Raw genomic sequence first — 72,089 nt, forward strand, 5'->3', positions numbered from 1 at the left:
GCCATTTGACAGATAAAGCCTTTCTAAAGAAACATAACTATATGTATGGTGCCAAAAACCATACAAGCAATTTTAAGCGTGTTTTTCTTTTAAAATCAGAAAGTCGATTTAAATAAATAAAATCATCAATCATGATTTTTATCCACCTTGTTGCTCTCTGTTTTCTTGCAATGGTAAATCAGAGGTTGCAGGCTCGAATTACATTATCCGTTTTGTTCGTCATCCTCATGCTTAATAAAAGAATTAAAACCCGACATGTAATTTTATAATTTTTGCAAATTTATTGCAGTAGTCAAATGATGATGCAAAAACACTGACGTGCATCGTGCATTCATACCATCTTCTCTCGCCTTCTCAACATCATGTTCCGATCACTTGAAAGAAGTCGTATTTAGCCTAATTAGCGCTCTCAGCGTGACCATTCAAGTATAATTCTCGGCTTTCAAGGCGAGCTTTCCAAAAATTCAAGCGTGCAAGCCGATATTTTCTCCATTTCAACCTTACGTATTACCGCCTCTCACGACCCACATACATACACACAAATATGTTAACAATATAAAGGGTCTGTCTGATTCCAATGTATCTAAAAATTCCAGTTCAATTAAATTAAACGGTATACATATATATTTAAAATATTTAATTCAAGGTGTGGAGTTAACACTTGCCTTTTCACATACACAGACTCAAGCCACAAATGTTACAGGATACACTAACCTACGAAATATTGTTAATTGTGTTTACTAAGTGTATATTCTTACTCAGCGCATGTGTTTGCTTTTATTTTACGGACAATTACATAAGACATTCTATTCATGCCATATGGTCTGTTCTTGCATCATCTATCATATATTCAATTATAGTTCAGTTTACTTACAAGGTTCTCGGCGGGAGGATATGGTTTACATTTTCTGTGGGTTTTTTAAAATAAAACTCGACTTTTCAAGGATTGATCCCACACACAAATTTCAATTGAAGATTTTTTCCAGAGGGGGTATCCGTAACTTCCCCATTAAACTGAGAAACTTTATTAGGCATGAAGTTTATAGACACGTTTACTGGCCGTTGCACTCATAGGTATCTAAGGAGTGCCATGTGAGAAGTTAACCAACCTTCCTGAATTAGTGGTATTGCAAACAGGTAAATAAGATGCTGACCAAAAAGGTATTAATGACTCGGCATTATGGAGAAAGGCGGAGGAATAAGTATTGAGTGCAACGGGCGGTGAGGGGTCTTTTACCACCAGATTGTGGCTTGCCAACAGCAGGAGAGTTTTGGGAGAACTGTACAGGATCACGCCTAAGTGTTTACTTCGGAGATCAGAGCTGTCAGCTACAGACAGGTATTTACCTTATCTAACCATGTGTGATCCAAATTTGAAAGCGTAGAATCCAAATAGTTGTGTTTTGCCATCTCATGAATGTGTGTTTAACCTCTCGCTCCTTACCGCTGAGCTATCAGCATGTTATCCTCCCAAGTCAGTCAAAACAATAAATCCATTTCCCCAGTTAAGGCTATCTAAAAATAAAATCCTTAGAAGAATATTTGGACCTACAAGGAATTAGGGGCCAAGCGAGTGGAGAACTGCATAATTTGTATTCATCTCCAGATATTATTAGAATGATTAAGTCAAGAAGACTTAGGTGGGCAGAGCATCTGGGAGAGGAAAGAAAAGATTACAGGATTCTTGTTGGGAAACCTGATGGTAAGATGGAAGGCCGAGACGAAGATGGAGAGATAACGTTGAGATGGACCCCTCTCCCCATCCCCGCAAGTGGACGGACGAAATTACGCCTATGATAAGCGGACTGAAAGAATTATATTTAATTTTCCACGCATTTTTTATTTTCCTTTCCGGATAAAAATATAAAGTAAACTGCGAAAAACTTGTCTTGGGACTTATACCGTGCGTCCATTTCGATCTGCAGCCGAGAGATCGGGAGAAGCGTGGCGGGCGGCGCTGACGGAGATGCCGACATTTGCGGCCTGAAATGCCCGCTTATTTTTATGGACATATGCAGACATTTATATAAATATTGCAAAACGAGCACTAACCTGTGTTATAAGAGTATGGTTTTAATTTTAGTAGCTTAGTGACTGTATGTGCCGATGATTTTGACACGCCCACCTCTTGTGAAACACGGCGTAGAGGTTTGTTTGGAGAACGTTCTAACGCTGCACCAATATCATCGAGTTTTGCTTCGGTTAGAATCCGTCGTTTTTGCTTAGGTGTTTTAAAATTTAACGATACAGTTTCTCGTAATTTAAGGACAAGATGTCTAACCGTATCTCTGTGTGGAGTTGAAACGCATGGGAATTTCTGTACAAATTACCTACACACGTCTCTACACGAGTTTGTTTTCACGTAGGTACGTGTCATACATAAAAAATCTTTGTTCTAACGTGAATCTTGCGGCTGGCATTCCAATCGTCTCACTGACACGTCACACATACACACTACAATAACACAAACAAGTAACTGCAAGTAACCAAGAATAACACTCTTGCGCACAGTACGAAATTAACACGCTCTTGGTTTACATTGCTCGCCACTATATTTACAACTCTGTCTTCATCTAGTCGCGAAGGAACAAAAAACTCGAGCTCGGATATTTCGGATTGCAAGGAAGCTCACGAAAACCATTCACTTTTATCGGTTTCGTCTGCAGTGTAATCCTGATACAGTGTTGCACATTCGAAACCTCCAAACGATTCCCATGACCACAAAACTCTTTCAAGGATATAAACTTAAACAGGACGTTACTGGTCAAAACTATGATTAAAATGCTTTATTATCTGTAGCTCTTAACATCGTTTCTATAGCGTATTTATTTGTGTATATAAGAGCAAAACTTGGATGAATTACAGAAGAACTTTTGCGTGTTATAACACAGGTTAGTGCTCGTTTTGCAATATTTATATAAATGTCTGCATATGTCTATAAAAATAAGCGGGCATTACAGGCCGCAAATGTCGGCATCTCCGTCAGCGCCGCCCGCCACACTTCTCCCGATCTCTCGGCTGCAGATCGAAATGGACGCACGGTAGATATGTATAAGTTCAATGGGATTTGGATTAATAAAAATTGCAATTGTTCACGTCTACGGAGAAAATTCACGCATAATTCCCGGAATTCAAGGAATTCTCGGTGAAAGTCACCCTGTCACTGTAGTTATGGTCATATTACAGAAAAAAATGTACACGATTCAAAAATAGAAGGTATACGAAGGTATTCGCTAATGAGTAAGTTCAACAGAGGGTGTACGGCATACAGGCGCTATCAACGAGTAAACAAAATCATATCGAGTGTCACATTCGATTGTGGAACTAAAGCACAACAACTTCCGGTTCACTGCCGCTGGGCAATTCAAGCGCGTAATTGTTATGTGGGCTTTCTTCTCTTTTTGTGAATCAGATGAAATGGGAAGGAGAAGAAGAGATAACTGGACAAAGTAGAGGGTTTTCCAATATCCATTGGATAAGAAAGTAGAGTGCACGTCAAATCTCCTGCATATGGCGATAGCCAATAGCAGCCCACTGCAGCGGTGCCCGTGCCACGTCGAAATCTCACACGGAAAAGAGACAGCGTGGTTGAGCGAAACGCTTTGTCACGGCGAGCACGGAACATTTGATAATAGAACATATAATAAACTCAATGGGAGAAAAGAATATAGTACCTGATTATGCCAGAGGGACTGCCAGGGACTCCTCGTCACTCCAACAACTGCCGTCGTTGCCCTCATCGTCACTGACCACACTACTTTCGCCCTCTGTGTCACTGTCCTTCAAATGTATTATAATTGGGTCCAAAATTTCGTCCCGACCTATCTCCCTTACAAAATCGTTTTCCTGTAATTGTTGTGCATGTTTAACACAAGCGGCCCATGTTCTTGTATTACATTGTCAAGTTCTTCGTTAACAAGAGTACGTTATCTTTTTGGTAGTAGGGAATTCGCCACGATCGTAAAATTCAAAGACGGTTCTATGAACTACGTCTTTTTCAAAGTCATCTAAATTTGTTGTTCTTTTCGGTACGTTATTTTGCTGTGATTGAAACATGCCCCGATCCACATAGCTTTGCCCCCGAACATATGTGAGAAACAGTAGCTTGATTCACACTACACGCTTGAGCTGTTAGAGCCTGGCACTTCTTAAGGTCAATTTTGCTTCTCTCTTCTTCACTCGAACATATTTTAAAAAAATTGTACACCTGAAAAATCATCTGTCGTGTCTGGATTCGTACAATACTGTATTTTTTCTCTCTTCTCTCGCTACCACTACCACTTGGTTTACTCAACGACATGCTGCACACATCCACTTAACACACGAAAAAAAACGAACAGTGACGGAATCCTCTTCATCAACTTCTTCTACCATCACTGGGAAATTACGTGCCCTGTTCCCTTCGCTAATCGGAAAGTTTCGGAATGCAACAGAAACGAAGGGAGTGCAAAAACGATACAATGCAAATACGTTTATGATAACATTGCTTCTACAGAGGGAACGGTATAAGCTACAATCACGTTTCTTTTTCGTACATACTCGCAAATTCATTATCTTTCCATCTGTTGAACTACTGACACTTGAAATAATATATTTATATCCGAGCGCCAGGTACACGATTTAGTAGCGAGGTGAAACAGGTTCTGAACTAGACAACTCTGCGCGTCTGTGATTCGCTGGTGCTGTTCAGCCGTTCAAGGCCATATGCAGAAGATTTCACGCGCACTCCTAGAAAGTAATACGGGATTATTCCAGGATGAGATCCGTTTGCTGACCGTCTTTACATTTGGCGATATTTCTAGCCTACATACTTAATAGAGAGTACGTTTTAAAGTGAGGAAGTGCGAGATGTACGGACATATATACGTGTAAGAAAGCAGAAAAAGAAGTTTATTTCTTTTTTCTTCAGTCAGGGCGAGTCAGCGGGATGCAGAAATGCACACTGCTGGTTTCGTTCCTGTTTGAACGCAGAAATACAAAACGCTCATTGTTATTTTAAGTCAATTTTCTACCATTTGTGTTAATCATAATGATAAGGATGAATAATAAACTGGAAAAATTAATGATGGGACAAACACTATGAAACACCATTTCCTGACCAGTGTTCAAACCTAAGACCCTTTCTCTATCAATGTTCCAGAGATTAGCAAATGCAAGAGACAAAAAAATATTAATACCTCCACTTAGTAGTTTACTGGTTACACAATAATTTATGGCTGTTCATACGGTCTTCGAGAACTTAACGTTTGACGTAGTTACGTAACAGACTTTGTAGTCTAACCGAGCACCTCTTGAAATTAAATAAATTTTTGCTCTTATCATTAAAACAGAGAGAGAAAATGGAGATTGGAATAATTTCACTTTTACTTTAAATCAGTGATTAGTAGGCGGTTGGGGGACGCAAAAGCTTTGGTCCAGTTTTAAAATCCAGATGTTCGGGACGGGAAAAAACGGGCAAAAGAATATGTAGCAGACAAACCACTTTCAAACAGTATTATTTAGATTTTCCCTAAGTTGTAATCGGGGCGGATTTTTTTCCCGTTCCCGACTTTTTTGTGGTTCCGCACATCCGTTATGATTACTGCGGAGTCTACTGCTCCTCATAGGTTTCCAATTTTTACGCCTGTGATCTTGAATGCAATAATTTTGGCGCCTTAGATCTTGAGGAAATAGATGAAGAGAGATCTGTGAAAGATTATTTAAGCCCTGATCTTAGTTTACATCCTACTGCTACACACCATTCGTTCCTTTCCTACAGGACACAATCTTACTCCCTGTAGTTGAATACGCGACAACACGTACCAGCGACAAAACGTACTTACCACCTGGGCGGCTACCTGCGAAGGGTCTTCTAATGAGTCTTAAAATATTTGCGATGCGACAAAACGTACCACTTGATGGGACTGCATCAAAAATCGTGTCGTTTGTTATTACATTTCCCCACGGTTTTTAAGAAGGCCAGAGATGCACACATGCGTATGTTGAAACTGATTTCCTCATTCTCTCGATACTCGACTTAAAGTCCTATATCTTGAACTTTACGCCAAAGGCATTTCTTAAAATGGAAGGAGCACCTACTGATTTCTGTCGAAACACTTGGCGAATCGCAGAAATGGCTGCCAATTTGGGAGCATAAACCTATAGGTAACCTAAACTAACCTAACCTATCCTAACCTAACTCGAGATCAAGTTAGCTGTACTGTCCTTTTGTTACACCGTTGTTCGAAGCATTGTAATTCCTCTTGTGTGTTCGATGATTACTTACTATTGTGTCTAACGTTTCGTTTTTCTTATTCCAGAAGAGCAGAACTACGATGTCGGCGAGTACAACTGAAAGTACGACGGAAACTGAAACTACGACGCCGACGAGTACGACTGAAACTACGACGCCGACGAGTACGACTGAAACTACGACGCCGACGAGTACGACTGAAACTACGACGCCGACGAGTACGACTGAAACTACGACGCCGACGAGTACGACTGAAACTACGACGCCGACGAGTACGACTAAAACTACTACGCCGACGAGTACGACTAAAACTACTACGCCGACTGGTATTCCGATAACCCTGAATATTTCTATTTAAAATTTGAAAGATACTATACTGGAACTGAGTCTGAAAATGTGGTCCGAGGTAAAGTAGATCCAGTAATTAATTCAAATGGAAACTCCAGCAATAGCATAAGTTTTACATGAAATTAAACGAAAAATTAATCAGTTGCACGGAGAATATTTTCGAATTTTCTTTTTAGCTTTACATTTATTGGTATGATCACACTACTACTCTACGTGGAATCGCTTTTCTATCAGGGCCACACCGGGGGCCGGCAACTGGCATTGCAGTAAATAGTTTATGTTGAGCAAATTAAAGGCCCGTTAATATTAAACAAATTACAATACATAATCGAAAACTGGCATAACGTAGAGTTTAAAATCAGACCGGTTATTCACAAGCTATGTTTTCCTCGTCTCTTTCAGGATACCAAAAAAACAATCTAATTTCTTGCTCTTCATAATTATTTTACAAAACATACAAATAATATTCACATGCCGCCATCTTCGAACTAGTAGATGAGAAAAATATCCCTGAATACCCCTTCACTTTTAAAATATCACTTATTATATTAAATATAATATATGTATTAGTACATAATGTATTTCTATCTTTGTATATATATGCTTAAATATTATGTATTTTTAATATAATAGAGTACGCCTTATAATTATATATTATACGCACGCCCGTTAATAAAGGTATTATATCATTATAATTATAATACAACTGTTGTAAAAAAAATGGACTTTGTGTAGGCAGAGGTTCTTGTGTTGGATGAATACAAGGGTGAACGAGGTGACATTTGTTTGACAGTTGTTAATATTTCAACATATTTTTTTCACCCTGTTTTGTTCGTTATTAAGACTGGTTTATTTCATAGACTTGTTTGTTCTAAAACTTTGTAAGAAATGGGCACATGCAATTATGCATCGCCCCCTCACAAATGTAACTCGCACCCGAGTCCAAACCAGTGATATCTCTGCTCTTCAGGGGAATTTCCCTGTCGAATAAAAAAAGCCCACCATCTTCGGCCTTAAAATTCTCTGCTTTTTACAAAATAGGAAAACAAAATAGAAAATAAATGGTCACTAATTTCATGGTTTCTTCCAGAACGTTCGATATAAGAGGCGTGGGCAATATTTTAGTACGAATTTGCAACAAGTAGGCGGATAGCCCGTTGCCAAGACACACGACACACCGGCTCGGTCCCCTCGACAGACAAAGACCGGGCGTCGCTGCCTACCAAATATCTTTCTGTTATAAATATATAAATGCCACGACTACGCTCAGTTCCTGCGGGGCATGGGACCCCGCATCCCAAAGTTCGGGTAAGGGTCTGTTTCAAGATAATAATATAATCAAAAGTTAAATTTACACTTACATAACCAAGACTTTAAATTATATTAGCCCTTTCTCATGCTTGAACTCCACCGCAATCGCACCCGCATCCCACTGACCAGTGAGGATACGCATACGATTCGCGATTGAAATCAGCATAATCAATTCTGGCGTCCTTTGGATTGATAAGGCCTCCGCCTCACTGACCAGTAACGGCGGGACACCTCTCCAACCAAAAGGAAGTCAGTTAATTTATACTTATTAGGCAAACTTACTACAAAGAAATACCAAATAACGATTATAAATTTATTTACTAATCCATATATACGTTAGGATAAAAGAAAGTATACAATCTTCAGATCGAGAGAAAATTTACAATGCCAAAATTTAATTTCTGTTCAAATAACTTCCTTAACATAGACTGAAACTTGCTTTCTCATAAAATACAATCCAGAGAGCTCCCTCTTATATATATATCGTCCATATCCCAGCTTAACTTGGTTTCAATAAACAGGTGACAAATTAACAGTAATGATCGACAATTTCCATTAACCAAAACCAAAAGAAAATTACATAAACTTCTTTCCGTAAATATCTATTTGTGCTTCTGTCATATTTTCACTTCAGTATTATGTTCTTTAGAACTCTCGAGGTATACTACCCTCTTCGGGGCCAACCTCCAATAACATTCATAACTAAAGATAAGGGGAGCCTGTCTCTACCCAATTACCAAAGCCATCTCTCGGCCACAAACTACAAATGTTCGCTTGGAATTCCATAACATAACAGGGGACACTGTCTACCCTCTTTGGCTACTTACATTGCAAAAGCAAAACAATAGACTTTTACATAAAACGAATTTCTATAAAAACATTTACTCGACCGGTCACCTATTATAAGTGTTTGAAAATTATATCTAACATAAAACCAAAATAAGAAAACCCATTAAACGTTCCGGATACTCAGACTTTAGAAACGGACGTAAAACTATATAAGTTATTAGATTTAAGAGACATCCTCTGACCAGAGGTATGCTCTCGGATTTAAGTATCAAAGAAACAAATTTATTTAAATGAACCTCCTGACCAGGAGAATTCAGAATGATTTAGAATAAAAATTAACTCGACGAGAAGGATGTATATCTTGAATTTATATCGGAGTCACACTGACCAGTGCCAACTTCGATAGAATTTATGAAACAAAATTTTAAATTATTAAGATTAATTATGTATAAATCAAATTATTTACAAGCCTGCCAAAATCCCCTTTAAGGATCATGCTGACCAGCACAAATCCAGAAAGGTGGCTTACGGAAAACTCAGGACATTGTAGAAGGGAGAGCTGACCAGCCACTCCCCTCACAATGCCTGTGTTCTCCCAGCCCTGGACCTCGACAAGCGATTTAATCACCTAACGATTCCGGAATCTACTGCTATACTGATTTAATCTGCCAGCGAGAACGCTGATATTTATACTTGCGAGATTGCGCAATCCTATTTCTCAACAAAAGATTTCGACAAACTGAAAAGTTATTTTTAGCATCTAACAATTACCCTTTCCAAAAGACATATCCAGAAACACAATGCAAGCTAAACTTATTTACAAACCCACGCAGCGCCGAACGAAAAGAACTCATTGTTGTTAAGGAAGAAAAACAACGCAAGCTTCTACTTGCTTTGCGTTCTTTCTCGTTGGGCCGAAACTGCGTTACAATGTTAACAAAGATAAAAGATAAAAATGTACATTCAAAAGATTAAAACTCCAAATGAATTTATACGAGGGCTATTAAATATTAAAAAGATTTGCCAAAAATTTTTCAATCGTTACAAATTCAACACCGAATTTCGCCTTGTTTGAATACTTTTATGGAGATGTGTTGCCACTATATACTTTACTTTCTTTACATTAAACATTACATTTGCAAAATTTGATTTATATTCAGTCTATACCATTCATTAATGTTATAACTGGAAAGCTCTTACATATTTTACTGCAATTACAATCAGTAAGAACCGAAACGTTTATACTCCTTTAGAAGCAGAAACATAAGAAAAGCGTGATTCAGACATAAGAATTTAATATTCAAAGTCGAACGTTGAATATTAATTTCTTATATTCTCATTTTCTTGCACATTTTTCGATGTTCTTCCTTTTCCCCTTTCCTGTAATTTGGACTACAAAATTTCATGTTCCTGGGAAATTTTTCCAGCGGGAATATCACTGGTTCAACATCAAACATGTACAAAACATGTAATGACTCTGAATGTTTTGCAACGGAAAATTTTTAAAAAGTTTTAGAATGTCAATATATTTTTGAAAATATTAGAAACTATTCAGATAATGTAGCTACATAAATGTGTAAATATTATATACGTATTAGGCATATATAAGCTTATCAAAGTTTGCACTTATATAATTTATCATGAATATATAAATTATCAAATTCTCATTATACTTATATCAATAATTGGGTTTATGTTAATGGTTACTGCACAATACAAGTGATTGAAGAACTGCGTTCTAGTAAAGGTTATGATATTAAATAAGTTTTTGCGTAATATAACTAACAAACAAAGTAATTCAAATTATGGGTTCACTAAAACATTATTTTCCAAAATCGTCTTCAAATGTGCCCTAGCATTTGTACTTAAAAAAAGAAAAATATTCTCAATTGTTAAGAAGTCAAATTACTTTTGTTATTGGAAATTGAAAGTGTATTGTAAAATATATATTTTTGTGCACATTACAGGAAAATAAAGAATTAAAATAAATGAATGAGTGTCGAAAACTTATTTTTAGAACTCTTTAAGTGAATATAATTGGTGCAGATATGATAAAAGAATTTTAATACACTAATAGAAAATAAAAATGTATAATACATTATTTTCATGTTATTCCTTAATTTTTTTGTTAGAAGTTGGTCATCAAACGTATTGATGGCATGAGGTAGTTGTTATGCTAGTGCGTTCCAAAGTCAGATATCTTGGCTTCGAACCATGTTCTTATTTCGAGTCCGATGATCTGACTCAGGGGTGCGAAGGAGGAAAAAATCCCCACTCACCCCTCCAAAGCCAGTTATGGTGGAATAACAGATGTAACATGCAATTCTCAAGTGAAGAGGTGAATAAGAACGTATTCTACCACTAAATATTACGTTGTACAAAAACTTTTTTAAATTTCAAAGACACTTAGAATCAACATGGAGCAGATGACATATTACAAATTTATGAGAAAACAGTTCAAACGTTTTTCTTGTTAATTTCAATTTTATATTTCTTATAAAATGGATGCTCAAATGTTACAATTTTATGTAACAATTTAAAAGATAAATATACAATATTTGCTTATAAAATATAACATAAAATTAGCGTATTGTAGATATTTCAGTGTGGCATTTTCCCAAAAGCCGAAACTGCTCTTTGGTTGAAAATGTTGAATTGAAAGGCGATATTAAACTGGAAACCATTATCAAAATGTAAAAATAGGAGCATTTAGTGTACAGTCATTGAAAAAAGTATTTCCCCCATAGAGCCATAATACCAGTATAGTATTATGGGGAAAGTATTTCTTTTCACGACTGTACAACTGATGTTGAACAATGTTCAACTGCATACGATAAGTCTGTCCGAGCCCATCGATGTCGTCACTGAGGTCACTGCTGTAAGATGGGTAGTGAATCTGTGAAACAAATGGGGCCCGTTCCGAAAGTCGCACGAGTTTAACGCCTTAAACGAGTTATGGCAATTGGCCGTTCCACAAGTGCTTCCATGCGTTTCTTGAAGTTAATTATGCTGTCCCAAAAGTCGCATTCCGTGCGTCTCGTGCAAGAACGAGATTCACCAAACGTACGGGCCAGGAGGCTGGTTTGTTAGGTGAGAATCGTCTGGTGCCTGCAGACACCCCGGGTGCATGATCGCTTCAAACTGTACTAGTTCCGGAATTGTATTATAATTTTAACAGAGAGCGTTATGAAGCAACATGCACAAGATGAGTGTGCCTCAAGTGTTCTTACTCGTACAATGTGATTAAAATGAGTAACAGTATCCGCAGTAGAGGTGATTTCTGTCGGAAGGAAATGATTTCCGCTGGACCCCATACGGAAAATTTTTATAAACAAAAGGCTGCGCCTGCACTTTCGTCTAGAGCGTCCCATAAGACTGTAAAATAACTGGTTTCATCAGATTAACGAACCCAGTTACTTTCGCTTGATTCGTTCGTTTCGTTATGACTTTCGGAACGCGTAGAAAAGGTCACCCATCTTGGTCTTTGTATCTCATATCATCGTGGATATGAGGGGGACTAACGGACCAGAAGTGGCTCGTGCCTAAAATAACAGGTGAAGAAGTACATTTATAGGCAATGAAAAACAAATAGTAAGTGTCAGTGGCCCCCACAATTTAAAACGTCTTTTTTGTCTTCATCCGGAAAATGGTGTCTGCAACAAATTACACACTAAGTCATTTACGGGTCATTCCATGTCAATTCATCCAGGCCATGTCACCCACCATCCCCGATTTTGATGAAATTCTTTATACTTATAGAATGTTTAATGCTGATTACAAAAATGACAATTTTTTTAGATTTGTCAAGGGGTTCAGAAGTTACGCGCTTTTTAAAATCTCCGTGTACGCCACTTGCGGCTCCACTTTGAATGACACGCATCAGGTTATAAATGATAGTATCTACCCTCAGGTTTGCCGTAGAAACTTCAAGTTTCTTTTCTTTTGTTAAAAATAGTGTAAACTTTCATTTTAATAAGGTTTCAGATGATTGTATTAATAACCATGTATTTTTATGTATAGTTTCATGTATTTTTTTAGAAGAAAAAATGACTAACTTCAAGAGCAAATTTCGTGCAATGCCCCCCCTTCAATTTTCCCCCCAATTTTATATGTAGGTAGCTCAAAGTGTCTGCTAATGTCTGATGGAAAAATTGGGATGGGCGGTTCAGAGACAGGGTGATAAAAAAATAATTTGCATAAAATGATATTAAAAGTTAATCTTATTAAAAATGCTTATGTATTTAGCACAAAGCCTGAAGTACAATATGTTTTAAGGTATTTTATTCAAAATTTCTGTTCACTATGTATGAAGTTAAGCATAGGCGTAACCTGGCAGGGGCAAAGGGAAGCATTTGCTCCCTCCAATATTCATAAATTAAATTAAATTTACAAATATGCCTAATAATTGCAGCGGAACCCCGATTTCAAGTTCCTTGATTTTACATTGTCCTGCATTCTATATTCAATCTTGGTGGTCCCAACATAGCAAATTGCTAAGATATTTTCCTCCGCTTTACATTTTCCCGCATTCTAAGATTTTTCAGCTTGGTCGCCTGAATAACATAAAATCGAGGTTCCACTGTATCTAAGTCAATTTCAACTGTCTTCATTTTTTTTAAGAAATATAATCATCATTATTAGCATTCTCAAGTTTAGCAAATTATGTTCGAGAATATTCTTTTTGTGCATTTTATCTCAATATGGAAGTTCTATTTTTGGCTACTTTTCACGGGGATACGTAATATGAAGTTAGAATTAATAATACACATTTGTGCTGATTGAAGTTTTTCCATGGAGATTTTGCCATATACCACAGAAACTCTTGTGACGGGCTAGCTGGAACAGTTAAAACAAGTGCGGCAATGATGTACCAATTAGAAATAGTATTCAAGGCATAAATTACTTATTAATCATGTAAGATGAAATGACAAAACTCGCAGTACGATGTGTCAGCGATTGCAAAGTAATAAACAACAGAACCAGGAAAGATAAGTATGCACTATTTTGAACTTAGGCTACAGGTTCGGTAAGTTACTTTTTACAAGTAACCGAGTTACAGTTACTCATTTAAAAACTACCCCAGTTACAGTTACTGGTACTTTGAAAGTAATTATGAATTACTTTACAATTACTGTGAAAGTAACTTACAGTTAATGATCATTGATTTGTGTAAAAATTACACAAAATCAATGATCATGAAGACTTGAGTGTTTTCTCGTATTTATGTTTCTAGTACATAATATGCCTTCATATATTTACATTACTACTGCAAATAAATGATGGAACACAGAGTCAGCTTTGCTTAAACGATTTTAATTAAGAAATCATTAGTATGCTAACCACGGTATATTGAATATGATGTCATTGATTCCAATTGCACCTATTTCTTTCTCCTCCATTCCAAGATCAACAAGGTCCACTCCTTTGACAATTACATTTTCCTAGCTTGAGAACCACATTCCAAACGAACGCAGCAGACCACCAAAAACACTGAACTTTTCACATATAATTAAAAATGAATTGAAGTAAAGCGTGGATGTTCTAAAGTCAGCATGCAACAAAGCATAGCTTCCTTGCCAGGCCAGCAATTCCTAAATAAAAAGTAACTGTTACTTGCAACCAGTTACTTCGAAACACTAGTTGTTTAACAGTCAATGCAAAAATAATAAGAGCTGATGAAATAAGTTTTGTGTAACTGTGTGGTTTCACTGTTGTGAAGAAGTTTCTGAATTCCAACTCAACAGTTATGTAGTAGCTTGTGTGTGTGACTAAAACTTGTTTGTAAGATTGCTTCAAAAGTCAATGGGGAAAAAAAGGAAATGCAGCAATTAAATTCTTGCATCCACTTGATCCATCAACTTCCTACTACTGGCCACAAAATATTCTGTGTCCAGTGGACATTAACAACACAAATGGAAGGACATACTCTATGTATTTAGTGATAAGTCAAATATTTTAGTGTTCCAAATGGTCAAAATATTATTCTAAAATTTGAAGGGCACAATCCTACATGAAACTTTGGCAATGCGTAGAGTACAATAATGTAAGTTATTATTAGTACTATCTTCATGGTGTAACTTGGGAACTATCTTTGGGTTGAAAGAATCACAAGGTTTTCTATCCCATAAACATAGTGTCCAAGATTACTTGCTAAATACATTTGAAAAATCACAATTATTACTCTTTATTTGTTTATTCCTCAAGTGACAGAAAGTTCAAAATATATATTTAACTGGCAAATTTTAATTAATCTATAAATTTTGGAGGGGTCAAATGCTTCCCTTTGCCCCTGCCAGGTTACGCCTATGCTTACCTTCACACATAGTGAACAGAAATTTGAATAAAATACCTTAAAACATATTGTACTTCAGGCTTTGTGCTAAATACATAAGCATTTTTAATAAGATTAACTTTTAATGTCATTTTATGCAAATTATTTTTTATCACCCTGTCTCTGAACCGCCCATCTCAATTTTTCCATCAGACATTAGTAGACACTTTGAGCTACCTACATATAAAAGTGGGGGGAAATTGAAGGGGGGGCATTGTACGAAATTTGCTCTTGAAGTTAGTCATTTTTTCTTCTAAAAAAAATACATGAAACTATACACAAAAATACATGGTTATTAATACAATCATCTGAAACCTTATTAAAATGAAAGTTTACACTATTTTTAACAAAAGAAAAGAAACTTGAAGTTTCTACGGCAAACCTGAGGGTAGATACTATCATTTATAACCTAATGCGTGTCATTCAAAGTGGAGCCGCAAGTGGCGTACACGGAGATTTTAAAAAGCGCGTAACTTCTGAACCCCTTGACAAATCTAAAAAAAATTGTCATTTTTGTAATCAGCATTAAACATTCTATAAGTATACCGAATTTCATCAAAATCGGGGATGGTGGGTGACATTTTCACAAAATTCTGGATGATTTGACATGGAATGACCCTTACTGGGTTCATTGTACAAACCACAGCTCAACACATGAACACAACACACGATAGGAAACGCGAAACAAGATCTCGCAACGATTTTGCCACAACCACTGGATGCAATGTTTTCTGTCGACGAGAGAACTGCTGCACCTAGATGACGACACCCGTTCAATTCCAACGCTAGGTGACGTCACCGTTGCCATGACAACCGGCTAAAGTCTTCCGCAACCTGGCGGCGTCTGCTCTTGGTTTGTTTATGCAACGACGAACTCTTCACGTGCGTAGCGCCGAGCGGCGTATTATTTGAGTATTATCGTGTGCGTTCTGCTGGGAAATAGTTTAATTTAACAAGCAAATGAAAAATGTCAATATTAATTTGAAAATTAGGTGAAAACATCTGCACTTGTTGCACTTGGCCAGCCGCCACTGAAACGGACCTGGGTCTGCCTGTGGTGGTCCCGTGAGTAACTTCAATATTAAAAGATGTTTTGTGGAACAGAATTCCCGGTTTCGATTTATGTTCATGTACACGTATCTTCAACTACTGCATTTTCTCACCAATTGAATATACTTTTATATTGAAAAGAAACTACTACAAACGCTTTGTGCACAATTCTTCTGTTACCATTTGTATAACTTCAAACTTTCTTTGACTTCGAGTTAAATAGTTTATGTTGGAGGGAGTATTAATTCAGACTAAAATACATGGGAGTGATATCCGCAAAGTCTTGATCACTCGGCATAAACTGAATAATTGCACTTCATATACTCAGGGAAGGAACACAGAGAAAAGGATTAAACTTTGTCTTTGATTACTTGTTTACTATTCACACGATTCACGTGTCTCCAAGGTGAAGAGGAATCATTCGTTGACTGAATATGAGTGCATTGGCAAGTGTGGGCTTAGGAAATTCCATGCGTCTAAACAACGTAGCTATATTCGAAGCACGGTATGTTTTCCAGCAGTCGAGCCAATGCTGCCCGTGGAATGACTTTATCATCTCCTTTCAGGGTCGTTAACTGACGGTGACGTGCCCAAGCGGACCTTAGTAGGGAACCCCACCTTAGGTTTGTTTAAAGATGAGTGATGATATGATGAAATTGATGAAGGGATACTCACAAACAACACCCTTACCCAGGCTGGGATTAGAACCCGGCCTTAACGATCATTCTCGCTTGTTTATGTAATCGTCACAGAGAGAACTGAAGGGATAAGTTTAAAATGCGATTTTTACCTTCATGGATAACGTACAATTATAGGCTGCTACTACAGAGCATTCCCAGACATTCGCTACGAGACTCGACGGCAAGCGGTCCGTCATCAGCGCTTATATTTCCCGCGACTGTCGCACGCTACAGTCTGTTTTTTCGTTCTCCCTGCCCTGCCTTCGCTCTCTTTCCATTTCTGTTGACGTTGCAGACTGACGTCAGTATAATCCTCCCTCGGAAGTTGTGTTGTGTCGTGTTTGTGTGCTGAAGATTGCGGCTTAATATGGCACCACAAAAGTTTACGTTACAACAAAGGATTTATCTTGTCGAGTGTTACTTCGGAAAGAGGAATTGTGGAGAAGTGCGATGACGTTTTGCAACGAAATTTGCTGGTTTTCCCGTTCCACATAGGACCACTATATTAAACCTCGTAAAAAAGTTTAGAGTAACAGGGTCAGTTCTGAATAAAAGTGTAAAGAAAAATGGGGAAATCTAAAAAATAAAGTATACAAAGACAATTCGCACACCATCCGTGAGTTAAAAGAGAGTATCGTACGAGAAATCCGTAGAATTACAGTAGACGAAGTTGCATGTGTAAATGCCAATTTCCTTCGGAGTTGCCAGGAATGTGTTGCAGCAGAGGGACATAATTTTCAACATCTTCTGTAGTCAAGGTTAGTACACAATATGAAAACTGTAATTTTAATAGCCGACTCAAGCGACTGTCGGGGACCGTTCACCAGGAAAGACAAGCGCTGATGCCGGGCCGCTTGCCGCCGAGTCTCGTAGCGAATGTCAGGGAATGCTCTGTACATTAAAATTTTTATCATTTTCTGGTTCATAAACACTTGAAATTGTACAACAAATTTATTTCTCTCTGACACGCCCTTTATGCGAAACAGACCTGCCTTCTTAGAATATATTCTGCGTGAGTGATATATCTCTTTCTCAGTTTCTAGAATCCACCTCCCCCCCTCCACTCCAATGGACATTCCTTAAGAACAACAATGATAATAAATACAAATGTTTAAGTTGCAGTAGCTCAGGTCAACCTCCGTGGCGGAGTGATTAGTACAATGCACTATATGTCAGGGGTCCCGGATCCTAGGTCATTTCGGACATGGATGTTTGTGTTTGTTCCAATAAGAATAATAAAAAACAACAGAAAATTGACATACGTGAAAATTGAGAAAATGTGAATATCGGGGAATTCTACTGCATAGGGATATTCCTTTTTTTAAAAAATGTCGTTTGGGTGCCTGACTACCATGCGAGAGATCCTGGGTTCGATCCTCGGTGGGGGAGAACCGAGATTTTTTCCAGCTGTTGAAGCAGCTCCAGCGCCCACCCAGCGTCGTATAAAGTGGGCATCTGAAGGAAACTCTGGGGTGGAAAGGATGCCAGGGATGTGGTGCTGATCACATCACCCCACCTTTGGCCATGATCCAGAAAGTGTGACGCTCTAACTCCACACCTCCCATATGCCTTCATGGCATGGCGCAAAGCACAGGAGAGCACTTTATTTTGTAATAAATATAAATATACGAAGACTTATATTATGTACCAGTAACATAAGTAAAAGACATGTTACTCTTCACAAAATATGTTATTACAATCAATGATCGATTTGTGTAGTTTGGTTGCAAGAAAATTTTCAGCAGAAAGTAACTATAAAAGTAACTTACAGTTACTTTTGAAGTACAGTAACTGAGTTACTTTCAAAAATGAGTAACTGTAACTGTTACTTTATTTAAGCAAGTAACTATAACTATTTACCTCTTTAAAGTAACTTTCCGAACACTGAATTTTTGTGCTTATACTTCATTGAATTTGTCAACGTAATGAATGCATACATTTGTTATAAAAAATAATTTGTAAACTAATACTGCAATCTGCGAGGTCAATAACACACTGACAAGACAGCAAACTACTTTCCGCGCTTTGTAATACACAAAAATAATATTGAAACTACATTTGAGTAAACATACACCGCGCATTTACCTGAATTATCGGGAAATAGGCTTCTCCATTTCTCCACAAATCTTTCACGTGACAAACTCAAAATATGCTTCCAACAAAGCGATTCGCTGTGTGCGCGTAAACGGAATTGTTGACAAACTGTGATTGTATGTGTCACACCGAGGACTGTTACAGCGGCACTACATAAACTCGTTCTTCAAGGTCATACCAATCCCTGCTGGCAGGCTTGCCAACTCATTAAGGTGAATGTCTTTAAAAAGTATGAGTGCGGGGACTTTTCGAACGCACAGTATTACGTTTATGCTATGAAATCTATTAGAAACGTGACTGACCCGAAGACCTCTACAGAAGAAAAGTAACAACTTTGAGCGCGCTACGATTAATATGAACAACCCCCCGAAATTTCAGGGGTGGGCCATATCTCGAGAACGGTTAGAGATAGAGCAAAAACGATTAAAAAATCAGAAAAGCTTAACGAAAAGCACATGGTATAAGCTACCTGTATATGATGTTTTCAATAGTTGTTGTCTGAGAACCATGTTGGCCCACCTCCAAAATTTAATTTAATGGACCATATCTCGAAAACGGTAAGAGATAGAGCAAAACAGACCGCGATTTTGACTTCGAGGAAGCATTTTATGATAGTAGAGAATACCCATACCAAGTTTGAGCGCGCTACGATTAATATGGCCCACCCCCGAAATTTCGTCAGTGGACCATATCTCGAGAACGGTTACAGATAGGGGCAAAAATAAAAATAGTAATACCCTAAAGGGTATTGCTAGATGCCACCCTTGTCGATTTAGGTAATGTATACCAAGTTTGGTGGTCTTAAGTCAAAGGGGGTGGGCCAACTCCCAAAACTTTTTCATTTTTTTTTCTAGAAACCCCCATCGTAAAAGGCTACGGCAAGAGCCCAGTAGGTTGGCAACATTGCTTTATGCACTGGAACTACATAAGGCAAGCCTAAAGCAAGGTTGCCAGCTCCTTGCTTTAGGTTAAGTTAGACTAAGAAAAGTACACGAGCGCACCACTTTCGCGTTTGCCTTACGATATTTTCCGTTAAGGTTGCAAAAAAAGCACCACTTTCTGGCGTAGAACTCTCTTTTTACCCCTACTGACGTACTACCAGGTGTTTTGCCCGCAATTGTGGCATAAGGCCTGTGTGATGTCATAAATCCAAGATGGCTACCGCTTCATGCACTAACTAAGAAAATCCATCATAACTCCTTTAATAACAGTGGCGAAGCGTCATAAGAGGCCCGGAGGCCGGGCCTACCCTAATATAATTGGCTATTACGGATTATTTTATTACTTATAATTTCATTAAACGACGCCTTAATACAAGAAAACTGAAATTCTAGGCCTTACGATAATTTTCACAAATTTCCATCCCTGCCAGAGACTATATCGTCGCATGTTGAGCTACTTCTCCGAGGTCCTCAGCTGGTCCCATAACATTCTTTGCGATTCATGCGGGAAAGCATAATTTCAGGGGCGCGTTCGCCCGAAATGTACACAGTGAGTCCCGCCTCAAGCAGTGATGCCAACCCTAGCATAATTGTGCTAAACGTAGTACAATTTGAACTTCAATGGCACCTGGCACCCTATGTTTGGAATAATGGTAAAATATAGCATCATCTATAAACATGCTCCCCTGGGAGACAGATAAATTGAATTCAGAGGAATATATTTTGAAAAAATAAATTTAAATAAAATCGCAAATCTTATTTGTTTCAAACAAAAGGTAGCATGCCGATCCAGCTACATCTCGTCCACCGTCTTCTTTTCATCTTTTCTTTATCTTTCCTTACATAACTCACGAGGAATATTTTATTGAAAGAAATTGATGAAAGTTGGGTTCACAGATAAAACAAGCCGCAGCCTTTTTTGTAGTCGTCGAATTTTCTCAAACTTTTTCAAGCGTTATATTGAACCAATTAAATTGGTTAAACCATTGTAACTAATTTAATGGAGTAAATTACCAATATTGTTTAACTAATCAACATGTTCAACGCATGTTCACATCGCAACTGCCCCCAAAATAGATGCATAAAATGAACTTAAGACCTAAGTCATCCGAGCACAATTTGCTTGCATTTAGCATAATTTAAGAGTAAAATCAGCACACTTTTCCGGATTGGGAGGTTGGTAACGCTGGAGACAAGGTACAAACTGGGCTTGACATCTGTTTCTTGTCCAGCGCGGCCTGTCCAACGAGGGGGAAGAGAAGGTGAGGGTAGAATGGCAAAGACAACTTGTTCCGAGGGCGAAAATAATGTTTCTATCCCAGCGTTCTGCGTTTTCGTTAGTTTCTCGATTTACACCTGTTGCGTTTTTTTTTCGCTCATTTATATTTCTAACTTCGCTTTTTGTGCCACTTTTGGCTAATTTTCGAAGATGGGGAAGTGTTGATATGATGAAATTAACCAGAAATACCCATGCCCAGGCCGAGATTCGAACCCAGGACCCCTGGCATCGTAGCGCGATGTGCTAACCACTCCGCCACGGGGGTCGGATTTCATTGTTGTGAGCGTGACGTGAGCAAGGAGAATAATGACTTGTATTACTCTGGAATGCTACAAAAACAAGCATGAAAACCTATTACCGGCCATAGGAAGAATGAAGGAGCATCGGAACATTGGGTGCGTTCCGAAAGTCTTAACGAAACGAACGCATTCAACGAAAATAACTGGGCTCGTGAATCGGGTGAAGCCAGTTATTTTACAGATTTATGGGTAGGGATATTGAATTTTCGCGATGCGCGAAATCGCAAAATGTGAAAAAAGATGCAATTTTGAACATTCTGCAAGTAACTACACCCCCAATGATGAAATATGTATGAGTTTTATTCGCGAAGTAATGCGAAAAGTGTGCTTTTTCACGAAATGAACGCCTTTTCGCGAAATAACCGTGATATATCATCAAATTAAGTAGAAAACACGCAAAAACCGACAATCGAGGTTGTGCGCGCAAACTGTCGATTTGTAACGATACGTTTGCGTAAAGTATCCTACCACTTGCAGCTGGAGAACGTTTTATCTTCGATCACATCAGGAAGACGCTGCAAATTTGGATTTCCCATGCACATAATCTCAGTTCGAAAACTTCGCTCCCTGTCAAGCTGCATTCATTTCTTCCCCCGAATGTCTACTCAACTTCCAGTTTCATTGAACTTGCTAGCTGTAGCAGCGATAAGATTAGTCTGTTCCCGCACATCAAGGGAAACATTGGTGTAATTTGTGTTCAGTGATGAATGAATTTTGTGTATCATTATGTGATTTTCAACATGTGTTTGGTATGTGCAGTAGTGATTATTTTATTTGTTGGACAGCAAGAATATCCTTTAAATACATACAATGAATAAATCACTTGAGATATGCAATTTAGAAATAAAGTAATTTTGTGTTGATGTTTTCTTTTTGGTTGGACAGCTAAGTACTTGTGCATGTGTACAGTATATAAAAATGAAGTAGTTTATCAATTGATAGCTCTTTTGTATGTTGTTTCCTCTCATAATGAAAAAGTGTGTGCCAATTTTTTTTTCCACCGCTGGTATATACCGCTGATCTAACATTTTATTTACCGCTCTCCTCAGTTTTTATTTACCATAAATTTGTCTCCCTACTTATGGGACACTCTAGGCAAAAGCGCAGGCGCAGCGTTTTGTTTAGAGAAAGTTTCCGCATGTCGTCAGCGGAAGGAATGCCCTTATGGCAAAAATTAACTCTACTGTGGACACTGTTACTCATTTTTATCACATTCTAAGAACGGTTATAGACACACTCATCTTCTGCATGTTGCTTGATTTCGCTATCTGTTAAAATTATAATATATTTTCCGAACTAGTGCAGTTTGAATCCATCAACAGGCGCTTTGTCTGCAAGGAGCAGACGATTCTCACGGAACAAACCAGCCTCCTGGCCCGTGCTTTTGGTGAATCTCGTTCTTGTACGAAATGCACGGAATGCGACTTTTGGGACAGCATAATGAAACTCACGAAACGCACGGAAGGACTTATGGAACAGCCAGTTACCATAACTCGTTTAACGCGTTAAACTCGTTCGACTTTCGGAACGGTCCCATTGAGGACTGCCACTCGAATGACATCTAAAGCATCAATTTACAATAAAATGAAGAAATACAATTTACGAGTTAGCACACATCAAGCGTTAGTATTCAGGTACGTTGATAGATGCAAGAATATATTGTTACATTTTCAAAAATAACTTTAAAGTTTATATTTTTTTATATTTTCAAAAAGTCGCCCCCTTAACAACACGAACTCCCACAACTGTGCCTACCCTTCCAGCGACACCACGCTTCGCCACTGTTTAATAGTGGTCTTGGAAAAAATATAATTATAGATACATGTTTTTTTTTCAGAATTGAAAAAGGAACAAAATTGATTTTTTACAGTTTTTGTCAAATCTCGCACTGTTATGGAGATATATCTAGTGAAACCATTTCCTGCCCTTTTCTGCAAGGATTCTATGCATATTTTACACTTAACTTGACATTCTGGCATATAAAGGGGGAAAATTAATGCCTGTGATATTTCGTTGATGCCTACTATTGTGGCGTATTGCCTGTGTGACATCATACATCCAAGATGGCTGCCTCTGCAGACATTAACAAAGAAAAACGACCATATCTCCTTAACTCCTTTAGGAGTAATTTTGACCATTTGTGAGTTTGTTGGATTTTTACACGAAGGGAAGACATGTGTATGGAGGATGCTTTCATTTGGAGGCATGCAATCATGTATTATAATGTGTCAGAAACAATACATGACGTCCGAAATCCAAGATGGCCACCTTGGAGGTTCTGCACATGATATACTTACTGTCCATATCCTGATTTAGAGTTCGATTATCAGATTTCTCCACAGGCATTTTCTGCTAATAATTAAAAAGTGAAAAATATTATTATAATTTTTATAACTACAGTAGTGTCCAAAAGTTAAGCATAACTAAGATATGAGAAAATGTTTTATTAATGAAGTGACAGAACTTCATAAAACATAGTGAAAATTAATCAAAATGTTATATGGTATACAATAGAGTAGAATGCATGAAATTAACAATTGTTTCTTTTCTTTAGTGCAAAGACACACACGCAAAGAACAAGAAAATAGAAGATACTTCCTTGACGAAAATAAGAGGCTTGCATGTGGTGAAGTTACCCCTAACAGCTACAGAACCTTGCAACGACGTAGCATGCTATTTACAAGGTGGTTCTAGAGTTCTACGGGCAGCTGGTTCCATTTCCCATGAAGAGGAGTGCGGAGCTCTGGAAATGTCTTTGGTGGAAGATCGCGAGCTAACTTGTCTGCTTAAGACACTACAGGATATATGTCTTGTGGCCAGTCCATGTGGTGGATTTATTCACCTGCAAGAAAGTCATCCACCAATTTGGTTTGATGTATTATCATCTTTTCATCCTTGAAGTTGAAGTCTGAGCTGACTGCGCCTCTGAAAAGTTGCACATGTTGTTGGAGCACTTCATTGCTGTGCCTCTGGGCATAAGAGTACCTCCAGCAGAGACGTGCAGCTCTGTACGTCCATTGAGCATGATGTCTTCCCATACCAGTATTCCATCCCGACCAAACTGATCCCTTTCCACGATATTCCTTGGATAAAATCGTGATCGAAAATATCTCCAGATGAATGTGCGATGGAAATCATTTTGCAAACTCAATTTGAACTGATCTGTGAAAGAGCACGTTCCTACGTTCGTTCAGGCTCCAATTTCGATGATGCTGACTCCACAGTAAGCGGGCCCTTCTGTGCACTGGATCAAGCTGGATCAAATCTCCGGTACACAGTTTGGCGAGAGAAACTCTAAGCTTTGAGGACAGTTGTCTTGCAGGCATCGTCCGGTTTCGTCGTGCAGTTAAAGCCCTGTTGTGCCGTTGCTACTGGTTGACAACCTTGTTCTGGCCTGTCATGAACATATACTGTTTCTTGTAACCGTCGCCAAAACCTGGAAATGACTGTGGCACAGTCAACACTGCCGTGACTTCAGTCTGTGTTTGACCTGCTTCCAGATGTCTGATGATTCTTCGCTGACGTCTTTGAGCTATGTTCTTACTGTACATGGAACACTTTACCAAGAGATTGTCCTCCGATCACAATGAGCGTTCGATACTCTTGTTCTGATATGTTGTGTTTTGTTTACCTTTCAATCATGAACCTATTTGACACTGTTGCCTATGCGCGTAAGGTGAGTTACACTCCTTGATGATTATTTATGGTGATCGTGCAGGTCTCCCCCCTTCCATTTTGCTACTATTTGGACACTACCGTATTATGGTAAAGGAGTAATGACGTCGCCGGTGACTTCCTCATTCAACATTCTCTGGAGCTCTAGGCAGTGTCAATATGACAGGAATGATCTTCTTGTCATCCTCATTTTCTCTTTTCCCATCAACAGCCTATTGAGATGGGTAGATTTAGATGACCCTTTTCTGCTTTTATTTGACTCCAATACTTGGAAATAACTCCATCTGATAAAAAGCGTGAGGGGAAATTTGATTGGAGCAAGACGTGAGCCTTGAACATCCCATTTCGCGAACAGATACCATGGTAATTTGCCTAAATATTTTATTTAGTGTCATGCAAAATCCTGTCATCATATTCGGGGTGTAAGAGACACCCAAATATCAACCTCACTTCCACGAAGTACACCCATGACTGCATTTCGCAGACGAACATAGCTCTGACGTCTAGGGCCTCCCCGATGGTACAGTGGTATCGTCGTCGCCTATTACTCAAGGGGTCTCGAGTTCGTTACCCGGTGGAGGCACATATAGCTGTTCAGATGCCACTTTAAATTGTAGGTCCAGTCCCAATTAGCCTTACTGTGCATAAAGTGGACTTAAATAAATCACCATCTCAATCAATCAATCAATTCTCTGGTGTCTAGACCCATGGGACTAGAGTTGTGTGCTGCCCACATGTGTGCATCTATTTCATCTTATAATTCATTTTCATCTTTGAAATTAGCCAAAAGTAGCAGAAACGAGAAGTAAAATAAAACAATTCATTCTTTCATTCTGTCATCTGGTTCATCGAATCCAGGAGAACCAAGATTTGCAAGAGATTCAAGCACATCATCTTCTGCACCATCAAATGTGTTCAACAACCACTTTTTTGGATTCTTTGCAAGTACAAACACAAACTGGAATACCTTTAGTAGATAGTGTGAACGCTGCCGCCACAGTGACCCTCACACCTTTCACCAGGAGGAGTTACTTCCAAGTATTGGAGTGAAATAAAAGCAGAAAAGAAACATCTAAATCTACACAGCCCAATAGACTGTTCAATGAAGAAAGAAGAAAATGAGGATGACAAAATGATCATTCTTGTCATATTCACACTACCTAGAACTTCAGAGAAGATTACAGTTAAAATGTGGTTGCGGAAAGAGGAAATGTTCATGCATATGCCCAGTGCCGGATCTACAAGCCTTGGGCTCACTCGCAAAATATTACCAAAGGCACCTCTACCTACACCCACACACACCCACCAAACTCAAAATTCAACTCAATATTTTTTAAGTGGAAAGGGTGCTGGTTAAGTGATATATATATAGTACACTGTTTTCTCACACCTGCAAAATGATAGGTACATTTGTTACAATCACGCACGAACTCTAAATCAGGTTATGGACAGTATTTCATGTGCAGAACCTCCAAGGTGGACATCTTGGATTTCGGATTTCATGTATGGTTTCTGACATATTGTAATACATGATTGCATGCCTCCAAATGAAAGCATCCTCCATACACATGTCTAAAAACCCAACAAACTTTCAAATGGACAAAATTACTCCTATTTTGTTTGTTAATATTTGCAGAGGTAGCCATCTTGGACATCCCTTATGATGTCACACAGGCAATACGCCACAATAGTAGTCATCAACAAAATATCACAGGCAGTAATTTTCCCCATTTACATGCCAGAATGTCAAGTAAGTGTAAAATATGCATAGAATCCTTGCAGAAAAGGGCAGGAAATGGTTTCACTAGATATATCTCCATAACAGTGCGAGATATGAAAAAAAAAAAAAAACTGGATGAATCAAATTTGTTCCTTTTTAATTCTGAACAAAACATGTTTCTATATTTTTTTCCAAAACCACTATTAAAGGAGTTATGATGGATTATCTTAGTTAGTGCATGAAGCGGTAGCCAACACACAGGCCTTCTGCCACAATTGCGGGCAAAACACCTGGTAGTACGTTATTGTATACCAAACTAGCAATGTATTACCGGTAGTCATATATTCCCTTCATTCAAGAACCCACGGGATTACAAATGCCCCTGGACTAGAAGTACTGGGACACTTATGTGTCAAGATCGAAGGAGAGTTAGTTTGATTTCAGGAAGCTGCTACAGAAGATGAAATTGGGTTACTGGAGAAAGTATTCGATAGAGTGAATTGGATGGGACTCACAGAGATGCTGGACAAAATTGGAGTACCATTTAAAGAAATTGTTTTCCTGTCTTTTCGTACACATCCTTTCTGGTCATTTTAATACGCGTAGCAATTTCTGTGCTGTATTCAATGCATCTTGCGTCTTACGTTCAGTCATATTTATGTTTTCAGATTCCCCAGAACCTGCTCAGTGTCCTCCGGTTATTTCTGAACTTTCGACATGCTGTTATAAAACGATGAGAGGCATATGTGACAAATATGTACAAATACATTTTTAAAAATATCACTTTTCTATGTACACATTACAAATAAAACTAACTAACTAACTCTCTAGCCTTCTTAAACCCAAAGGTTCATGTCTGCAGCAACGCAGGCCTTCCGTCTTTCCCTATCTTGAGCAAGATCTATATACTCTTTTCCATCCCTACCGATTTTCCTTAGGTCCATCTCAACGTTGTCACTCTATCTTCGTCTTGGCCTTTCTACAGGTCTCTGACCATCAGGTTTCCCAACAAGAATCATGTAAACTCCTCTTTCCTCTCCCATTCGTGCCACATGGCCTGCCCACCTAAGTCTTCTTGATTTAATTATTCTAATAATATCTGGACATGAATACAAATTATGTAGTTCTAAATTATGTAACCTTCTCCACTCACCTGTCTCCTCATCCATCTTTTAGGTCCAAAGATTTTCCTAAGGATCTTATTTTCAAATATTCTCAATTTATGTTCCTCTTTCAATGTAAGGGACCAAGTTTCACATCCATATAATACTACTGTTTTGTATATTTTAACTTTTCGTTTCCTAGATATTAAACGAGAAGACAAAAGTTTATGAAGAGAGAAGTAACATGCATTTCCCAAATTAAGCCTACTTTTTATTTCCTCTTTAATATAATTTTCATTTGTTAATATTACACATTACAAATGAAAATACATTTTATAACAATATATTTTTGAAAAGGATTATGTTTTCTTGGATTGTCATATGCTTTAATACGTTCAAGTTTTTATTCCTGTTCGAGTTCAGACAAAGACAAAGCATTGAAATAATGAAACCTTTCAGTTGTGTCCAATTCAACAGTTGGTGAGTGAATAGAATAATGTAAACGCTATTGTGCAGTGGTAGTTTCAGATGAGAGCTGATTGGGCTGGTCCCATGCTGTTCAACACAAAATCTGGTTTAACTTAATGGTACAGCAACAACACCATTGAATGCCTGTTTTCTAGTACAGGTTATTGCACGAAATATTTTTTTGTGTGATATAAATAAGTAAAAAAAAATTCAAATTATGATTTCACCAAAGTATTAGATGTACCCTACCATTTGTACTTAAAACATAGAAAACTTTTCTCAATTCGATGCCTTAACTCCGTTCTCATATAAAGTAGGAGAGGTCTATGATGCGCTCCATCAAATAATTGGCGACAAAACTGCCAAAATGGTCGTGCATGAGGTTCAGTGTATTGCAAACCAGTTGTGTGGCTTTACATTCCTTTGCTCACTAGTTATCTGATATGACTTTTACTCCATGTAATGTAATGAGCAAATGTCTTCAAAACATTAATCTACGATGTGTTAGATGTTGTTAGATGATTTCTTGCAAGCATATCAGCGCTTTGAAAAAAGCAGGAGTGATGAAAAATTTCAAAAGTTTCTTAGAAGACGCAACTTGGCAGCCTGGCAGGGCCTCCCTCCCTCCACTCATGGAGGCGTAGGGGGGCGGCGACCTGTGAGTCCCGGTTGATGAACAATAATTGGCATCGAATTTAGATATAGATGATCCAAAGATAGGCAAAACTATACAGGGCTGAAATCGAAAGAAGAAGCAGTTTCAGTATGATGAAACTGTTGAAGATCCACAAAAATTGTACAGAGTTGATTTTTATTACCAGGTCCTAGACGATTATTTTAGCTCTAAAAGAAAAATTTGAGTAGCTTAGACATCATAGTGAATTTTCAATTTATTTTATGATATTAGTAAGCATAAAGACATGCCATCTGATCATTTGTTTGAAAAGTGTAGAAAACTCCCGGAATGTTAACACATGAAGGCTACTGAATTAAAATATGAACTAAAAGTGTTTTCGGCTATAATAAACAATTACACCAAAGGAGACCTTAAACTGATAAAGGATCATGGATTTGCAGCTAATGTGAGTGTAGAACTTGGAATTTATTAACTTTGTCGGTAACCGTGGCAAACAAAGTTATTTTTTTAAAATTATGGCTAATAAAAATACTATCTTCAATCAAGCATGTCTGAAACACGCTTGTTTCCATTTTATGCAAGATAGCATTACACGAAAAAGAATATTACATGCACAGATAAAGTTCCCTGTGCATATAGAACTATGTCATTAAGGCACATTTAGAGGATGCAGGGGTAGGGACACACACATTCTCGATCTCGACCATTTGGAGGTGATGTGATCAGCACCACTACCCGGCCACCTTTACCTCGGAGGGTTGCTTCCAGGTAGCCATTAATTTGAGGCTGTGTGAACCCCAGAGCCGCTTTATGCGGGGACAACGCAGGAAAGAATTCAGACCTCAGATCACCCACGCGGAGATCTGGGAATATTACATGTAATTCTTTTAAAAATCCAATCATATATTACAGACCTACAGCGGTAAACATATGAAGTCAAGACTTCATTTCTTTCGTAATACTTGTTACATTTACGATACGTTTAAGAGAGAGAGCGAGAGAGTTTTCATAAAATATAATAATAATGTAAAATTTGTGTCGCATTTTTTTAAAGTGTAACTGTGGTCGAGCGAGATATCCATTTGTGCTTAATAGTATCGAAATGGCGTAACAAGTCTCATTATTTATTTTATAGTTTTATGTTTTACTTAGGAATTTATTGATTTTCAATTTTCTGTTGCTGCATAATGACGGGGAGGGGGAAGGTTCGAAAGAGAGCGGCATCTGCCGCCACCACCCAAGGCGGCAAAATGACTAGCGCCGGTCCTGGGTGGCACCCTCAACAAGGCCAAGCAAAGCGGTGCCACGAAACAATTTTGCAAGTAGTCCACCAAAACGAAATTTTATTTTCAGATTGCTAATTCCCAAGGTATAACATGTGTAGCCAGATGTGTCTTGCGTTTTCTGTACTTTTGTTATTTGAGTAGCTTTGGTCTCTCCCTAAAATAATCACGGGAATAATGAGGAATGTTTTTTAGGCGAAGATGATAAATAGACACACAGGAATAATCCACCCTCGCAATAAATCCAGAACTCAAACCTGGAACCTTCGATGCGAGGTGTGTTTCTTGTTCTAACTATATCTGTGTGTTTTCGTTAGATTCATGGTATTTCGTGAGTAGATATGAAGAAAGTAAATAAATAAGTGGGTGGAAGGGACTGGAGAATCGTAGCTACGGAACTATTGAGAAAATATCCTTCGCCAAGATAGAGAATCTCTACATCCCTTGTGATAGAGAACCTATTAGAAGAATGAAAGGACAGATTAAAATATTAAATTTGATGTGTATCCTTTATTTAAAATGCCTAGAAAACAATATAATAAACTTGTTCACTGCAAGAAAATAATAAAAAAAGTTTGCCCATGGTGGGGATCGAACCCAGGCCTCGCTGATGAAAGCTCTGCACGCTAACCAACACACTATCAATGGCACTACATTTTATTTTTTCCAATCAGTCTGTTACCTTCCTCAGCACATGTAAAAGCAAATGCATCTTAATTTCTGATGATTGTTTCATTCTCTATTAATAGACGCATTCTTTCTGTGAAATATCACATGTTTCGCACATCATGCTTCTCCGTTTACTGTCATTTGGACATTCACTTGGAAGTTAAAATTTAGCTTTGTGTGTGTATTTTCACGTGCATGTGTGTGACAAGAGTGGTGTGAACGTGTGTTGGATGTTGTTCTAGGTATTATTTTCGTTCAAAGCATTAATATAATTGTAAAATATAGAACTTAGTGTAATGCAAGGAGTGAAAATATAAACCCAGTCCGTCAGGTTCGTTACCAAACAACATTAAATAAAGGAACGTAACTTGGACCGAGTATTATTCCATGTCGAGAACACGATACATTACTTCCGACAATCTTCATCTCGTATTTCTCTTTGGCATCACTGCTCAATTTACAGAAATGTATACCCGTGACTGGTATACAAGCCGCAGAATTATAATGTTGTTTGGGTTGTCTAGTCACAAGGCGCTTGGTGGTCAGACATGGGTGGCTTGCTTGAGTGCTTCTTCAATAGGGTCGTTACAACCCAGAAGTGTCCGTGACTGTACGTACAGAGGTCCTTGTGACCGACAGACGAGGTGGACCCTTGGCCACCGAGAATAATCCTCCAGGGCAACCATTTACTCTCACTGTCTATATAGACACCGTACGATTTAGTAGATTACACACTACCCTGAAGACGGGGGCAGATTCAGATTCTCCTAGGCCTAATTCTTCACTGTAGTTCTTCGATTTCACTCGCTACAAACACGGACATTTCTTATAGAGTTCAGTGAACTCGGCTAAAAACTCGCGTGAACACTGACGAAGATTGGTCATCGTTGCACAAAAAACGAATTTATCAAGGAAAAAAGAAAAAGATTTTTCGAATTCTCTTAATAAGTAGGGTAGGTAGAAGGGAAACTGAACGACAGTTGCACAAAAGACTGAGGGGAGCGTCCACACGCACAGACCTATTTGCGCAGATGGTTGAGATTTGCGCAGACATCTATGCTCTTGGGGTCAGTCTTTGGTTGACAATTTCCGCGTGTGCACATTTCTAAAATTTGCCCAGTTTTCCGCTCCACACGTTATGTCTTGCATGCACAGTTCGTGCATGCGCAAGCAGGACGTAGCGTGTGGACCGGCCTGTACTGAGAAAACGTGACAGTCCGAGAGACACGTAAGCGACATGCGACACGTGCATCTTGCCGTGTCTCTTCGGTTCGAAAGGTTGCATTGATTACTAAGGGTTCGCTTCCAACCGACACGTGTCTCGTGTCGCGTTTCTCTTCGGTGTGAATTCTCCTTTAATCAGCGTGACTAGATTTTTCTGAAGTTATGCTACAGACTCCGAGTAAGCAACGCACTTGTCGCTCCGGCCAGATACGATAGCGGTCGTTGCTCTCGCTTAGCCACCGCCATGTCACAATATATGACTGTACCTTGCCGTGTAAGCAACTGGAAGAATGCTTATGCCCTGAGTTTTAGTTCTGCGTTCGATATTCGGAAAGTTGTCTTTATCCGCGGGAACGTCCTTTTAACTTGAACATGATTGTGTTATTGAGGACTTCTTTATGACAAAATCTTTTAGTGCAAGACATTTCAGACAGACTTAACATTTATCATTTATGTATGAACTTGGCTGGAGTGAAGGACCCGGTAATTCACCAAACCCAGAAATGGGTTTTATTCGATTTTTCTTATTTAGCGTTGATTTTCTGCAATTTTTGGTTGATTGCAACCATAAAAATGAGCGGCCATAAGATGAAATTGAAGGAAGGGCACTTGCCAAGAACACCCATGCCCTGGATTTGATTCGAATCCGGGACCCCTGACGTCCTACCGCGATGTCATTCAGAGACCAATGTTTAAAAAATAAATACAATAGAGGATCACAATCTACTGGAGGGCCTCTTCGATGGCGCAGTGGTAGCGTCGTCGCCTTGTAATGAAGAGGTCACGGGTTCGATACCCGGTGGAGGCACATAGTGGTTCGAATCCCACTTTAAACTGTAGGTCCAGTCTCGATTAGCCTTACCGTGAATAAAGTGGACTTAAAACACCAAATCAATCAATCAATCGAAACAATCTGCTGGAATTTTGATCTCAACGGCGTTGCATACACTTGACACGTTGTGCCATGTTGTAGTCAAATGCAATGCGTTCGAAAAGTCCTCCGCACTCGAAGTATGAGATTTTTTTTCTCATAATTTATTGAACTTGCCCACGTAATAGATACTTGCATACCACGAAAAATAATTTGTAAACTAAATGTGAGTAATAGTGCAATCTCTTGAGGTCGGTAACACACTGACAAAACAGCAAACCACTTTCCGCATTGAAATACACAAAAAGAATATTGAAACTAAATTTGAAACAATCATCGATTGTATATCAACTATTGGTTTTCGAGAGAGTAGCCGAAACGCCTCAACCATACTGGACAACTTCAAGTGTTGTACAATTAGATTTTGCCTAGTAAACATACTGCATCTAAATTTCTAAATTGTCCACGCTAACATATCTATCCTCGTATCGAACAGAATGCTACCATTTTTGTGAGCCGTAAGAGGGTGGGGCGAGGGGATACATTGTAACCCCTGTAGACAGTTTTATTTGTGAGGATCAAGGGCGGCCGAAATATTTTCACACAATCTCCGATTAAGTCGTCATGGTTATAAGATCCCCCTTTCTTTCTCTCTCTCTCTCTAATTCTCTTCCTCCCTACTTCCTTCTTTCTTCCTCTCTATCATTCTTTCAATTTTTCTCTCCCCCATTATTTCTATTCCTTTCTCTTTGTCTTTCATTATCTGTTCCTCCGTTTCTCATTTGGCTTTCATCTCCCCCTTTCTTCCTCTATTACTTTGTCTCCGTCTATCTTTCTCTGACTCTCTCTTCCTCAATTTCTCTATTTCCTCTTTTCATTGTTTTTATTTCTTTCTCTGTCTCTTTAACCCTTTCATTCTCTCTTCCTTTATTTTCTCTCTCTCTCTCTCTCTCTCTCTCTCTCTCTCTCTCTCTGTGTATTTTTCTCCCTCTTTCGCTTCCCTGTTCCTTTCTTTTCCTCTCTCTTATGTTTATCTTCAGTATTTCCATGTGTCAACCGATGTGACGTCATACCATTAGACTGGGATACAATCTTACACTAAAAACACAGCAGGTAGGTGACTTGCGCAATATCTTTGAGAATGTTGCACTGAGCACAGTAAACATTATATAATTCTACAGCTAGGAATGTCACGAAAAGTAAATCATATTGTTTTTATGGCTGGATTTTCATAACCTCCGATAATGTTATCCATGCAGGTAAGTTTAAAGAGCTGAGAATATTATTTCATTCTCCTATGAATGTTGAAGCTAAATCATGAAATTGCCATTGCTCGAGGCAAATACATTCATTATATCACGAAGTCACAGATAGAAATGCTATTCAAGTTGTTTTTTACGATAGTAATGCAACTTCCAACACCTGTTTTCGTGCAACTGAAGATAATGCATAATGTTTGAAAGTGTTGACATTGCTACAATCATTCAAATATTTAGTGGCGGGTGTAGTATATAAGTGTCGAGCATATTTCGTTCTTCAGTGAGTTCTCAGCTTAACATCTAGGTCACTCTTACAGCGTCTTCATCTTCAGAATACAAAATTCACTACGTGTATTATACTGTATACGTTCTGCAATATTGAAAAGTATTGAAGTATACATTATATACTCTAGTCAAGAGCTACATTGCACACATCATATAAAGCGAAACAGCTCTTGAAATTCTAGTGCAAATCTAAGAAGAAACAATGTTTCCAAACGTGATTAAGTGCTTTGCACTTCTTCTACTTGTCAGTTTTGCAGTTTTCAGTGCAGAAGCACAGGGTAAGTGTTACTTTTCAAAACTGTATTAATTGGATTGATTTAGTTTATATTAATTCGCATTTCTGCCACTTTTGGCTAATTGCAATGATGGGAATGAGTGATGATATGATGAAACTGATGAATGGACACTCACAAACAGCCATGCCCAGGCCGGGACCCCTGGCATCGTAGCGCGATGTGCTAACCATTCCGCCACGGGGGCCGGCCAAAACTGTATTAAGTACACTATTTAGTGTATATCTGTTGTTAGAGAAAACCATATTTTTAGAAAATTGCTTTAGTAAAACAAACTTCAGTAGCTAGTTTCTGAGATTTCATTTTTCGTTTTCATTCCACTCCTACGCAACAATTTGAAATTTCTACTGAAATCATGTCAGTGTGACGTGACATTTACATGCGAATCTTCTATTACAGGGTGGCCACTATGAAAACCATTATAAAAATCAAGTAAAATTTCACGGTCTTCAAGGTGAATCTACCACTGCGCCATCGCGGAATTTCGCCGGAAAATTCGAAGTTGTCGGACTTCTGTTATTGTTTTATTTCTATGTAGTAATAAATATACAAAATAAATAAGAATTATTGTGGTAAAACGGATCAAATTTTCGGAATACGCCACTGAACTGCAAAAACCCGACAACGTACACACAATATTGGGCCTACGGACATCAAATCACAATAAACATTATTTTCCCATTAAATAAAGGAATTATTGGTAGTTATAGGTTAGAAATCCATGTAACAAATATCTTAAATGTTGTACTTCGCTCAGGTTGAACACAAACATTTTATGCACCAACACTAATCTAGTCATCCAGATTTTCTGTCGCTGCGATCTCCTGTGTCAGAATACAATCACTATTCATTTGCAATTAAATAAAAATATTGCCACCATGATACTGTTCCCAAGTTCGGGAATTCTGGTCTGATGATTCCGGTCTGTAATTAGATGTATGTGACCAAATTGAACGGATTCACGTATGCGCAGATAGTTTTGTCGCAAGCTGTTCCTTTCGATACCAGATTCCCTAGACATTCACTGTTTTGTCGCAAACCGTCGCAACGTGACTCGAGTCAAATGTTCCGTCCGGTGTGCAGCGGCGCATAATAGCCCCACGTTAAACGTTCCCCGAATCGGTTTGCAACAAAAATGACTCGTCGCGTCTCGTCGCGTCAGATCCGGTGTGTGGCTGGCCTGAGAGTTTGGATGAAAAAGAATACGAAAAAATAGTTAGAAAAAAAACCCCGGAAATATTTGACAGAATAATCTTTAACACTTTCATATTGCATAGTTTCGTATCCTGTGAAAATACCTAAGAGTAGAGAGGCAGCACTTCGTTCCTACGCGTCAGCAAAAATTCGATGCGACTGGTGTTATGTTACATCCGGTGTAGCGGGGTACGAGCTGTTTTATTGTTGAGTCAGCAGAACGTGTCTGATCACGTTGAAGACATCGGAAGCGGTGGGGGAGGGGGTCAATGGATTTGTCACGTTGTTTCTTGATGTATGCTAACCTAACACGTGCGTATGTTTGTGTGTGTGTGGAGGAAATGCGCGCGCAACCATTGCTTATGATTCAAAGACATGAAGAAATGATTTAAAGATGGCGCCGAAGGTGCTTTACCCCGAAAGCTTAGCGGCTAAGGTTATTGCTCTGTAAAACAAGAGGCGTCGAGGGTTCGATTCCTGGTAGAGTCAATATTGATTGATTGATAGATTGAGTTAGTTTTTTTAAGTCCGTTTTATGCACGGCAAAACTAATCAGGATTGGAGCTACAGTTGAAAAGTGGTGATTCGGACCACCATGTGCCTCCACCGAGTATCGAACCTGGGACCCTTGATTACAAGGCGACGATGTCAATATTGAATGGTCTCGATTAGCCTGTGTGTAAATAAAGGCAACAAAATGGTTGAGTTCGAAAATCGAGTTGGGTTAGTGGTTAATGTTGTCACCTGGCAATGAAGAGGTCGCGGGTTCGATTCTCTAGGTAATTAAATTAGGCCAATTGTTTAGTCCCGCCATTATAGGTCCCCGATTAGTCCATCTCTGCATAAATAGTGTTTGAATAAAATCAATATGGCGGCTTGGGTTAGTGGTTATTGTTGTCGCCTGGTAATGAAGAGGTCGCGGGTTCGATTTTCTAGGTAGTTAAATGAGGCCAATTGTTTTGTCCCGCCATTATAGGTCCCGATTAGTCCATCTGTGCATAAATAGTATTTGAATAAAATCAATATGGCGGCCGCGTTTTGTGTTTAGCGGCGGCGGCGGCGATCGGGCGCGGCGCGGGGCGGAGCGGAGCGGCGCGGCGCGGGGGATGTTTTTATTCCGCGAGATGTTTTAACCAAGTGGTTGATGGTTCGATTCCCAATGTTGGTGAAAATTGGATATTCAATTGTATTTGTTTAAAAGTTCCGATTAGCTTTTTGTGCACAAAGAGAAAATGAACTAATTGGAAATAGGATGTTTATGCTGTAATGAAAAGGTCCCCGGGTTCGAGGCGCGGCGAAGCGCGGTGTGGGGTGTTTTTTATTCCGCGAGATGTTTTAACCAAGTGGTTGAGGGTTCGATTCCCAATGTTGGTGAAAATTGGATATTCAATTGTATTTGTTTAAAAGTTCCGATTAGCTTTTTGTGCACAAAGAGAAAATGAACTAATTGGAAATAGGATGTTTATGCTGTAATGAAAAGGTCCCGGGTTCGATTCACAATGTCAAATTGGCTGATAATGATGTTGTTTTTAAAATAAAAAAAAGAAGTGTGTTGAGTCCCCATTAGTATTTATGCAGGAACAGATATTAAAAGTGAAAACAAAATGGCTGTGACTGGTGTTTAGTATTCGAAAGGTTCCAGGTTCGAGTCCAAATGTTGGCAAATTTTTAATTTAATAGTTATAATTTTTTTTTTAGTTTACAGAATTCTTTCCCATTTATTGCATTTTGCCGAACATGTCCCCCCCCCCTTGTGGCATTTGGACATGATGGAGATATACATAGAAATTGTTGTCAAAGTGCCTAATAATGATTTTCTGTTTAAATAAAAAAAAAGTGTGTTATCAGTCCCGATTAGCACGAACAGATATTCAAAAACAAAACAAAATAGCTGATATTGTTGTTTAGTATTCAAAAGGTTTTGGGTTCCAATGCTGGCAAATTGCAGAATAACATTGATTTGTTTAAAAAGTGAGTTACTATTCCCGATTATCCTTGATACACAAATAGAAAATGGGTGATTTTGGAGTTTTGCAACCAACGGGTGGGGTCGAGGGTCCGATTTTCACTAGGGGCTAATGTTGGCGTTTTTTACGCAGTCCCGATTAACCGTAATGCATAAAGCTGTTTCAACGAATATCGAACCTGGAACCTTTTGATTACAATGCAAAGATTTTACCACTAATGTATGCTATGTTTTAAAACAAAAAATAAATAATAGTATCGAATTTTTTAAAAGATGCGTTACCACTCTCGATTAGCCATTATGCACAAAGAGATGTGTTTTGAAACCAATGGGGTCGAGGGTTCGATTCCAACTGGGTATGTGTGTTGAGGAAACTAAAGGTCAACAGGCATGGAAAGTGTTTACTCGCCATCTCAAAATAGGTTTTTGGGCTTGGTACAGGTAGCTAGCTTTTTGTAGAAAGCCCCACAACGGCATCAACGTGGCTACCATCTGTGGGGGCCTCTTTTTTTTAAGTTGGAGAGGGGCACAAGGCCGCTTGTACCATACAACATTGCACCGAAGAACCAACTTGTCAACTAGTCACTCACTCCATCATTAAAGTGCACAACATAATATCAGATTTGCACTGATAATAAGCAAAAAATTATAGCGGCTGCATAATTATATTTCAATGACAGCAAATGGTTTCAAATGAATGGTTTTCATTTTATTTTTTACTAAGTAACAGATTTGGTAATGAAAAGCTTTAACATTTGCATATAATATGAGATTTCTTTTGGTATCCAGTTTGTATGTTGACCAAATCACAGATATACTATTACTAAGGATAGCATTAACTTAATCTAATAAAAATATATTCCAGTGCATTACAAAATTAACACATTCTGTTTTCTGTTGTTTGAATCCATATGGTAAAGTCTCGAAACTTGATGCACATCTTTTTCTTTTGGTATATACCACCTGAAAAACCCTTATTTCCGGCTTTCTAACAACGGAATGTCTTTTTGTGCGTACGATTTTGTTCGAGTTGAGTAAAGTTAAAGAGGAGGTGTTGTTGAGAATAGCATTGGTGAGTGATTCGAAATTGATTGTGCTGCTGTTTTTATGGTTTAGACATATGCCTTTCACCTTGCAAACAGTAGTAACATTAGTATTGTCTGGATTTACTACCTCAAATGCATAACTTTTCGGCCCACTGGATGAAAATGCTCTGATATAAGCATTTTTCCCATAGAGTTCTAGTTCATTTGTTAACTCCCCTAGGTAGTCTCCAACAGGCAGATCAACATCACCTGGCCTTTGAATATAAATGACACTATCGGTATCATAGTACAATACATTTTCGCCTAATGTATCCAAATATTCATAAAGCTCTAATCGTGCATGGGTTGTAGTGTATGCTGCAATAACTACAATACAGTCGATAATGGAAGTGCAGATTCTTCGAGATATTGCCAGTGAACTATCAACATATCTTCATTTATAGGTATAACTTGATGTACTTCAACATTGGGACTTTCTAGTTTATCGAAAAAATACTTAGGATTGTTGATAATAATAACTTGACCAAAAAAAAAAATACATAGCTGACTATTTTGAAAAGGAGGGTGTGTTGTTGAATGAAAACAGAATATGTGCTAATCCTGGATTACGAAGCTTAGCAAAACTTATGCTGAATTCATTTTGGGGAAAATTTGGACAGAGAGAAAACCCTGGTCAAGTTATTATTATCAACAATCCTAAGTATTTTTTCGATAAACTAGAAAGTCCCAATGTTGAAGTACATCAAGTTATACCTATAAATGAAGATATGTTGATAGTTCACTGGCAATATCTCGAAGAATCTGCACTTCCATTATCGACTGTAAATGTAGTTATTGCAGCATACACTACAACCCATGCACGATTAGAGCTTTATGAATATTTGGATACATTAGGCGAAAATGTATTGTACTATGATACCGATAGTGTCATTTATATTCAAAGGCCAGGTGATGTTGATCTGCCTGTTGGAGACTACCTAGGGGAGTTAACAAATGAACTAGAACTCTATGGGAAAAATGCTTATATCAGAGCATTTTCATCCAGTGGGCCGAAAAGTTATGCATTTGAGGTAGTAAATCCAGACAATACTAATGTTACTACTGTTTGCAAGGTGAAAGGCATATGTCTAAACCATAAAAACAGCAGCACAATCAATTTCGAATCACTCACCAATGCTATTCTCAACAACACCTCCTCTTTAACTTTACTCAACTCGAACAAAATCGTACGCACAAAAAGACATTCCGTTGTTAGTAAGCCGGAAATAAGGGTTTTTCAGGTGGTATATACCAAAAGAAAAAGATGTGCATCAAGTTTCGAGACTTTACCATATGGATTCAAACAACAGAAAACAGAATGTGTTAATTTTGTAATGCACTGGAATATATTTTTATTAGATTAAGTTAATGCTATCCTTAGTAATAGTATATCTGTGATTTGGTCAACATACAAACTGGATACCAAAAGAAATCTCATATTACACTAGACAACAAATTTTAACTTTTTGTTTTTTACAGAGGCCAAAATAGCTGATTTATATGGATTTGAGTGTACTGAAGTTGGAAATGACAATTAAAAATCTAGATTAGCTCAGGTTTGGAAGTTATTGAAACTTTTATGTTCTTCACATATTATAATGGGCCATAGTCTAACAAGCGTAGCACTGCCTAGCACACATTTACTTACCAAACAATTGACAGTGGTTTTGGGGTTAATTCGATGCACTGATCACAAATATGGAGTTCGTTTTTCTCGAATGGCTCTAGTTTTTAAGATACAGGGTGTTGAAGTTAATATTGCTACTGAAATACTGATACATATATTTTTCATATTCTATTCAAAATTTTTGAATGACAAACTTGCTGATTCCATATATCACATCATTTTTGTCAGACTAGTTTTTACAATGCAAACTAGTAAAATGTAACCTATTCACAAATCATGTGAAAAATAAATCAAAGTGCTTTAGACTAAGTACATGAAATGCTAGTCAATTTAGTTAAATTAAAGATACACTATTAACATCTACCTTCTTTACAACACGCGTTTTCTCTTCAACTGCCGCTTATGGGGAAGATGAAAGTCTTTCTGCAAAGTCCAGCAGAAATCTGCCAACATTGAAGCACTGAATCTTCCTTGGTATCGATGTTCCATTACAGAGATTTCTTGGTGAAACCTCTCACCATGTTTATCACTAAACGCCCCACAATCTTCAGGGAAAACGTCGATATGTGAGTGAATGAAGTGCATTTTGAGTGACATGTTGCATTTCAGTTTCTCATAGGCACATATAAGGTCGTTCACAAGTTCAATATAATTTTCAGCCCTCCTATTGCACAAGAACAATGACGTAACTTTCCGAAAGCATTGCCACGCGTTTAGCTCATCAGGACTGAGAATACACTCGAATTGCTGGTCTCCAAGGACCTTACGTATTTGTGGACCAATGAATACTCCCTGCTTGATCTTCTCAGCACTCAGTCCAGGGAATTTTACACGCAAGTATTCAAATGCTCGTTCGTTGCTCTTATTCGCTGCTTTTACAAATGACTTCATCAATCCTTGCTTCACATGTAGTGGTGGTAACAGGACTTTACTGGGATTTACAAGTGGCTCCCACGAGACATTTTTCTTGCCAGGCAATAAAGTTTGTCGTCGTGGCCAGTCCTTCTATTTGTAATGTAAATTCTTAGCACGACTGTCCCACTCACAAATGTAGCAGGAGTACTTAGTGTACCCATCTTGTAGGCCCATAAGCATACCGATGACTTTTAAATCAGCATATACGAGCCATTGATGCTTATCATAGTCGATGCTGTTTAAAATACCTCTCATCATGATGTAACTTTCCTTTGCTAGGGCTGCATATGCCACTGGGATGGAATGAAGCACATTGCCATTATGTAATAGCACTGCTTTCAAACTAGTTTTCGAACCATCTATGAAAAGTCTCCAATCGTCCTGTTTGTATAAGATATTGAGTTCTTGCATCAAACCTTCAACATCCGTACAGTATGTCATTTCCTTTGTTGTGTTGAAAAACCTTTCGAGTGGCTTTTGACATTGGCGAAAAGTACATACTCGAGCTTTATCTTCCAGAAGATTCACTCCATTAAACGAGAAGCTAATACTTCGGCTTTATGTTTTGGAAGGTCCAAGTCTCTAACAAGATCATTGAGTTCACTTTGCGTGATTTTGTGCATTTCACTAGATGATGTTGGTGTAAAGGTGGGATCGTTAGATGTAGAAGGATGGCATGTATCTGACTGGTCTTCTACGAAAGCGTACCAAAATCTCTACGATTGTTTTTTTTACTTTATCTCAAAAACGGGAGCTAAAAAACAAAAACTATTGTCATTTTCGAATTCAGCGTACCAAAAGATTGGGCATTTTCCTTTCTGTAAAAATTTCATTGTTGAACAGTGTTATATGCAAATGTTAAAGCTTTTCATTACCAAATCTGTTACTTAGTAAAAAATAAAATGAAAACCATTCATTTGAAACCATTTGCTGTCATTGAAATATAATTATGCAGCCGCTATAATTTTTTGCTTATTATCAGTGCAAATCTGATATTATGTTGTGCACTTTAATGATGGAGTGAGTGACTAGTTGACAAGTTGGTTCTTCGGTGCAATGTTGTATGGTACAAGCGGCCTTGTGCCCCTCTCCAACTTAAAAAAAAGAGGCCCCCACAGATGGTAGCCACGTTGATGCCGTTGTGGGGCTTTCTACAAAAAGCTAGCTACCTGTACCAAGCCCAAAAACCTATTTTGAGATGGCGAGTAAACACTTTCCATGCCTGTTGACCTTTAGTTTCCTCAACACACATACCCAGTTGGAATCGAACCCTCGACCCCATTGGTTTCAAAACACATCTCTTTGTGCATAATGGCTAATCGAGAGTGGTAACGCATCTTTTAAAAAATTCGATACTATTATTTATTTTTTGTTTTAAAACATAGCATACATTAGTGGTAAAATCTTTGCATTGTAATCAAAAGGTTCCAGGTTCGATATTCGTTGAAACAGCTTTATGCATTACGGTTAATCGGGACTGCGTAAAAAACGCCAACATTAGCCCCTAGTGAAAATCGAACCCTCGACCCCACCCGTTGGTTGCAAAACTCCAAAATCACCCATTTTCTATTTGTGTATCAAGGATAATCGGGAATAGTAACTCACTTTTTAAACAAATCAATGTTATTCTGCAATTTGCCAGCATTGGAACCCAAAACCTTTTGAATACTAAACAACAATATCAGCTATTTTGTTTTGTTTTTGAATATCTGTTCGTGCTAATCGGGACTGATAACACACTTTTTTTTTATTTAAACAGAAAATCATTATTAGGCACTTTGACAACAATTTCTATGTATATCTCCATCATGTCCAAATGCCACAAGGGGGGGGGGGACATGTTCGGCAAAATGCAATAAATGGGAAAGAATTCTGTAAACTAAAAAAAAAATTATAACTATTAAATTAAAAATTTGCCAACATTTGGACTCGAACCTGGAACCTTTCGAATACTAAACACCAGTCACAGCCATTTTGTTTTCACTTTTAATATCTGTTCCTGCATAAATACTAATGGGGACTCAACACACTTCTTTTTTTTATTTTAAAAACAACATCATTATCAGCCAATTTGACATTGTGAATCGAACCCGGGACCTTTTCATTACAGCATAAACATCCTATTTCCAATTAGTTCATTTTCTCTTTGTGCACAAAAAGCTAATCGGAACTTTTAAACAAATACAATTGAATATCCAATTTTCACCAACATTGGGAATCGAACCCTCAACCACTTGGTTAAAACATCTCGCGGAATAAAAAACACCCCACACCGCGCTTCGCCGCGCCTCGAACCCGGGGACCTTTTCATTACAGCATAAACATCCTATTTCCAATTAGTTCATTTTCTCTTTGTGCACAAAAAGCTAATCGGAACTTTTAAACAAATACAATTGAATATCCAATTTTCACCAACATTGGGAATCGAACCATCAACCACTTGGTTAAAACATCTCGCGGAATAAAAACATCCCCCGCGCCGCGCCGCTCCGCTCCGCCCCGCGCCGCGCCCGATCGCCGCCGCCGCCGCTAAACACAAAACGCGGCCGCCATATTGATTTTATTCAAATACTATTTATGCACAGATGGACTAATCGGGACCTATAATGGCGGGACAAAACAATTGGCCTCATTTAACTACCTAGAAAATCGAACCCGCGACCTCTTCATTACCAGGCGACAACAATAACCACTAACCCAAGCCGCCATATTGATTTTATTCAAACACTATTTATGCAGAGATGGACTAATCGGGGACCTATAATGGCGGGACTAAACAATTGGCCTAATTTAACTACCTAGAGAATCGAACCCGCGACCTCTTCATTGCCAGGTGACAACATTAACCACTAACCCAACTCGATTTTCGAACTCAACCATTTTGTTGCCTTTATTTACACACAGGCTAATCGAGACCATTCAATATTGACATCGTCGCCTTGTAATCAAGGGGTCTCAGGTTCGATACTCGGTGGAGGCACATGGTGGTCCGAATCACCACTTTTCAACTGTAGCTCCAATCCTGATTAGTTTTGCCGTGCATAAAACGGACTTAAAAAAACTAACTCAATCTATCAATCAATCAATATTGACTCTACCAGGAATCGAACCCTCGACGCCTCTTGTTTTACAGAGCAATAACCTTAGCCGCTAAGCTTTCGGGGTAAAGCACCTTCGGCGCCATCTTTAAATCATTTCTTCATGTCTTTGAATCATACGCAATAGTTGCGCGCGCATTTCCTCCACACACACACAAACATACGCACGTGTTAGGTTAGCATACATCAAGAAACAACGTAACAAATCCATTGACCCCCTCCCCCCCGCTTCCGATGTCTTCAACGTGATCAGACACGTTCTGCTGACTCAACAATAAAACAGCTCGTACCCCGCTACACCGGATGTAACATAACACCAGTCGCATCGAATTTTTGCTGACGCGTAGGAACGAAGTGCTGCCTCTCTACTCTAAGGCATTTGACACAACACAAATCAGGAAAATACTATATGAAAGCAAATAAATACTGCGGACTGTGGTGCCTCCAACACTCAGCCTGCCACATTACTTCATCGCCAAGGTGGATTTATTTAAATCAGGTGATTCTTTTTAAATCATTATTTATAGAATAATGTACTCTTCGCAACATGTTATTTGACCGCCCCGGATGAATTCCAAGTCCGGAATTCCTAAACTTAGCAATATTGCACTTCGGTTCCAGGTGAGAGTAGCCAACTTTGAGTTGGTCCTTCCACTAGACGAAAAATGCTGCGGAGAGAGGTTATCTATTTCGCACTTTCCATGAAATTAGAAACTATAACCCGTTATTATAATACACAATCAAACAGAAATAAAAAATTGGATAAAGAACTTTGAGGAATTTTTACGATTCTGCTAGCTCGACTTGAAATCAGAGGAGTTTGAAACCCTGAATAGAGATTTTCTCCACCTGAAGGAAATAGCCATCAAGTTTGAGCAGAAAGAAGCAAATTTGTGAGGAGTTTTTGCGACATTTTATTTACAATACCTTGCATAATATCGAACAGTTTTCAAAAAATAATATTTTTCACGACTTGTCGAGAAAATGTGCTTGGAACACAGGAAGGTGAGAGTTTTCATAAAACGTCAACATGTTTTTAATGGTACAACGTCGCCAAGTTAACGTAGAGCAGGTGGAAGGGGTCCCAGGTTCGAATCCCGCTCGGGCTTGGATGTTTGTGTTCGTCCGAATAATGAGAAACAACGTGAATAAAGTGGAAATTGACATGTGTGAAAGTGTACGGATGTGTGAATGACGGAGGATACTGCCGAATAGGGGTATTCCTTTTTTTTTTTTAAAAAAAAAAAAAAGTTGATTAGACGCTACTGTCCTTTTTTTGTTCAAGCGTGAAAGGTCGCGGGTTCAAATTCGACCCTCTCCTCTCTTTTTATTTTGGTTAGCTGAACAGAGACCGTTGATATTAGAATATTTTACTTAAAAAACGAATCCGATGCACACTTGAGAGACGTCCCTTCTGCGCATTTTTCCCTTAGAAGTTGCAGAAGGTTATTTTTTTATAGTTAATGTTCATATGTTGTGTGAACACACACATCATGATTAATTTACAAATCACATATATGTATTCACGATGCAAAATGTAATGTTATTTAAGTTATCTATTGTTTATGTTCTTCACTGACACCTAAAATATTGATTATTTCGATATAAGGTCGTGGGTTCACACCTACTTCTTTGCAAAATCTTTTTCGGAAAGTAAACGGCTTTGGACAAGAATGCTTATCTATGTTTCTTGGATATTTCCGTTGATATTTATGCGATTTACGTCCAGCATTTCCGGATGCAGTAACATGCGATGTAAATTCTGAGGTGGGTAGTTTCAAACGTTGAATATACCATAATATCTGTGGTTGTATCATTTGAAAATCCAACGTATATATTTGGTCCGTAGTGAAGAGCATAAACAAAGAACATCGTATTTGTGTATATGTGTGTGTGTTGTTGTTTTTGTTGTGGTTGTTTTAAGTCTACTTTATGAACAGATAGGCTAATCGGGACTGGACCTCCAGTTTAAACAGGAATCCGAACCACTGTGCAATGAGCCTCCACCTGATATAAAACCCGGGACACATTGATTACAACATCCTGTTTAAGATCATATATTTATGACATATAAATATTTAATATGTGTTAACATAACTTTTGGCATAAATATTTACAGTGATTTAATATAATCTTATATTACATTATTACAACACTTCGTACTCGGTAAATAACAATAAAAAATAATCAGGAGTGTGTGAGATTTGAACCTACGATGTTTCGTTCTTGGCGAAAAAGTATAACAAGACGACCGTCTAACCAACTACTCCAGGAGATTACTAACGTGAAACTCTGTAAAACAAGTTGATCTCAGTTGAAATAACATTTTGAAGGAGTTCCGAACCATTTTCGCCATAGACCAGGGAAAAGACGCACTTTATAGAAACGCCCGTGATGTCAATTCTCTCCAGGTGGTGGAGAACCAGATCAGTGTTTCCAATTTCACATAAATTCCCCTATTTTCAATTTCAGAACGTATACTCTTAAAAAGATATCAATATTCATATTCCAATTTACGATTTTTGTTTAATTACGTATTATATTACTGGTGTAGGGTTTCTAACTTCATGGAATGTGAAAGAATGAAATAAATTCACAAGAGCGTATTCGTTTCGAAAGAAAAAGTGTTGCTAAGTTGGATACTATTTGTGGACTTTGAAGCGCTATGTTGCCAAATTTACGAATTCAGGACTTGAATTCTTTCAGGGCGGTCAATTAAGATGTTGCGAAGAGTACATAAGCATTACGTATATATCAGAATAATTTTGGTGAAAGTACATTAATCTCGACATTTAACGTTGTTTATTATGCTCTAAAGAGAGGAAACAAAATATATGTACACGAAAGGAAATGTAATATGTAAACTGTAAAAACATTTAAATGTATCTTGATTTAAAATTCAATAACTTTTATAGGCAAAAATAGCAAACATTTTGTGTAGAAAAATATACAAAATACTAATCATGTTAAACCGCAAGTAGTATCATTATCATTAAACTGTAATTAAACATGGCTTCGATATTTTGAAAACTATCATTTAAAAAATTGCCAAATTTCAGCTACAAAGACTTTAAAAAACAAGTTAAGTTACAAATTATAGTGTCTGTTTTATTTTCATTGGAAGAAAAATTACTGCAATTATTATACAATTTGTTGTTGAGTTGGTGTTTTAAGTCCACTTTATGCACAGTATGGCTAATCGGGACTGGACCTACAGTTTAAAGTGGGATCCGAACCACTTGTGCCTCCACCGGGTATCGAACCCGGAACCCCTTGATTACAAGGAGACGACGCTACCACTGCGCCATGGGGGAGGCCCTATTATACAATTTCATTAACACACTCAACTAACATTTCCATAGTAGGTTTTTATATACAGTATCAGAAACAGAAAAATGTATATTTAAATATATTTTTTCTATTTGCTGTAATCAAACTGTTAAAATATTTTACAGGGCCATTTGCCAGATAAAGCCTTTCTAAAGAAACATATCTATATGTATGGTGCCAAAAACCATACAAGCAATTTTAAGCGTGTTTTTCTTTTAAAATCAGAAAGTCGATTTAAATAAATAAAATCATCAATCATGATTTTTATCCACCTTGTTGCTCTCTGTTTTCTTGCAATGGTAAATCAGAGGTTGCAGGCTCGAATTACATTATCCGTTTTGTTCGTCATCGTCATGGTTAATAAAAGAATTAAAAACCGACATGAAATTTTATAATTTTTGCAAATTTGTTGCAGTAGTCAAATGATGATGCAAAAATACTGACGTGCATCGTGCATTCATACTATCTCCTCTCGCCTTCTCAACATTATGTTCCGATCACTTGAAAGAAGTCGTATTTAGCCTAATTAGCGCACTCAGGGTAGCCATTCATGTATAATTCTCGGTTTTCAAGGCAAACTTTCCAAAGATTCAAGCGTACAAGCGGATATTTTCTCCATTTCAACCTTACGTATTACCGCCTCTCACGACCCACACAAATACACACACATATGTTAACAATATAAAGGGTCTGTGTTATTCCAATGTATCTAAACATTCTTGATCAATTCAATTAAACGGTATACATATATATTTAAAATATTTAATTCAAGGTGCGGAGTTAACACTTGCCTTTTCACATACACAAACTCAAAATACATCCACAAACTCAAGCCACAAATGTTACAGGATACACTAACCTACGAAATATTGTTAATTGTATTTAAGTGTATTTTCTTACTCAGGCCATGTGATTGCTTTTATTTCAGGGCCAATTACCTAAGACATTCTATTCATGCCATATGGTCTGTTCTTGCATCATCTATCATATATTCAATTATAGTTCTGTTTTACTTACAAGGTTCTCGGCGGGAGGATATGGTTTACATTTTATGTGTGTTTTTTTTCCATAAAACTCGACTTTTCCAATGATGGATCCCACATACAAATTTCAATTGAGGATTTTTCTTTCCAGAGGGGTTAACCGTAACTTCCCCATTAAACTGAGAAACTTTATTAGGCATGAAGTTCATAAACAAGTTTACCAGCCGTTGCACTCATAGGTATCTAAGGAATGCCATGTCAGAAGTTAACCAACCTTCCTGAATTAGTGGTATTGCAAACAGGTAAATAAGGTGCTGAGCCAAAAGGTATTATAGAGTAATGACTCGGCATTATGGAGAAAAGCGGGTGAATAAGTATTGAGTGCAACGGGCGGTGAGGGGTCTTTTACCACCAGATTGTGGCTTGCAAACGGCAGGAGAGTTTCGAGAGATCCAAACTTGAAAGCGTAAAATCCAAATAGTTGCACCTTACCGCTAAGCTATCAGCAAGTCATCCTCCCAAGTCAGTCAAAATAATAAATCCAATCCCTCACCGGGAACATAAGTTAAGACTAACGGAAAAGAAAATCCTTAGCAAAATATTTGGACCAACAAGGAATGAGGGGCCACGTGAGTGGAGTAGGTTACATAATTAAGAACTGCATAATTTGTATTCATCTCCAGATATTATTAGAGTGATTAAGTCAAGAAGACTTAGGTGGGCAGGACATTTGGGAGAGGAAAGAGAAGATTACAGGATTCTTTTTAGGAAACCTGATTGTAAGAGACCAGTGGAAAAGCCAAGACGAAGATGGAAGGATAACGACTGTAAATACTATTTTGGGGCACTGTATATTGAACCTTGCTTGCCCTTACTGCTACAACTGTACATTTGAAAAATAAATTATATGAGAAAATGTAGGTGTGTGCTGTTACTTGTTTACTGCAAACACAAACAATTTATGGTAATTTATTACAGTTGTGTTGTACTTTTCATAATTTATGTTCTTGCATATCGCCGCGGTGGCTTAGTTGGTAACGCGTCTGACTACCATGCTAAAGGTCTCGGGTTCGATCCCAGGCCGGCTCAAATCCGGGAACTTTTCTAACGTTGGAAGCGGCCTCGGCGCCCACCCAGCGTCGAATAACATGGGTACCTGGGGGAAACCCTGAGGGGTAAAGGCTGTCAGGGGCTTGATGCTGATCACATCAGCCCCCTATACGCCTTCATGGCGTGGTGCTAAGCACAGGGAGCACGTTACCTTTCTTTTAATGTTATTGCATACTTTTTGTTATGTTTACCTATTATCTTACGATGTATCTTATTTGTATTTACAGGACCAGGTGAATTTGATATAGGTAATGATACTTTTGTTACCATAATTAATTCTATAATGTACTTTATTTTAAAATGGCTCAGTCTGATAGAAAATGCATTTAACTACGATACAAGTAGAAAATTTATTTTAATTACATATGATTGATTGATTGATTTTATGGCGGAGAGGTAGTGTCGTCCCCTTGTAATCAAGAGGTTTCGGGTTCGATACCCGGTGGAGGTACATAGTGTTCCGTATCCCACTTTAAACTATAGGTTCAATCCCAATTAGCCTTATTGTGCATAAAGTGTACTTAAAAGCTCCAACTTAATCAATCAATTCAATTAAACGATATATATATATATATATATATATATATATATATATATATGTGTGTGTGTGTGTGTGTGTGTGTGTGTGTGTGTGTGTGTGTGTGTGTATATATATACAGGGTGACTGGTAATTAGATGTATTCCCTGAAAGGGGTTAAAGTAGAGACAATTTGCAATAAATTTGACCATATAATATCCCGTCCGAAAATTAGTAGTTTTCGAGATAATCGAATTTCAATTGTTTTTTTTTAAAAATAACAATTTTCCAGATAAAAAGATGAATTGAGAAAAAACTGCTCATTGTATGGAACTTTTCTCAGCGTTTTCTGATAGCTAACGAATAAGTGGTTCGTTGAAAAAAAGTTTTTCCCAAATAACAATCACATGTAAGTACCGGGTGGGTCTAAACTTACAAGTGATGATAAAAAAATGAACTCTTAGTTTACTTGGCAACGTATTAATAACAAAAATGGTATGACACGAAGCGTACAAATTACTTAAATTACTTCCTTGTGCCATCTGCTATCCAACAAGGTACAAATGTTACTAACATTCACATTTGTGTACAAGAAATAATACTTCATTCATCTTCATGTGAATGGAATCAATGAACAATACAATTAAAGAACATTACACGTCTTGCTCAAAGTGGGCACCTCCGTTACGAATTCAGGCACGCAGGTTTTTACGGACATTTTGTCTCTTAACTCGTGATGTGATGGTGTCCTTGATGTGTTGACCAGCTGTTAAGATCCTCTCCCTGAGCTCTTCTTGCGAGTTTACCGGTGTCTTGTCATATGGCTCCAAATGTAAAAGTCGCAAGGCGTCAAATCGATCGGGGGATCGAGCTGGGCAGTCATCATGCTGGTAAATCATGTCACGTCTTGTAGCTAGAGGCACATCCTCGAACAACATTGCCACCCCGTTCCTCAAAAAATGTTCGTAAGTGATGCCATTTAAGATTTGGGGCAGGAAAAATGGCCCGATCAAATGATGGTTGATGACGCCCATCCATACTTCTGCCTGGATGTGTGACAGTGGCTGGATGAAAATTACCCAAAGAAATGGATTGGCCGAGGCGGTCCGTTTCCCTGGCCGACTCGATCCCCCGATTTCCCGCTTTGCGACTTCTACATTTGGAGCCACATGACAAGACACAGGTAAACTCGCAAGAAGAGTTCAGGGAGAGGATCTTAACAGCTGGTCAACACATCAAGGACACCATCACATCACGAGTTAAGAGACAAAATGTCCGTAAAAACCTGCGTGCCCGCATTCGTAACGGAGGTGCCCACTTTGAGCAAGACATATAATGTTCTTTAATTGTATTGTTCATTGATTCCATTCACATGAAGATGAATGAAGTATTATTTCTTGTACACAAATGTGAATGTCAGCAACATTTGTACCTTGTTGGATAGCAGATGGCACAATGAAGTAATTTAAGTAATTTGTACGCTTCGTGTCATACCATTTTTGTTATTAATACGTTGCCAAGTAAATTAAGAGTGCATTTTTTTATCATCACTTGTAAGTTTAGACCCACCCGGTACATACATGTGATTGTTATTTGGGAACAACTTTTTTTTTCAACGAACCACTTATTCGTTAGCTATCAGAAAACGCTGAGAAAAGTTCCATACAATGAGCAGTTTTTTCTCAATTCATCTTCTTAGGTGGAAAATTGTCATTTTTTAAAAAAACAATTGAAATTCGATTATCTCGAAAACTACTAATTTTCGAACGGGATATCATATGGTCAAATTTATTGTAAATTGTCTCTACTTTAACCGCTTTCAGCGAATACATCTAATTACCAGTCACCCTGTGTATATATATTCAAAATATTAAAATATTTAGTTTAAGGTGCAGATTTTACATTTGCTATTTCATATACTCATACTCGAAATACATGTACAAACACAAGTCACAAATGTTAATTAAAAAATCAAATTTACCGAAACAACTTCAAGTATCTTGCAATATTCTTCAGTCTGTCAGGTAGATTGTTTTATGTCTATGTTGAGCATATGTGAGGGCATATAAGCCTTCCTTTGTTTTTAGTCCCGTCACAGCCTGCAAAGCGGTAGTCATTAGTGGACACAAAATGGCAGAGGGGAGAAATGTTTCTTTCGAGAAACGTAAGAACAGTCGAATATCCATCCAGATCTCCTGATTTAACACAGTTAAATTCCTACCTGTGGTGAACTGTGATGAATGCTGTGTACGCCACAAAGCCAGAGGCACTGAGTGACGTGGGCCATGAAATTACGACAACCTACGCTTCCCTTCCGACAGAAACAGTCTCTGCTGTTTATCGATCTTTTCAGATTGCACGTAATGTATTACTGCCAATGGTGGTATTTTTGAACATCTGTAACTTTGAGGTAAGCGACACCAAAAGAAGTTCGTGCTTGTTGTCATTAGCGTTCCTGTTATTGACGTTCAAAGAGTGTAAACACTATTTTGGGACACACTGTCATGTGATAAAGCCGACTCTTGGAGAAGAAATATTGCATTTAAGTACGACGTATGTACAAAAGAAAATAATTGGAGAGAATAATGTAATTAATGGATAATTTGCCTAATATTAATTACGGGGATATACGAATATTGATAGTAAATACACATATGATTCTAAATGGACCGGAGCGGACCGGAACACTGTTCCGGTTCGTGAATATCTTTAACCTTCCCGTTCCATCTCCCATTTCCGTTCGTTTATTATTATTGTTTTTAGATGGCGTCCTCCCGTTTCGCGAAAAGGATGTCCCGTTTCGCCTTAGAAAGTTAGTGTCACACCAATCATTTGAAATTGTATTGGGGAAGGTGAAAACGCAATAAGGCGAAACGGGCCGTAATCTTTTAGATATATCACTACATTTTCCTTTTCAGTGTGAACCAAAATTGTTAATAATATTTAATATTACACATTATAGCATTTATGTAAGCTTTCCCTCTACGTGGAGAAGCATTGTTGCCACGACGTAGATTAGCAGAGTATGGTGGCGTTTACGTTGCATTCATCTTTTTCTGGCTTGTAGTATTCCTTTTTACTTTTTTTATTTGTCAATTATTATTATTATTTACTGTGTCCTGTGGATTCGATTATCCTCACAGATTAATCCAACAGTCATCCTCCAAGTCAGTCAAAACAATAAATCCAATTCCCCATCAGGAACATAAATTAAGACTAACGTAAAATAAAACCCTTAGGAAAATATTTGAACCTAAAAGGAATGAGGGACAAAGTGAGTGAAGATTACATAATTTCGAACTGCATAATTTGTATTCATCTCCAGATATTATTAGAATGATGAAGTCAAGAAGACTTAGGTGGGCAGGGCATTTGGCACGAATGGGAGAGGAGAGAAAAGTTTACAGGATTCTTGTTGGGAAACCTGATGGTAAGAGACCAGTGGGAAGGCCAAGATGAAAATGGAGGGATAACGTTGAGATGGACCTAAAGGAAATCGGTAAGAATGGAAAAGATTGGATTGATCTTGCCCAGGATAGGGACAGATGCAAGGCTTGTGCTGCTGCAGCAAGAAACCTTCAGGTTTAAGAAGGCTAGAGAGTTAGTTACGAAAAATAACAACATGGAAACATCTTTAACTTGTACAAATTGATTTTTAAATAAGTAATATTAAGACAGAGTATTGTGAATATATATTGGTTTAATTTTTATTTTTTTTTTAAACCCAGTTTGGCGAGCTGACAACTATTCACGAATTCAGTCTTTTGAAATAACATTAACTGTGACAGTTATTATCAAAAAGTAGCTTTTTACAATCAGCTACTACAAATACACGAGAAAAAGGTACATAGGTTTACATTCCATGTCTACAGAGTGTCCCAAAATAGTGTTTGCACTCCTTGAACGTTAACAATGGGAACACTAATGACAAGAAGTATGAACTTTTTTGCGTGTCGCATACCTTAAAGTTATAGATGGTCATTGGCAGCAATACTTTGTCTACAATGCTGTAAAACAGATCGACAAATTAGCAAACAGTAGATATGGTTTTTACAGGAAGGGAAGAACAAGTAGTGTCATCCAGTGGCAATGGATTTCTGGGGTACACATTGTTCCTTATTTGCATTCTGCGCAGCTCTGGCTCCATTTTTACGAATGATGCATGAAAAACTTCAGGGACTCAGGCTTCTTGGGAGAGACCACAAAATATGTGCGTACGCAGATGATGTGACCGTAATCGTGAAAGATCGGCTGGACTTGACTCGTATGGAGGCAGTACTTGAAACGTTACGAAAGCAGACGGGACTTAGTTTGAACCAGAAGAAATCTAAAATCTTACCCCTAGGGTGTAACCCCACTCTGTGGACTGAACCTGTAACTATACCCATTGTATATAAAGTGACAATTTTGGGAATAAACTTCACTACGACCATCATAGAGACTGTCTCCAGAACTTTTACAACTATTCTCCCAAAAATCCAGCCAGTGTTGAACATGAACGGTTATAGACAATTATCCTTACGCTCTAGAATACAGTATGTGAAAGTAGTATCGGAACGCGATAGTGGCTGTCGCTATTTAATATTCGCAATTCATTTGTATGTACTTATAACTAATTTGCACGAGTTTTAATTAATTTGCGCGTACTTAGAATTCATTTGCAAGTACTTAGAGTACTTTACATTTATGTATTTGCATGTTTATAACTTTTTATGAATATATAAATATTTATTTTATGAAAAATATGTATATAGAAGGTAATTAGAGGTACTAAACTCTATGCATATGGTTTTATATTCATTACTGCAAAGTATGTAATGTATGAAACTATAATAATTAATGTTTATAATATTGAAAATAAGTTTTCTATGGTTTATGAACCGCTATGAACGGTGGTAATGGTACGAAAGAAGACGGTCCCGGTACTCGAACCCGAGATATGTAATGTTAATAATTAGTACTATGCAATAATTGCATTATATTATGAAACACGATGGTTTCACACGCCAGACAGAATACTGTCTCCGAATCTCGACTCCGCTCTGATGCCAGACAGAGAAAATGAATTAATATTCAGCGCAGGTAGAGGAGAAAGGAATTTGGGGAGTGTGCGTTCAAGGTCAAATGACGTCAGAACGTCAGAACAAAGAAGGAACCCGATTGACCAATCAGAGATCGCGTCGGTAGGTTTTCAGAACCGGTTTTTTTTCCCAAGGTTAACCAGTACGCAAGAACAGGGGAAAGCTATGCAATACTGTAGGGCAGGGGAGGGATTCAACCAGACAACAAAGGATGTCTGGAATGCGCAGCAATGGTCAAATTCTGAAGCTATGCGTTGCTTGTAGAACCGGTTTCCGCCGCCAATTAATATTCCGCTCAGGGTTGCCCCAAGGCACAGGACGCTTTAGCGAGGGTTTTAGGGTAGAAAGCTTGCATGTTAGAACAGGTTTCTGTCAAAGTAGCCCAATGTTACCGAGAACACAAGAAAGAAGGATTTTTGGATACCCAATTAGATTGGAGCGAGAATTTTATTTTGAACAAGGAGAACGAAGCGTAAGGGTTTATTATCTGTACTAGGAAGAAGGGAGAGCTCTCAAGGACTGGGCCTACAGTTTTCACTATTTGCTTTTATCACGGGGTATAGAACCTAGGACCCATTGATTATTGACTTAGGTAGTAAATTTATGTTACTGGGTGCTATTTAACATAATATTGAGTTTATTTTTTACCAAACTTTGACTTTATGTCAAACATTTTCCCAGCTTATTTTTATTTTTACCAAAATAACACAATTCAATCTGTTCAGGTAACACTTTTAGTTATATTTTCGACACACAAAGTGTGTGTTCTCAACTTCTATCTGTTTATTTTACAATTTTATGTTAATTTTTTACCAAAATAACACTATTTATACTATTCAGGCAACATTTTTTCATTAAATTTTGGATTCACAAAGACATTTTTTTCAACTTTTAACTTATTATTTTACAACTTTATGTTAATTTTTTACCAAAATAACACTATTTATACTATTCAGGCAACATTTTTTCATTAATTTTGGATTCACAAATACATTTTTTTTCAATTTTTAACTTATTATTTTACAACTTTATGTTAATTTTTTACCAAAATAAAACTATTTGTACTATTCAGGAAAGATTTTTAGTTACATTTTCGACACACAAAGACATTTTTTACAACTTTTATCTGTTTATTTCACAAATTTATACCTATTTTTACCAAAATAACACTATTTATACTGTTAAGGAAAGACTTTTAGTTATATTTTCGACACACAAAGTGTGTGTTCTCAATTTTTATTTGTTTATTTCACAAGTTTAGCCTAATATTTACTCAAATAACACAATTCAATCTGTTCAGGAAAGACTTTTAGTTACATTTTCGGCACAGAAAGTTTGTGTTCTCAACTTTTATTTGTTTATTTCTCAAGTTTAGCCTAATATTTACTCAAATAGCACGATTTGATCGTGTCTTTTATTACATTTTGGACATACACACACACACACACACACACACACACACACACACCTACACACACACACATTATTTACACACACACACACACACAGAGAGAGAGAGAGAGAGAAAGAGGGAGAGAGAGAGAGATATATTTTTTCCAAGTTTACAGAATTATTCTCCAAGTTTACTCAAATAACACAATTTAAATGTGTTTTGAATTAAATTTTGTACACATGAAATGTGTTTTGTCAAATTTTACCCTTTTATTTTACAAGTTTAGGCCTAATATTGCTCAAATAACACAATTTAATCCAGCCAGGAAGGATTTGTTATTATATTTTGGATGCACAAAGAGATGTTTTCAACTTTTTTACTGATTTTTTTTGCAGGGTATGTATTAATTTTTATTTATTTTGTTTTGTATCATATATACAGTTACAATTTTAACTTAGAGTTTAGTATTTATTTAAATCTTTTCAAAAACACTAAAGAAAAAGTACTTTTAGCTAAAATGTAAGCCACAGAATATATCATTATTATTATTATTATTAGGGTTTACTGATTTCCACTATGCTATTTTTGGTTCTGTATTTCTATATGTATTTATTTAGGTCAGGTTACGCCTGCTACGTAGTAAAGTTTGTTTATTTTAGAGTTTGCTGAGTATTTTGTTACTTTTATACTAGGTAAAGTTTTCTAAATATATCAGGTAGGGCTCCATCCATATACTTTTGTTTTTGCTGTTTGGAGATGATGTGATCAGCATCACTCTCCATTTGCTTTTTATTTTATGTACCCAATTTTATTTTGAGGCTTAGTGAATTCTAGAGCTATTTATGCAGGAGAGAGGGCTTGAAAATTTTGATCTCAGATAACCTACTACTTTTTGTCAGAGTATTTTAAAGGATATTTTATATTTATTATGTGCCACTAGAATATCAAAGCTTGCTTAATTTTTATGTCTGTAACGCTGTTATTGTATTTCTAGCTAAGGCTTACTGGATAAAGTACACGAAATGTTTATCATTTCGACTATTTACCTTTATACGAGGCCAAATTTTTAGTGTAACGAAAATTATTGTGTGTCTATAAAGACTGAAATTCCTTTACCGATGGATCCTTAACTGGACGCTTACCAACATTGTTCCTTTTTTTTTAAAAAAAAAATATATAACCATTTATCAATATATTGACAATTCACAGGACAAGACGAAGTTCACAGACGACTGACTATATGGATCATAGGTCCACTTGCTAAACTTTTTTCTATGCTAGAAGAATAATTTAGCTTTATAGCCTTTTTTCAAGGTATTTTTGAAGGATTTCTGGTTTTTGGGTGCATCAACATTTGGGTTATTTCCATTTGGTTTATTATACGAGGCTACAATCACTATTTGAACATTGAAATCCTCTGATTGAAAGTAAAAGCTTAGATTGTAACTAGGGACTTAGTATGTATATCGACAATTTATAGGACAACACGAACCTTACAAAGGATTATAGGTGACGTAGGACCACACGCCAGAGCTTTGTTAATCTGCAAGAAGCATTTACAGCTAATATTACGAGGAAATGAGGTTGATTTTTACTGTTTCACAAGAATGCTATCCTTTATACACCCAATATTTGCTTTTTCAAGTAACTACTTGTACCAGAAGCACTTACAGGCCAACTCTAACTAGACTTCGACTTATTCTATATCAGGTGCTAAATTTATAAAGAACTATGATTGTGTATATTTCTGAGGAAGTACGCAAAAGCAGATTACCCGATTAAAGTATCTGAAAAACAGATTTTTCTATGCAAGTATATTTTTATTGACTGGATTATTTAACAGATCAAACAGGAAGACTGCAAAATTTATTAAATGTAGTTCTATAGTATAGGTGGTTTCAGAGATATAAAAAGAACAAATATAAGATTTCGCTTTTTTTGCTTCTGAGGCTAATCGCGACGCTAAGGGTAAATGGCGAGGAAATGTAACGGAGGACAAACAGTCCCAAAAGTTATGGGCTGCATGTAAGTTAATACCACAGAGATATTACAGTAGGTGTAGGTTCTACCACCAGAACTTTTCTATCATAATAATACTGGTTATGCTGTAGCCTACTGTTAGCTAAAGATGCTGATATTTGAGAAACTCAAAAGCTTATTTGCAAAATTTTAAGATAAATAATAATCTGTTAGACTGTAAACATATTTTATATCCATTCTGCACAAGATCCGATGACAAAATTTAAAAATTGTAATCGCCGAGACAGGGACTTGAACCCTGGACAGATAGATTAAAAGCCTAACGCTATACCAACTAAGCTATCTGGGCACAAGGTATTCTTTTCTTGAAAAGTTTGTTATGTTAAGAAATATATTGAAACACTTGAGAACACTCTTGGTCTGGTTCGACAGAGAAGGAGACAACATTTCCAAATTTTTACAGACTGGGTGTATTTTTCCACTATAGAGGCCTTCACTATATGTAATTCGTAACACTAAAGTTCAGCTAGCTTCCAAAATTGAGGTAAAGATTGTGTTTGGCGAGATTAACAAGTTACAATTATATCCAGTTACGGACAAATAAAGCTAAAACTCTCAGATTTACTGTACTAGCCAAGTTTTAGTAACATTTTCTTCACTTTAGTACAAATACCAAAGAAATAGGTATTTTTTATTTATAATTTGACAAAATGTACTAGTATTTAGTTCACAAAGTTAGGTAAAAAACAGTATTTTTTAAAAATATTGTTACCGCCTTCAAATTTTATGTTATTTAGCCACTAACAACTGGTTTACACTGTTTGGCATCCTTTAAAAAGGAAAAGAAGGAATTATTTGTTTAGTATTTTTACTACTTTATATTTATTTAAGAAAACAATTCTACAGTTTAACTTAATTTTAACAAATTGTTACTAATTTATATATCAAAGTTATGTTATTTAGAGTGTATGAAGGCGTATAAAGTTAATATTTGTACTTATCAGTTCAACTAACAATTATATTTTACACACAAAAGATAATGTTTACAGTTAAATTACTTGAATCAGAGAATAATATTTTACAGTAATTGATTCATTCAGCACTAGTCAGTACTTTTATGCATCAGAAAGTTTTCTTAATTTTCTATTACGCATGCTATTTTGGGCTATTCTTAAAATGTATTTCTAGGGCAAACTGGTTTAAATTTCTGCTTATAATGCAAAGTTGACAGTTTTCGCACAATGCATTGTACATTTGTTATATTCTCTACTTACAATCCAAATATTATGCTTATTTAATGTATAACTAACTAACTCTCTAGTTTTTTTAAACCCGAATGTTCATGGCTGCAGCAACACATGCCTTTCATCTGTCCCTGTCCTGAGCAAGATCTATATACTCCTTTCCTTCCCTACCAATTTCCTTTAGGTCCATCTCTACATTATCCCTCCATCTTTGTTTTGGTCTTCCTATTGGTCTTTTACCATCAGGTTTCCCAACAAGAATCCTGTATACTCTTTTTTCCTCTCCCATTCGTACCACATGATCTACACACCTAAGTCTTCTTGATTTAATTATTCTAATAATATCTGGATATGAATACAAATTATGTACTTCTAAATTATCTAACCTTCTCCACTCATCTGTCTCCTTATCTGTTTTAGGCCCAAATATTTTCCTAAGGATTTTATTTTCAAATACTCTCAATTTATGTTCCTTTTTCAATGTAAGGGACCAGGTTTATTTACTGTATTTAACTTTCATTTTTTGTAATTAACAAAAATTAAAAGCTTATACTGTAGTTATTATATATTTTTCTATCAGCTTATTTTGAAATTAATATTATTAGGTATAGTATTTGATTTATAACTATATTGCTTTTTTATCAATTTATCTAAGAGTACACGCAGACAAACACATGTGTACACACTTTTATGTAAATAGATATGCCTTTTTCAATATTTTAGTATGAAGATTGCACTTTAGCTATTTAAGCAAGGGTAGGAAAGGTAGGATTTCTGAGAATTTGTTGTAGGATTTTGTTGTCCAAGTATAGATGAGACCTGAGCTGGGAGACTGTTTTGAACCTTTTCATGATAGTTTGCATGTGAACTGTATGCAAACTGAGCACTATTGACTGTGCATGCTTCTAAGTTTTGCTGTTATTTTACATCAAGTCTCTGAGACTGTAGTCAGTTTCCCTTTTCAAGTAGTTTTTATTGATTGTGTTTGTATATGTTTTGGGGACTTAGCAGTTTTATGTTATGAGGCAGTTTGTTGTAGAATATTTTTACATGATTGTTTTGAGATATTGAGTGTCTGCTGTTTTACTTGTAATTATTTTCCTTCTTGTGTTGTGTATTTGACTATATTTTGTTTAAGTTCGTAGTATTTAGAATAATTGTTGTTGACTTGTAGATGTAGGGAGTAATAATCCTTTGCAAGATGCCCTATACTTTAGTCTGAACATTATTCTTAGTGTTCACTTTTGAAGCCTTAGTATTCTGGTAGTATTATTAATGTAGAGGTAAATTAGGCTGAAATGTAGGCATTTTTCTGATAAATTATACTCACTTAGTTGTTTCAGCAGGTAGAAGTTGCATGATGGTTTACTGCTGATGATGTTAATTTGCTCTTCTTATGTACTACGTATGATGTAGCTTACTTGAGTAATTGGAATTTTCTACTGAAAAAAGGATTGCTTGTCTATTTTATTCCTATGTTGTTGAGTTTGTCCATAAGCAAGCCATGTTTTTACTCTATCCTATGCCTTGGAAGAATCTAGATATATTGTGTTTGCAGTTTTATGTTTCTCTAAGGTTTCAGCTATGTAGTTTTTTAAACTGTGCTATGGGTGTGGCTACTGATTTCTCTTTCTGGATGCCATGTTGGTTTCTGTGTATTCCTCTTGCTGTTTGAATTTGACTTAGGTTGTTTGCTTTTTTCTTAGATCTTTATTTGTTTATTTGTTCAGTATTTTTTATTTTTTAATATTCTTTTACATATAAAAATTCAAAATACATTGTTAAAGTCAAAGTGTGTTAAAATTCAATTTTTCAAAGTTAAAGTTTTAAAAATACAATTTTCTAAAATTAAAAGTTACAATAGTATATTTTTGTTAGTAGAAGTTTTTATACTAGGCAAATTATTTTGTTGTTAATGTAAAATTTGTTAGTTAATGTAAAATTAAAGTAATTAAAAATCAATTTTTCAAAGTTAAAGTTTTAAAAATACAATTTTCTAAAATTAAAAGTTATAATAGTTCATTTTTGTTAGTAGAAGTTTTTATACTAGAGTAAATATTTTTGTTGTTAAAGTAAAATATGTTAGTTAATGTAAAATTAAAGTAATTAAAATTCAAAAAAAATAAAAAATACTGAACAAATAAACAAATAAAGATCTAAGAAAAAAAGCAAACAACCTAAGTCAAATTCAAACAGCAAGAGGAATACACAGAAACCAACATGGCATCCAGAAAGAGAAATCAGTAGTCACACCCATAGCACAGTTTAAAAAACTACATAGCTGAAACCTTAGAGAAACATAAAACTGCAAACACAATATATCTAGATTCTTCCAAGGCATAGGATAGAGTAAAAACATGGCTTGCTTATGGACAAACTCAACAACATAGGAATAAAATAGACAAGCAATCCTTTTTTCAGTAGAAAATTCCAATTACTCAAGTAAGCTACATCATACGTAGTACATAAGAAGAGCAAATTAACATCATCAGCAGTAAACCATCATGCAACTTCTACCTGCTGAAACAACTAAGTGAGTATAATTTATCAGAAAAATGCCTACATTTCAGCCTAATTTACCTCTACATTAATAATACTACCAGAATACTAAGGCTTCAAAAGTGAACACTAAGAATAATGTTCAGACTAAAGTATAGGGCATCTTGCAAAGGATTATTACTCCCTACATCTACAAGTCAACAACAATTATTCTAAATACTACGAACTTAAACAAAATATAGTCAAATACACAACACAAGAAGGAAAATAATTACAAGTAAAACAGCAGACACTCAATATCTCAAAACAATCATGTAAAAATATTCTACAACAAACTGCCTCATAACATAAAACTGCTAAGTCCCCAAAACATATACAAACACAATCAATAAAAACTACTTGAAAAGGGAAACTGACTACAGTCTCAGAGACTTGATGTAAAATAACAGCAAAACTTAGAAGCATGCACAGTCAATAGTGCTCAGTTTGCATACAGTTCACATGCAAACTATCATGAAAAGGTTCAAAACAGTCTCCCAGCTCAGGTCTCATCTATACTTGGACAACAAAATCCTACAACAAATTCTCAGAAATCCTACCTTTCCTACCCTTGCTTAAATAGCTAAAGTGCAATCTTCATACTAAAATATTGAAAAAGGCATATCTATTTACATAAAAGTGTGTACACATGTGTTTGTCTGCGTGTACTCTTAGATAAATTGATAAAAAAGCAATATAGTTATAAATCAAATACTATACCTAATAATATTAATTTCAAAATAAGCTGATAGAAAAATATATAATAACTACAGTATAAGCTTTTAATTTTTGTTAATTACAAAAAATGAAAGTTAAATACAGTAAATAAACCTGGTCCCTTACATTGAAAAAGGAACATAAATTGAGAGTATTTGAAAATAAAATCCTTAGGAAAATATTTGGGCCTAAAACAGATAAGGAGACAGATGAGTGGAGAAGGTTAGATAATTTAGAAGTACATAATTTGTATTCATATCCAGATATTATTAGAATAATTAAATCAAGAAGACTTAGGTGTGTAGATCATGTGGTACGAATGGGAGAGGAAAAAAGAGTATACAGGATTCTTGTTGGGAAACCTGATGGTAAAAGACCAATAGGAAGACCAAAACAAAGATGGAGGGATAATGTAGAGATGGACCTAAAGGAAATTGGTAGGGAAGGAAAGGAGTATATAGATCTTGCTCAGGACAGGGACAGATGAAAGGCATGTGTTGCTGCAGCCATGAACATTCGGGTTTAAAAAAACTAGAGAGTTAGTTAGTTATACATTAAATAAGCATAATATTTGGATTGTAAGTAGAGAATATAACAAATGTACAATGCATTGTGCGAAAACTGTCAACTTTGCATTATAAGCAGAAATTTAAACCAGTTTGCCCTAGAAATACATTTTAAGAATAGCCCAAAATAGCATGCGTAATAGAAAATTAAGAAAACTTTCTGATGCATAAAAGTACTGACTAGTGCTGAATGAATCAATTACTGTAAAATATTATTCTCTGATTCAAGTAATTTAACTGTAAACATTATCTTTTGTGTGTAAAATATAATTGTTAGTTGAACTGATAAGTACAAATATTAACTTTATACGCCTTCATACACTCTAAATAACATAACTTTGATATATAAATTAGTAACAATTTGTTAAAATTAAGTTAAACTGTAGAATTGTTTTCTTAAATAAATATAAAGTAGTAAAAATACTAAACAAATAATTCCTTCTTTTCCTTTTTAAAGGATGCCAAACAGTGTAAACCAGTTGTTAGTGGCTAAATAACATAAAATTTGAAGGCGGTAACAATATTTTTAAAAAATACTGTTTTTTACCTAACTTTGTGAACTAAATACTAGTACATTTTGTCAAATTATAAATAAAAAATACCTATTTCTTTGGTATTTGTACTAAAGTGAAGAAAATGTTACTAAAACTTGGCTAGTACAGTAAATCTGAGAGTTTTAGCTTTATTTGTCCGTAACTGGATATAATTGTAACTTGTTAATCTCGCCAAACACAATCTTTACCTCAATTTTGGAAGCTAGCTGAACTTTAGTGTTACGAATTACATATAGTGAAGGCCTCTATAGTGGAAAAATACACCCAGTCTGTAAAAATTTGGAAATGTTGTCTCCTTCTCTGTCGAACCAGACCAAGAGTGTTCTCAAGTGTTTCAATATATTTCTTAACATAACAAACTTTTCAAGAAAAGAATACCTTGTGCCCAGATAGCTTAGTTGGTATAGCGTTAGGCTTTTAATCTATCTGTCCAGGGTTCAAGTCCCTGTCTCGGCGATTACAATTTTTAAATTTTGTCATCGGATCTTGTGCAGAATGGATATAAAATATGTTTACAGTCTAACAGATTATTATTTATCTTAAAATTTTGCAAATAAGCTTTTGAGTTTCTCAAATATCAGCATCTTTAGCTAACAGTAGGCTACAGCATAACCAGTATTATTATGATAGAAAAGTTCTGGTGGTAGAACCTACACCTACTGTAATATCTCTGTGGTATTAACTTACATGCAGCCCATAACTTTTGGGACTGTTTGTCCTCCGTTACATTTCCTCGCCATTTACCCTTAGCGTCGCGATTAGCCTCAGAAGCAAAAAAAGCGAAATCTTATATTTGTTCTTTTTATATCTCTGAAACCACCTATACTATAGAACTACATTTAATAAATTTTGCAGTCTTCCTGTTTGATCTGTTAAATAATCCAGTCAATAAAAATATACTTGCATAGAAAAATCTGTTTTTCAGATACTTTAATCGGGTAATCTGCTTTTGCGTACTTCCTCAGAAATATACACAATCATAGTTCTTTATAAATTTAGCACCTGATATAGAATAAGTCGAAGTCTAGTTAGAGTTGGCCTGTAAGTGCTTCTGGTACAAGTAGTTACTTGAAAAAGCAAATATTGGGTGTATAAAGGATAGCATTCTTGTGAAACAGTAAAAATCAACCTCATTTCCTCGTAATATTAGCTGTAAATGCTTCTTGCAGATTAACAAAGCTCTGGCGTGTGGTCCTACGTCACCTATAATCCTTTGTAAGGTTCGTGTTGTCCTATAAATTGTCGATATACATACTAAGTCCCTAGTTACAATCTAAGCTTTTACTTTCAATCAGAGGATTTCAATGTTCAAATAGTGATTGTAGCCTCGTATAATAAACCAAATGGAAATAACCCAAATGTTGATGCACCCAAAAACCAGAAATCCTTCAAAAATACCTTGAAAAAAGGCTATAAAGCTAAATTATTCTTCTAGCATAGAAAAAAGTTTAGCAAGTGGACCTATGATCCATATAGTCAGTCGTCTGTGAACTTCGTCTTGTCCTGTGAATTGTCAATATATTGATAAATGGTTATATATTTTTTTTTTAAAAAAAAAGGAACAATGTTGGTAAGCGTCCAGTTAAGGATCCATCGGTAAAGGAATTTCAGTCTTTATAGACACACAATAATTTTCGTTACACTAAAAATTTGGCCTCGTATAAAGGTAAATAGTCGAAATGATAAACATTTCGTGTACTTTATCCAGTAAGCCTTAGCTAGAAATACAATAACAGCGTTACAGACATAAAAATTAAGCAAGCTTTGATATTCTAGTGGCACATAATAAATATAAAATATCCTTTAAAATACTCTGACAAAAAGTAGTAGGTTATCTGAGATCAAAATTTTCAAGCCCTCTCTCCTGCATAAATAGCTCTAGAATTCACTAAGCCTCAAAATAAAATTGGGTACATAAAATAAAAAGCAAATGGAGAGTGATGCTGATCACATCATCTCCAAACAGCAAAAACAAAAGTATATGGATGGAGCCCTACCTGATATATTTAGAAAACTTTACCTAGTATAAAAGTAACAAAATACTCAGCAAACTCTAAAATAAACAAACTTTACTACGTAGCAGGCGTAACCTGACCTAAATAAATACATATAGAAATACAGAACCAAAAATAGCATAGTGGAAATCAGTAAACCCTAATAATAATAATAATAATGATATATTCTGTGGCTTACATTTTAGCTAAAAGTACTTTTTCTTTAGTGTTTTTGAAAAGATTTAAATAAATACTAAACTCTAAGTTAAAATTGTAACTGTATATATGATACAAAACAAAATAAATAAAAATTAATACATACCCTGCAAAAAAAATCAGTAAAAAAGTTGAAAACATCTCTTTGTGCATCCAAAATATAATAACAAATCCTTCCTGGCTGGATTAAATTGTGTTATTTGAGCAATATTAGGCCTAAACTTGTAAAATAAAAGGGTAAAATTTGACAAAACACATTTCATGTGTACAAAATTTAATTCAAAACACATTTAAATTGTGTTATTTGAGTAAACTTGGAGAATAATTCTGTAAACTTGGAAAAAATATATCTCTCTCTCTCTCCCTCTTTCTCTCTCTCTCTCTCTCTGTGTGTGTGTGTGTGTGTAAATAATGTGTGTGTGTGTAGGTGTGTGTGTGTGTGTGTGTGTGTGTGTGTGTGTATGTCCAAAATGTAATAAAAGACACGATCAAATCGTGCTATTTGAGTAAATATTAGGCTAAACTTGAGAAATAAACAAATAAAAGTTGAGAACACAAACTTTCTGTGCCGAAAATGTAACTAAAAGTCTTTCCTGAACAGATTGAATTGTGTTATTTGAGTAAATATTAGGCTAAACTTGTGAAATAAACAAATAAAAATTGAGAACACACACTTTGTGTGTCGAAAATATAACTAAAAGTCTTTCCTTAACAGTATAAATAGTGTTATTTTGGTAAAAATAGGTATAAATTTGTGAAATAAACAGATAAAAGTTGTAAAAAATGTCTTTGTGTGTCGAAAATGTAACTAAAAATCTTTCCTGAATAGTACAAATAGTTTTATTTTGGTAAAAAATTAACATAAAGTTGTAAAATAATAAGTTAAAAATTGAAAAAAAATGTATTTGTGAATCCAAAATTAATGAAAAAATGTTGCCTGAATAGTATAAATAGTGTTATTTTGGTAAAAAATTAACATAAAGTTGTAAAATAATAAGTTAAAAGTTGAAAAAAATGTCTTTGTGAATCCAAAATTTAATGAAAAAATGTTGCCTGAATAGTATAAATAGTGTTATTTTGGTAAAAAATTAACATAAAATTGTAAAATAAACAGATAGAAGTTGAGAACACACACTTTGTGTGTCGAAAATATAACTAAAAGTGTTACCTGAACAGATTGAATTGTGTTATTTTGGTAAAAATAAAAATAAGCTGGGAAAATGTTTGACATAAAGTCAAAGTTTGGTAAAAAATAAACTCAATATTATGTTAAATAGCACCCAGTAACATAAATTTACTACCTAAGTCAATAATCAATGGGTCCTAGGTTCTATACCCCGTGATAAAAGCAAATAGTGAAAACTGTAGGCCCAGTCCTTGAGAGCTCTCCCTTCTTCCTAGTACAGATAATAAACCCTTACGCTTCGTTCTCCTTGTTCAAAATAAAATTCTCGCTCCAATCTAATTGGGTATCCAAAAATCCTTCTTTCTTGTGTTCTCGGTAACATTGGGCTACTTTGACAGAAACCTGTTCTAACATGCAAGCTTTCTACCCTAAAACCCTCGCTAAAGCGTCCTGTGCCTTGGGGCAACCCTGAGCGGAATATTAATTGGCGGCGGAAACCGGTTCTACAAGCAACGCATAGCTTCAGAATTTGACCATTGCTGCGCATTCCAGACATCCTTTGTTGTCTGGTTGAATCCCTCCCCTGCCCTACAGTATTGCATAGCTTTCCCCTGTTCTTGCGTACTGGTTAACCTTGGGAAAAAAAACCGGTTCTGAAAACCTACCGACGCGATCTCTGATTGGTCAATCGGGTTCCTTCTTTGTTCTGACGTTCTGACGTCATTTGACCTTGAACGCACACTCCCCAAATTCCTTTCTCCTCTACCTGCGCTGAATATTAATTCATTCTCTCTGTCTGGCATCAGAGCGGAGTCGAGATTCGGAGACAGTATTCTGTCTGGCGTGTGAAACCATCGTGTTTCATAATATAATGCAATTATTGCATAGTACTAATTATTAACATTACATATCTCGGGTTCGAGTACCGGGACCGTCTTCTTTCGTACCATTACCACCGTTCATAGCGGTTCATAAACCATAGAAAACTTATTTTCAATATTATAAACATTAATTATTATAGTTTCATACATTACATACTTTGCAGTAATGAATATAAAACCATATGCATAGCGTTTAGTACCTCTAATTACCTTCTATATACATATTTTTCATAAAATAAATATTTATATATTCATAAAAAGTTATAAACATGCAAATACATAAATGTAAAGTACTCTAAGTACTTGCAAATGAATTCTAAGTACGCGCAAATTAATTAAAACTCGTGCAAATTAGTTATAAGTACATACAAATGAATTGCGAATATTAAATAGCGACAGCCACTATCGCGTTCCGATACTACTTGTGAACATGTTTGCATTATCGAAGTTGTGGTATGCTGCGCAAGTTTTGCCTGTCCCTGCGAAAGTTGCGGCGCAAGTACGAAAGATGATAACGCGCTTCATATGGCATGCACATTTGTTTCATGTCGCACATAAACGTTATGCCTCCCAGCAAGTAAAGGAGGACTGAACTTTCGCCTAGTGGAGAGACAAGCCTCGGCCTTGTTTCTACAATGGAACATTGAGTTGCTTCTGCACTACCCTGATAGTATAACAGCAAGATTACTACATACTCTGATAGATGAAGTGGAACTGCGAACACCCATTTATCCAGGGAAGATCCCTTCCCACTACAACTATTTGAGGACAACTCTTGTCGAGTTTTGCTATCTCCTAATCGCTTCACCTCACATGGATGTCGATGGCATGACGGTGAAATTTTTCTATAACCAATTGACTTGCAGGTTACACCACCAGCCACGAATTGTGCTTCTCAGAACTAATGTAGTGTGGTCAAACGTATGGAGAAATATATCTGCATCTCATCTTTCTAACCGCGTTCGATCTTTGTGGTACCTAGTAGTTCACGATGCCATTGCGACCGGTGCTCGAAAGTGGCGATACCAAATGACTGACAGTGCTGTATGTTCCAATTGTCATCAAGCTGAAGACACTTTACGACATCGCCTCGTAACATGTTCCGCAACGGTAGATCAATGGAAGTATTTGTGTAAAAGCCTTGGTACTATATGTAGAACATCGCTTGATACATTTACAGTAGATCATTTATTGTTACCAGATTTTGTGTTCTTCCCTCTTACTAAAGTATGATCGGTCCAGTTTTTAGTAGCTCAATACATTTATTATATTTTAGGACATAATTCGGTGTCAATGCAAATTTCGCTGCAATATCACTACAGTGAGAATTATTACCAGATGGAACAAGCTAACCGCAAAACACTCTATGCAAATTTCTTGCAGGCCCCTTTCTTGTAAGTACATCTAATTATGTAATCAAGATCTGATATATGTGTAATGTTATCATAGGATCATGTAAGTAGTCACTACTACATAAAATAAAGAATATTAAAAAGAAAAAAAGTTGTAAACGCGTCTGACTACCATGCTAAAGGTCCCGGGTTCGATCCCAGGCCGGTTCAAATCCGGGAACTTTTCTAACGTTGGAAGCGGCCTCGGCGCCCACCCAGCGTCGAATAACATGGGTACCTGGGGGAAACCCTGAGGGGTAAAGGCTGTCAGGGGCGTGATGCTGATCACATCAGCCCCCTATACGCCTTCATGGCGTGGTGCTAAGCACAGGGAGCACGTTACCTTTCTTTTAATGTTATTGCATACTTTTTATTATGTTTACCTATTATCTTATAATGTATCTTATTTGTATTTTCAGAATTAGGTGATCTTGAAGAAGGTAATGATACTTTTGTTACCATAATTAATTCTATAATGTACTTTATTTTAAAATGGCCTGTCTGATAGAAAATGCATTTAACTACGATACAAGTAGAAAATTTATTTTAATTACATAAGCTTGATTGATTGATTTTAGGGCGGAGTGGTAGTGTCGTCCCCTTGTAATCAAGGGGTTTCGGGTTCGATACCCGGTGGAGGTACATAATGTTCCGTATCCCACTTTAAACTATAGGTTCAGTTCCAATTAGCCTTATTGTGCATAAAGTGTACTTAAAGCTCCAACTCAATCAATCAAATCAATTAAACGATATATATATATATATATATATATATATATATATATATATTCAAAATATTAAAATATTTATTTTAAGGTGCAGATTTTACATTTGCTATTTCATATACTCATACTCGAAATACATGTACAAACACAAGTCACAAATGTTAATTAAAAAATCAAATATACCGAAACAACTTCAAGTATCTTGCAATATTCTTCAGTCTGTCAGGTAGATTGTTTTATGTCTATGTTGAGCATGTGTGAGGGCATATAGACCTTCCTTTGTTTTTAGTCCCGTCACAGCCTGCAAAGCGGTAGTCATTAGTGGACACAAAATGGCAGAGGGGAGAAACTTTTCTTTCGAGAAACGTAAGAACGGTCGAATATCCATCCAGATCTCCTGATTTAACACAGTTAAATTACTACCTGTGGTGAACTGTGATGAATGCTGTGTACGCTACAAAGCCAGAGGCATGAAATTACGACAACCTACGCTTCCCTTCCCGCAGAAACAGTCTCTGCTGTTTATCGATCTTTTCATATTGCACGTAATGTATTACTGCCAATGGTGGTATTTTTGAACATCTGTAACTTTGAGGTAAGCGACACCAAAAGAAGTTCGTGCTTGCTGTTATTAGCGTTCCTGTTATTGAGTTCAAAGAGTGTAAACACTATTTTGGGACACACTGTAATGTGATAAAGCCGACTTTTGGAGAAGAAATATTGCATTTAAGTACGACGTATGTACAAAAGAAAATAATTGGAGAGAATAATGTAATTAATGGATAATTTGCCTAATATTAATTACGGGGATATACGAATATTGATAGTAAATACACATATGATTCTAAATGGACCGGAGCGGGCCGGAACGCTGTTCCGGTTCGTGAATATCTTTAACCTTCCCGTTCCATCTCCCATTTCCGTTCGTTTATTATTATTGTTTTTAGATGGCGTCCTCCCGTTTCGCGAAAAGGATGTCCCGTTTCGCCTTAGAAAGTTAGTGTCATACAAATCATT

This window comes from Lepisma saccharinum, chromosome 8 (assembly GCF_977018435.1).
Source record: "Lepisma saccharinum chromosome 8, izLepSacc3.1, whole genome shotgun sequence".
NCBI classification, from domain to species: domain Eukaryota; kingdom Metazoa; phylum Arthropoda; class Insecta; order Zygentoma; family Lepismatidae; genus Lepisma; species Lepisma saccharinum.